General features: G+C 44.9%; 4 protein-coding genes across 6 annotated transcripts; 1 reads left to right on the forward strand and 3 right to left on the reverse strand.

Annotated features, from left to right (window-relative positions):
• Positions 1 to 2,073: 2,073 nt before the first annotated feature.
• On the reverse strand, positions 2,074 to 11,624 carry TOPORS (TOP1 binding arginine/serine rich protein, E3 ubiquitin ligase). Its single transcript, XM_074953500.1, has 2 exons — positions 11,421 to 11,624; positions 2,074 to 6,482 (listed from the first exon to the last, which is right to left on the reverse strand). Exons 1-2 carry the CDS (start codon positions 11,607 to 11,609, stop codon positions 3,444 to 3,446), a joined length of 3,228 nt encoding a protein of 1,075 aa, XP_074809601.1. The 5' UTR covers positions 11,610 to 11,624; the 3' UTR covers positions 2,074 to 3,443.
• A 164-nt stretch (positions 11,625 to 11,788) lies between these two features.
• Positions 11,789 to 13,711, forward strand: SMIM27 (small integral membrane protein 27). Of its 3 annotated transcripts, none has more exons than XM_074953502.1 (2): positions 11,789 to 12,052; positions 12,686 to 13,711. In XM_074953502.1, exons 1-2 carry the CDS (start codon positions 12,008 to 12,010, stop codon positions 12,794 to 12,796), a joined length of 156 nt encoding a protein of 51 aa, XP_074809603.1. In that variant the 5' UTR covers positions 11,789 to 12,007; the 3' UTR covers positions 12,797 to 13,711. The 3 variants fall into 3 exon arrangements, 1 of the variants encoding a protein (XP_074809603.1); XR_012639617.1 differs by lacking the exon at positions 11,789 to 12,052 and adding an exon at positions 12,061 to 12,472; XR_012639618.1 differs by lacking the exon at positions 11,789 to 12,052 and adding an exon at positions 12,061 to 12,468.
• A 544-nt stretch (positions 13,712 to 14,255) lies between these two features.
• Positions 14,256 to 17,295, reverse strand: NDUFB6 (NADH:ubiquinone oxidoreductase subunit B6). Its single transcript, XM_074953501.1, has 4 exons — positions 17,001 to 17,295; positions 16,599 to 16,691; positions 14,808 to 14,852; positions 14,256 to 14,414 (listed from the first exon to the last, which is right to left on the reverse strand). The coding sequence occupies exons 1-4, from the start codon at positions 17,178 to 17,180 to the stop codon at positions 14,346 to 14,348; spliced, it is 387 nt and encodes a 128-aa protein (XP_074809602.1). The 5' UTR covers positions 17,181 to 17,295; the 3' UTR covers positions 14,256 to 14,345.
• Positions 17,296 to 44,419: 27,124 nt separating this feature from the next.
• On the reverse strand, positions 44,420 to 64,526 carry LOC141987992 (SUN domain-containing protein 3-like). Its single transcript, XM_074953815.1, has 13 exons — positions 64,444 to 64,526; positions 63,550 to 63,656; positions 62,467 to 62,562; positions 61,348 to 61,432; positions 60,532 to 60,602; positions 59,440 to 59,501; positions 59,038 to 59,078; positions 58,414 to 58,573; positions 49,606 to 49,690; positions 48,898 to 49,013; positions 46,592 to 46,759; positions 45,465 to 45,554; positions 44,420 to 44,539 (listed from the first exon to the last, which is right to left on the reverse strand). The coding sequence occupies exons 1-13, from the start codon at positions 64,524 to 64,526 to the stop codon at positions 44,420 to 44,422; spliced, it is 1,284 nt and encodes a 427-aa protein (XP_074809916.1).
• Between the last annotated feature and the right edge of the window lie 6,118 nt (positions 64,527 to 70,644).

The raw sequence follows: 70,644 nt of genomic DNA on the forward strand, positions 1-70,644 counted from the left end.
AGTGAGTTTGTGTGTGTGTGGTTTTTTTGGGGAGGGGGGGGGTGAGAAAACCTGGATTTGTGCTGGAAATGGCCCACCTTGATTTTCATACACATTGTGAGGAGAGTGGTCACTTTGGATAAGCTATTACCAGCAGGAGAGTGAGTTTGTGTGTGTGGTTTTTGGAGGGGGGTGGGGGAGGTTGAGAAAACCTGGATTTGTGCTGGAAATGGCCCAACTTGATGATCACTTTAGATAAGCTATTACCAGCAGGAGAGTGGGGTGGGAGGAGGTATTGTTTCATGGTCTCTGTGTATATAATGTCTTCTGCAGTTTCCACAGTATGCATCCGATGAAGTGAGCTGTAGTTCACGAAAGCTCATGCTCAAATAAATTGGTTAGTCTCTAAGGTGCCACAAGTACTCCTTTTCTTTTTGCGAATACAGACTAACACAGCTGTTACTCTGAAACCTGTCTGAGGAATGCATCTTACTCCCTATTAAAGCTCTATGTAACTTACAGCAGTAAATAAATCTACCATTTAATTTCATCAGATTTATAAAACACATATAGGCACTCCCCTCCTAAGCTCTGGGCACTTTCTCCATAAGTTAAAATACACACCTGTCACTGAATGATTAATGAGATCACCAGAACCACTGTCAGTGCAAAATGCAGTAGTTCACCTGCTTAATACAGCTGGTGAAGGTCAGCAGCACTCAATTTCTTAGCATGTACAATGCACCTAGGAGCCATGATGAGGTCAAGTTATTAGCTAAAAACCTTCATTGCTACCATCACAAGCAGTTAAAACCATTTTTAATCAGAGGTATTGACAAAGCAGAGTGAATTATTCTATCACTTTAGATCTAAAAGTCATTAAGACTACTGTCACTTTTAAAAAAAATGCTGCCAAAGGGTAATCAGGATCTGAATTTACAGTGAGACTGCATTATAGTTTGACTTTTTTTTTTTTAAGTGTTAATCACATTTACATCTGAAATGTTTGTACCTCGTTACAGGCAGCACCTAAATTACTATAACTAAAAGAAAACGCTGTTTACTTTGTGTATTTGCTGGCACTTTGTGTATTGTCAGTCAATCCCTCACATTTATGTGCGTGTTTCACAAAGCAACAAAGGAGAAATACAATAACCAGGAAAAACAGCCTAAAAATTTTTTTAAAAAAACCCTCACGAACGGAGCAATTTCACTACAATGAAATTGGCTCATTTTTCACAAAACAAAAAAATAAAGTCTGACCTACGGGAATTTACAGAGAACTTTCATACACAGATTGTTTCAGACACTGAAAGGCAATTTCTGGATAACAGAATTTAGAAACTCATCAGCTGGGAGAGAGATAAATTTACAAGTCTACTTCCCTTACTGTTTTTTTCCAGGCTACAGCTTAGAGTAGCAGTTTTTTCTTCTTTTGTGAGGACAGAATAATGGACTTCTAAAAAACAAAACAATTGTTCTTCCACAGACACAGTGACAGCTACTGGGCTTTAGACTTTCAACATTTATCACTGAAAAAGGAAAAGATCCCTCCTATTTGAAATACATATATATTTCTAAGTCTGGGGTTCTCAAACAGGGTCATGAGATTATTACAAGGGGGTTGCAAGCTGTCAGCCCCCATGCATGGCGGGGCTCCAGGCTCTCAGTCCCAGCCAGTAGGGCTCTGGGTATGTGCCAGACACTGACAGCCAGTGCAAGCACTCCTGGTGAGGACGCACATCACTGACAGAAGGAACTAGTGTGGTCATACAAAACTGATTTAGTTACTGCAGTGGCTGCACGTCAACACAACTTAAGTCAACTTTGTTTTGTAGTATAGACGTGCCCTCAGTCTGCTGTGAAAAGTGATACTGACAAAGTTCTTTGTGCCCCCCCCCCCCCCCGAATTAAACAGTAACTATTTAAAAAAAAACAACTTTTCTGGTTATGACAATAATTTGATAAAATGTGTTTTAGTCTTAATTTAAAAGCAGTGAGAAAAGGTAAATTTATTTAAAACTAGAGTGTTATAAATTCAGCATTTAAAATAGTGTTAAATACAAAAATGTTTTTAACTGATAAGGGGGTCACACTCAGAGGCTTGCTGCGTGAAAAGGACTGTCACCACAAAACATTTGAGAACCACTGTTCTAAGTAATTAAACTGCCTACAGTGGGGCTTCTATTTCTTGTTATACCTCAGTTATGTCAGAAACCCATTTAAACAATGGCAGGGGTTAACAGAAAAAAAATCTGAGTAAGCGTGACATCAAGTAGCTGTCTTCAATTATTTACCCAGACTGTCTTTTGATCATCTTAGAAAGGTGATGATACAGTTAAATTATAGCCCTCTAGCATTCTGCAGTTTAGGTACAGAAGAAGCAGGAGAAAACAAAACAGAACAAAAAAAACTAGGAAGACATTACTGGATTTGATCTTACTATTAGGGTATGTGCCTACACTGCAATAAAAGATCTGCGGGCACCGGGTCTCAGAGGCCAGGTCAATTGACTTGGTCTCACAGTTCTCTGGCTGCAGGTCTAAAAACTGCAGCATAGGTATTCAGGCTTGGGCCCAGGTGCTGAAACCTGTTGAGGCGGGGGGGAAGATCTCCGAGCCCAGGTGCCAGCCTGAGCCCTAATGTCTACACTGCTATTTTTAGCCCCACAGCCTGAGCCCAAGTCAGCTGAGACTCTGTGCCAGGTGTTTTTCTTTGCAGTTCATACCCTAAACGACTGAAGATGGTATGGTGGGGAAAAATATGGTCATGCACAGGCATCTGGTCTGCTAAACTTGTCAGTTTACATGGACAGCTCAGATCCAGACTTCTTCCTAATGGTTTTCCATGTGCAGTTTTAAGTTATACCAGACTTAAAGACAAATGACATGCCTGGAAAGTAAATATTACATTGGGTTAAAAATCTGATTTAAAAATGTCTTATTGCTTTATTGGGACTCTTACAGAATTCATGTTTACTTCAATGGCAGTCTGGTTCAATGTTTGTACAGAGGCATTGACACCTTTTTGGAAGAGGTCACGCTAAACTATGCAGATTAAAATGATGGCAGAATTAAACATGAATTTGTTTTGTGAATTATACAGTTTTTCTTTTGTAAAATAAAAAGAGCAACCATCAGAAAACAGATTTTCTGACTTCAGGGTTTTTTGTTGTTTTTTTTTTTTAAAAAAACTGAAAGATTCCATGGATATATTTTATACAATGTGAATACAGTATGGGTCTATGAAATTATAACTTCCAAAGGTTTACACACTTCTGAAAGAAAATTTTTAAGTTAAACTATTAGCAATGTTCTGTTTTCTTGGACTTAAAAGTGCATAAATTCAAGGATTTTACACATTTCTCAGACTTTTTTTTTTTTAAACAGTCTTACATACACAAACCACACCAGGTGTTTTGTTTTCAGGATTTCATCATTTAAAACAGTTCAGTGTAAAACTTGTTACATCTTTTTTTCTGGGGAGTCAAGCCAATAGGATCTGTCAATAAGTCTCTTTGGCAGTCTTAATATCAAAGGTGGTCTCTCTGAATTCTCTACAAATGATGCTCTGGAAGACGGCAACTGACTGGATGATTGAGTTTGTATAGCTTCAACATTTCTCAGTAGAGTTCCCATGTCAGATGCACTACTATCATCTGCCACTGCAAGAGTCTGCTCATTTGATGTTTCCTGAAATTGGCGATCTACCTTTCCAGAGTCATCACCTAAGTCTCCCCTAGTGGTAGTAATACTGGAATCCTTGTCCAACAGTCCACTTTCACCATCTACTGTGTACTCATCCTTACAATCACTTGTTCCCAGGACAGGGGATGGAGTCTCATTTTCTCTCTCATTAAACTGGGTTGTGGTTGTCCAAGAGATACTACTGTCACACTCTGTATTTTCTTGTATTCCAGTCTCCTTATCACTATCACTGTCAATTGTAATCACAACTGGAGAAGAATGCGATGAGTTACTTGTATGATGTCTCCTGTGTTTCTTCTTGTGCTTTTTCTTTTTCTTTTTATGATGTCTGGTTGTGTCACTAGCTTTTCCTTCGTAAATAATCTCTACGCTTGGACTTCTTGTATTTTTTTTCCTCTTTTTATGTCTAGTCCCAACGCTTGCTTGGTTGTCTAAAAGGCTGTCCTGATTTTTGTAGCAACCACTGTATTTTGACAAAGACTTCTGGAGGTCACTTCCTTTCCCTTCACAAGGGCTTGTTGCATTCTCCTTGTGTGCATTCTCCAAGTGGCGAGTTTTGTATTTCCTTTTTCCACCAGGCTTTTCACATCGCATTCTATCAGAAGTAGTCCGAGATCTATTACTGGATCGACTCCTTGATCTGCGTCTTTCATAGTAGTAATATCGACTTTCATTGTGACCTCTCTGATTTCGAGTATTTGTCCTTTCAGAAAAAGACTGTATTCTGTACTCTGGACTAGCCGACTGCCTTGAATAATGAGCTCTGGCCTGAGTTCTCCTCCTGTATGAGGATTCATAGCCATCTCTGTCCATGTTTCTACTGTAAAAAGTGTATTCCCACTGGTATCTACTTTGGTAATTATCTCTTACATAATAATGATCACTGTCTCTGCTCCTTGATCTTCTTCTGCTATGATCATTACTCCGGGATCTTGACCGGCTTACATCTCTAGATATAGTGCTCTCACTACTTAGAGACACTGTCTGGCTTTTTCTAGATAAACTTATGTCTCGAGGTTTTGACCTCCTTTTGTCTCTTTTGGTCCTATGTCTGCTACTATCTCTGCTTCTTGATAGTCTACTTTTTAACCTTTCTTTGCTGTGATGTTTCCTCCTGGTTCTCTGGCCATGGCTATCTCTGTTGCGAGAGTGCTGTGAATATGATTCTGAACTCCTTGATCTCCTCCTCCTGGATAATCTGTGGCTGCATGGAGAGCACACCCTATCCCTTCTTGTAGAGGAACTTTGTAATGAGTCCTTTGTAGACAAATCTTTTATTTTAGTTGTATCTTTCTCATTCTTTTTTGACTTCATCTTTTGTGAGGGTGAGGTGCTGCTTTTATGGCTATATTTACCATCCTTAGATATAGGAGAGCATGGCGATGAGCACCCACTAGCATCACTGACGCTAAAAACGTGAAACTGGATAGGCTGTGGTTTCTTCACATCCTCGCTTTTCCCATCATCAACTGACTCCTCAGAGTCTGAGGACAGCTCAACAAGTTCTGGTGTTCTTTCAGCTAATGGCTTAACATACCCAACAATGACGCAGTTGTCTGAAGAAGTATCAGTGTCACCATCTGGGGCTGCATTATCTTGTAACTGCCCTTGCAGTTCAGTTCCATTTCTACTAGGTTCTTCATCAGAAGTTTCCGAAGTATCCAAAGGAGAAGCCATGGCAACATGAACCGGCTCTGAGCTGGAATACGATGGCCCTGGAGTTTCATCATCCCAAGGTGCCCGATCAACACTAGTTGTAGATGCATTATGATCTGGTTCTTGGGAATCTGTCTCATCTGGAGATATTGTAATAACTGATGATTCCGACTGGCTTCCTTCTTCATATGAAGGAGCAGGACAATCATAATTGGCATGCTGATCGTATGACTCTATGTTAAAAGGACATCGGGCAAAGCTGATGAATTCATGTAAAAAGTGGTTAGTACGATGGAGCAAAAAAGGCTTTAAGTCATCAGAAAAGGCCTGACTCTCCAAATCATATCTAGTCACATTACTCATGATGATATGCTGTACAATATTGACTAGAGACCCATGGGCACCAAACAGGACTGTTAGCTCACGCTTCAGCCACGGAACTAATCTGTGAAGACAAGCGGGGTTCATACGGAAAAACTCAGCTGAAATGTCTCTATAACGACCACCATCTTGAATATTTCTAACACGTACACCAGAACGATACAGAGCTCTTCGGAAATTAATTATATCTTGTTCTTGAATTTGCCGCAATGATCTACCCTCTGCACTAGCTTGTCTCCTTGATGCAAGCCGTCTAATCATCTGATGAATTCCTCCATCTCTTTGCCCCACTGGTTGACCGGATAATCCTTCAAATAATATCCCATTATCTGGAGGTGACAGCGTTCTTCGAGAAGAGGAACTCCTTCGAGGATAAGCTGATGTATGACGTTCCCTTGTTAACGTAGTACGGTAACGAAATCTCCGCCCATCAGGACTAGCAAAAGAGCCATTTTGCAAAGGCCTGAGTACATACTCCTTGAAATCATCTTCAGCTCTCACTGTATGGAAGATAGAATGGAAAGGCTGTTTGCAGAGTGGACATTCAGCTTTGTTTTTTGACCATTCCTGTACACAACGAAAGCAGAACCTATGCAAGCAACGATCTAAGTAGGCCACATTGTCAAATCTGTCCAAGCAGATTGGACATTTAGAGTCTGGAGATGTATCTGTTGGCATTGTCTGATGCAGCTTGCTTGTGCCAGCTTTAGGTGAAAAGCTGCTATCCACCGTAAACTCCTCAGTTGTTGATGTCATGTTCTACAAAAGAAAAATGAGGCAAATATCAATAAAAGCTTCGCTAAACTTTTCCTGATCAAAAAAAGCGATATGAAAGTGAACCAAACAAACAACTAAGCTTGTAACAGTTTTTTCGGAGAGTCGAAAATAAAGAATGAACAGCAGCAAGCGCTGCTAACCCATTAGGCCAGAAGAAATTGACATGTAACTGCTTAAGTTATTAAGCTCCCCCTGCAGTCTCTCCCCCCAGAAATTTAGGAAATATTGGTGGTTAAATAACATCCTAATGCAAACAGAGCAAAGGAATAACTGGAAAGATATATGGAACCAGATGCTCATGTTACGTAAACCAGAGATTCTTCATTGAAGTGGAACTACCCTGATTTACACCATCTGAGAATCTAGCCTATTAGGCAGAGAATTGCCCAAAAGTCTTTATTTTTAAGCATAGCTCACCATCTGTGTCCCAAAACATTTTAGATCAATACACAAGAGAAAGTTGGTTTACTATCCTTCAGTCTGTTAGGTGGATTACCAAAATATACATTTTGGTTATTCATCTCTAAGCTTTGATGAGCCACAATTTCCAATAACTGGAAAAAATGTCAATCACTGATGTTCGAGTTACTCCCATTCTTTCTGACTTTCAACTTCTCCTGTCCTCATTTTAGTGTTTGTTCTTCCCACCTTGTAAGCGTCTATTTTTTATTTTCCATATTTTTTCCAGGAGCCTCTGCAAGGCCAGCAGCCAGTTTCCCTCTCCAGTCCTTCCACCTATAAAGCAACTTCTGGGATTGATGCAGACAAAATCAATTTTCTTTTGCATAATGCTGCTATGGGAAATTGACTGGGATTGAATTCTCCCCTAACCAGTTTTACTCACAGCCAGTATTGCTTTGCTCAAGCACTACTTTGTTGGCCAATTGTTCACAGGCCAAGGTGCATCTGAATGAATGGGACAAGTGGTGGGAAAGTATGGAGACGCATTTAGGTTTGTGATTGGCCACCAATCATTCTAAGATGCCTCAAATTCTTCTACGGGTAGCCAGGGGAGATCACTGTTTCAGCAACACTTCTGCACTTGATTTTTACATCATGTGACACAATTCAGCAGATAACTACTTCTGTTGACATCAACATATATTCATTTTTGGCAATTACTTTGAAATAGGTACATTAAATAGGTTTCAGAGTAGCAGCTGTATTAGTCTGTATTCGCAAAAAGGAGTACTTGTGGCACCTTAGAGACTAACAAATTTATTTGAGCATAAGCTCACGAAAGCTGTGACTTACCAACTATTAAATGTACACATAGCAAATTTGTTTAAAGTAACAAAGAACTTAAGAGCTCTTGCCTTTAAAAAAGCCCTGTGTTGGTGTTTTTGAGGGTTTTTTTTTTTTTAAGACCCATTTAAGGGTTGCAGAACAACCTTTGCCAACACTCTGACATCACCAGCCAAGCAGACAATTTCATACATAAGCTCTAGAAATTCTGAGATGCTGCCACCCTCCCAAGCTTCCTGTTTTGGGTACAGGCTTTTATTTTTAAAATTATTATTATACCATTTTAGTGCAAAGGGTAAATAATTATAGTTGTTGATCTTTTCTATACTAGGGAGGTATAATCAGCTGGCTAGTTCCACAAATGATCAAGATGTTTTTCATAGTTGTTAGACTTCATATAATGGTGTATTTTTTGTATTTTTTAAAAAAGTAGTTAATTCTCTAGTGTCTGATCAAGCTGATTATCCTATTAATTCTACTATTATTTTTGGTCTCTATACTACCACCAGTAATTGTGATCTAACGAAAGTGTATTATTTATGTAGCTAATACTACACACACAAAAAATATGTTAAAATAATTTTAAGGTTGCAAAGTCAAGCACTCAAAAGTTAGGAAATGGCTGAATTAATTTAGCCCCTTTTTGCACATGCATTTTGATACAGTCTTTAATTACCAGTCCAAATTCCCCATCCCCTCCAACCAACTTCTGGATCCTCATTTGATCTCAGTCTAAATTGCCTTGTCTCACACCAACTCCTTGTTCCAATTTCCTTACCTAGTCTGTTTCAAACTACACCCTGGCTGCTTGCCCAGACAGTTCTCATCCACCTCACCGCCCTCAACCCCATACCCTACCTCAGTTGCCACCCTTCCCCAAACAGTCTGCTTGCCCAAACAGTGCCAAACAGTCCCACTCACTACACGCCGAGGCTCCTTAACTCAATCTACACCTTCTCCCTAGGGTTGCCAACTGTCTAATCACACAAACCCAAACAGCTTTACCACACCCCCTGACCTTTTCCCAAGGCCATGCCCCTGTCCCGCCTCTTCTCCAAGGCCTCACTCCAGTACCTCTCCCTCCCCCACCCTCATTCACTTTCACCAGGATGGGGCAGGAAGTTGGGGTGCAGGCTCTGGGCTGGGAGGTAGGGCCAAGGGGTTTGGAGTGTGGGAGGGGGCTCTGGACTAAGCCTGGGGCAGGGGTTTGGGTGCAGGAGAGGGTGAGGGCTCCGGGCGGGTGGCACTTACCTCGGTTGGCTCCTGGAAGCAGTGGCATGTCTGGCGGCAGCTCTGCACACTGCCCCTGCCTGAAGGCACCGCCCCCGCAGCTCCCATTTGCCATGGTTCCCCGTTCACAGCCAATGGGAAGTGCAGAGTCGGTGCTCGGGGTGGGAGCAGCACATGGAGACCCCTTGGCCACGCCTCCACCTAAGAGCCGCAACATGCTGCCCTCTTCCAGGACTGACGCGGAGTCAGGGCAGGTAGGGAGCCTGCCTTAGCCCCGCTGCACTGCCGGACTTTTAACTGTCTAAAATCTCCCGGATTGGCTTCAGTGGTCTCCAGGAGATTGAGCCCAATTCCAGGAGACTCCTGGCCAAACCGGGAGGGGCTTGGCAACCCTACTTCTTTCTGCCCACTCAGGTCTAGTTCTTCAAACCGATCACATTTGAGTCAAGCTGCTCTTCCTCCAAATTCCTAGACACAAGCAGGGAGAGCATTGACAGCACAGGAGATACAGTCTCCCAGCTCTCAGTGCCTGGTGCTGCAACAGCCAGCAGTAGCAATTGCAAGTGAAGTCCTACTCAGCCCCTGTGGCCCTGACTGCAGTATGCATATTCCAAACAATCTTCAGCTTCAGTATTTAGCTGCCAAATTCATAAGTCTCTACTGATCATGTGTGAACAGAGATTTTTCAAGGGCTTATAACTTGTCCATATTTGAGCCTTCCCATTCTCTCCCCAGAAACAGGTCCACACCTAAAACCAGGGCAATCCCCTTGCCAAATTGCAAAGAATGGAGGCACTAAAGCTTCTCAACAAAATAGAAAGATTTTTATTAATGTAGGCAAAATAAGTCTTCCCTAATCTTGTTCTCAGAAACAGCTGAACCATTATTTGCTGAAATTATTTCAGCCCAAATAATTGACATTTGGCAATGTGATAAGCGGGGAAAAAAAATAATAAAAAAAATGATGTATCAGGCACCCATAATTATAGATGGTTCTACCAGCTACACCTGTAATATAACTGGACAAGAACTCAGTTAACAACTCAATTGATACATGAGACGACATATAATCCAGATTATTTATCCACAGCTGTACAGACTCAGCAATGCTCGGAGGAGTAAACTGTAGTGTCTGTCTGTCACTAATTCAGCAAATATGATTACAGGACCAAGGCAGCAGAACTCAGGGCTTTGGAGCTGTGCTCCGGCTCCGCTCCAGCTCCAGGCTCCACTCCAAAGCCCTGGCAGAACTGTTAAGTATGAAGATACCACTGTAATAGTTGGTTTTCTGACCATAACTTTAATATGTTATGTGCAGCAATTTGTATACAATTCAGCTGTTGCAAACATGTGAACAGATGTACTATAAAAACATTACTTGATACTTTTTTTTTTAACAAGACAAGCTGAGAGTCAAAGTGTATACAAAGCTGTGTGCACCAACTTCATTTCTGAACACTGAAGTATCTCTCCCAGCCTGAGAATTTCAAATTCAAAGTATTTCTATTTTGACTATCATTGTTATATTAAGGACTAGAGCGCGGCCTGCTAAATTTTCAGGCTTTAAGCAAATGAGAAATATGAAATCCTGGGCAACTGACTTGATAAGTCTCACTGTGGTCATGTACAGTTGGGCTTGGTGTTTCTATTTAGAACCGTTATTTGACCCGTTTTGAAAACAGAAAGCGATGGGCACTCTTTTGCTCTCCATAGGAAGCCTACTTGAGGACAGCTGGTAACTAACCCTGTACATTACTGTCAAACTCTCCATATAGCCCTAATGGGAACAGTTCAACTCGCCTGGCATACTGGCTCAGCCTCCTAACATTAAGAAAGGCACTGAGTGGCAGGGGGCTGCAAAGTGCCTGTAAGTTCACTCTCTCTCTACACACTGATCTACCACAAATCAGGCAGAATCCAGCTAGGCCGGGAGTGAGGGGCAGCGTTGCCAAAGTACTCTTTACTCAGTCTCCCTAGCTCCTGCTGATCCAAACTCCTGCCCCAACTCTCGTCCCTGCAAGAGTTTAGGGAATGAGGGGGGGCGCTCACGAGCTGGGGGGAGGGGCTACTGACAACTCACCTGCGGAAGCACAAGGCACCCACCACTCAGTTACTGGCTCTTTACCTGCACCTCGCAGGAAGGTAAAAAAATCTGACCCATATGGGGCGGGGGCGGGTGGAGGAGGGAGCGGAGCATTTCCTGAACCAGGCTAAAGAACAGATTCCCGACAGGGCTGGGCACGACACCGCCTCTGCCCAGGCGCCCTCCGGCCTCACAGACCTGCCTGCCCGGCCCTGACTCTCCACGGACCTGCTGCTCTCAGTCCCAACCCCCCACTCCGCCATTTCCCGCCCGGCGCGAGCAGAAGGAAGGGGGACCTCCCCCGGCAAGGGCGCGGCCCGCTCCCGCGTCCAGCCTCCCTCCCGCCCGGCCCGCTCACTCACAGCGGCGCCGCCGTCCGGTGCCGGCGCTTCGCCCTCCCCGCGGGGCTGCCCCGCGTCCGCCGCTTTGAGTCTCTGGCGGCGGCGGCAGCGGGCGGGGCCCGGGCCGGGGCCCGCGCGCGGCTCTTCTCCCCCGTGACGAAGGCGGCGGCGGCGCCCCCGCTCTGTGAGGTAATTCAGTGGGTCACCCATGAAAGCCGCCTACCGGCGGCCGGGCCCGGAGAGTGACCAGCGACCAGCCGCCCGCTACACAACGAGACGGCCAGACCGCGGGCCAGACAGACACCCCGCAAGGGCTGCTGGGACTGGAAAAGACTCGGTCGGAACTCCACGGCTTACAGCAACGCCCCCTACGCAGCCTCCAAGTGGGCGGAACGCCGGCCACGTGACTGCTCCGGGCCGCCATCTTGGCTGCGGGCGGCTTCGTCCGGAGATGCTTCACAACCCGCTCATGCAGCTCGCTTTGCGCAGGGTTGGCGCTTCCAGGCCCAACCAAAGATGGCGGCTCGGAGCGCCCGCCCGTCTAGCTCTGTCTCCATGGTGATCTCCCCTTGCCGTGCCCCACGCACGCGCCGCTCCCAGCCCGCACCATGGCGGCGCTGGGCCGCAGCGCCCGGGACTGGCTTTACTCGCTGGTAGGTGCCCGCGCCGCCCCCCGGCCGAGCGCACGGAGCCGGCCGACCCCACCTTGCGGGGAGGGACGCGCCTGCACCGCCCCCTCCCCGGCGCGGAGCGAGCCCGGCCCGGTCTGTTAGGAGAGTGCCGCAAAGCCTCCGCTCTCGGCTCCATGCGGTCCCTGGCCGCTGGCTAGGGGAACGGGGCGCAGCCCTGCGTGGGCAGCAGGCACCGCACGGACGGTTCTGCCCTTCCAGCTGCCCTTGGGGGCCCGCCTCCTACGGGACAACCCTGGGGCGCCGTTACCCTCTGCACCGTGCACTGAACCTAATTCCTTCAAGCCGTCGGTTCCAGGGCCTAGGAAGCCAGAGATCCTGCCTTCCTTTGAAGCACTGAATGCCAGGGCTCAGAGCCAGAAAAGACCATGCTAACGCAGGCAGGTACTATACCAATCCTGTCCCCACCATTACCCTATATAATCAGTATTTCATTAGTGTCTGGCTGGATACCTCAAACTTTTAGGCCAGGGATGGTAAATGATGACCATTTTGCAAATAGTTTAAATATCAGACCAATATTCAATAGAGGTAAACATTTATATTGGTAATGCACAATACCTACCTTTCCAAACATTATATATTTTCTTCTAACAGATTCTTCTCACCATTGTATTACTTTCATGGGGATATGTTATTTATGCAACAAGAATAGCAGCTCGGTGGCAACTTGAGAAGGACTACCCCGATCAAATGTTGAATTTTTAAAGGAAACATTACAGATTGACTGCAGCTGGATTTTCAAACCTGAACACATGTAAAACCAAATTTGAGGACAGAAAAGATTTCCAGATTAACAGTTTAAGTTATGACCTGACCACAAAATTTAAGTTTAACAGTGGCAGAAGGCTTCAAGAAAAAAAAAAAAAAAATCAAGCTTCCTGCACAATTAAAAGGATCAACAGAAATACAGGCAATGCATGTTGTGTGACACTGAGTTTTCTTAACAAATATAGAAAATGAGCACCAGACTAAGAAGCAGCCAAGGAAGAACTGTACACCAAGTGTATGTTCAGTTCGTTTGCAGAATGTCTTCTCTTTTACAGACAATGTCTTTGCTAAAGATTTTGTAATGTTTAAAATATGGTACACATGTCTATGTCCAGCAGTATGGCAGTAAGTAACATTATTTAAGGGTGATTCAACATTTTCTTCAGTTCATATTAGTAGTATTTGGCCCTCAAAATAGTTTTATTCAGCCATTGTCAGTAACAACTTATCCATAGCAACTCTTTCCTATTAAAATTGATTGTCGTAAAGTTTTTCATTGATGGATTAAGCAGCCTCAACCAAGTTGTGTTTAGAGGTCCACAGATGTGTCTGGCATCTTGGCTATGCCTAGTAAAGTGCTAGTCACATATGTTACAGTGACATAACTCATACTATCTTCTAGTGATATGGTGTGCTGACCTTCAGGAATAGTCAGGTCCAGGGTGGCTGAGGAATTTTGGAATACAGCTAGTCAATGAAGTGCATTGAGTGTTTGAAATAGGGTTAGTTCCTGACAGGAACAAGTATTCATAGAAACGTGAGTACGAATCACTATTTGTCACAGTTCGTTCCTGTTTACTCATCTTATTTTGCTGTTGATTCATACAATTAAAGCTATCATGTTTTACCAAACCCTTCTCATACAATTCTTTTTTGCAACATGATCTGTAAGATTTTGTAGTTTATAAACATTACAATATTGCTTGAGTGTTCATAGTTCAGGTAGGACTTCCACAATGAATGAAACAAAGAGGCTATGTAAAATAATCTTAATAAAATTATTTCTCAATAATATCTGACTTAAAAGTGGGACAGTTACTTTCCAAAATCCTTTCTAAATTTTACTGCACTTGTGCATTACCTGCTGAGCTGATTTGTTTTTTTGCTGTGTCTTCCTGTTTGGTTAAATACAATTACATGAATAGAGACACAATTGGTTGCTACAATGGATAAAATACAGATAATCTGTTGCCTATTAAGACAAAAAGATTGTATTACTACTAGTACATTGGACTGAAAGCCTACTTCTAGAGTCCATTTCATACAGTCAATCATGAACAGTTTGTTACTATGAGAGTAACTTCCTTAACTAGCCATTTATTCTCTGCACTAAAGAAAGGTCTGGAGATGGTGTTTGCTATTCCTGCTATACCTAGAAGGAAATAAGATAACATGAGAGTCTCTTGAAAGTGACTTTATTGTTTTATATACATATCTGGAAATATTTAACACATTTTTATAGGAACAAAGCTAGAGTTTATAACCTTCAGTGATGACCAGTAGGCTCTTCTTCCATTGGTGGGATTATTTCTCCTGTCTCTAGAATTCTGTCACCCTAATGAAATCAGAAAGATTATGGTGAATATTTTGTCATGGGTCACATTACTGTCTAAAATATATAATATGCAAGTGTATAAAAGTACTATTATTTTTATGAGAGCGCCAATTGAGTGAGGCAATATCTTTTAATTGGATCATCTTCGGTTGATGAAACAAGTTTTCAAGGGAATATTATCCATTCTGAAGAAAATATTGATGCTTCTGAAGGTCTATATCACATTGTTTTTCTTAGTCAGCATTTAACATTTCTTTGTACCAAGTGCCCAAAGTACTGAATAGTTATTTTAATTTTATTCCCTGTACCACTGTTGCCCTCTCCCTTCCCATTTGTTTTCTTTATCTATGAGGCTGACATGTTAATTAAAATAAATATTTTCTTGTAACTCACTGGGAATACTTTGGGCTTCACTGTAATAACACCATATGGCATTTTCTGCAATAAAAAAACAGATTAGTCAGGATAAGCTTTTTTAAAGATGGCTGATTAGAAAAAGCTGTTTTCCATATTGCCAAAAAGGTGAAGCATTGATTACAATTAATATTAAGCAGACCCGCTTCTCCCCACTAGGTTACTCTTAGTTTAAAACCACAAGTATAGAGAATAAAAACACCTCAAACAGGACAAGTCTTCAAAATACTTTATAAATGAAAAGGCTCTCCCAGGGTAAAGAGCCACAGGCAATGGCCTAATAAGAGTGTTCACTGAATCGTGGCTCAGTGATAGTGTTATTACTTCTTCAGGAAAGCAGTGAGCTTTGTTCTGTCAGTGACTAGTAAAGGAAGCAAGAGTGAGCAAGACCAGGGTTACAAGTAAGCTACAAACAAAACATAAAACGAACTCTTAATCATCAAGAAAACTAATCTTGTCTTACCAAACATATAGAGGAAGCAACATAAAATTATCCAAACATAAGGGGGCTACTCAGCAAACATTCATTACAACATGTAGCTCTCAGTATGTGGGTTGTGAAAAACCTGGTTTCCCCCAGGATAAACTAAATGCAACTTAATGGATTTTTCCATTCTCTATGGTCACTTTGAAATATTTACATAAGAGTTTCCAAGTTTTCTGATACTAAAAATATTAGCTTTCCAAGGCTGAAAATCAAGCCTAACTATTCTAGAAAAGTTAAACGGGAAATGAATAACCTTGATATTCTCATTATACGTAAGAGGACATACGTTACAGAACTGTCTAAAAGCCAAAAGGGAAAGACAATGAATGGAGTCATTGGTGACTAAAGGGAGGCACAGGTACTCAGGGAAATCAGCTGTCACTGGATATTTGACAGAGTAGATCAAGTTATAAACTGATGGGAGCCAGAATGTTGCAGCTGAGTGGGGGATGTTGTGGGCTGTGGCTTGTGGGGCTACAGTGAACGGGATGTATGTCAGAGCTACTGGCATGTCTGTTGAGGCTAGGGGATGGTGGCTGGCATGTATGTGGGATGTGAGGAGCATTCAGGGAGTTGTGTGGGGTGGGATATGTATGGATGGGGGCGCTTTACTGACTAATTTACCGCAGGTGGAGGGGGGGCAATTTCCCCAAGTATACAGGGCCCCAAAATTCTTTAATCCAAGCCTATTTCATGAGGTGTTTTTTCTTATTTTAACTGTAGAATCAATACTGCAGGCAGGGGATTAGAATGTTCAATGCTTAATCCCAGTGCATATAATTGCTCAGTGGGCCTATAGATGAAAACTGTGTCAAGAAACAAGCAAATGAATGGACTGAAGTAGGTTGTTTTGTTTTTTTAAAGAAAAAATGTAAGCCTTATCAACAGTTACTAAGCAGCAAGAAACAGAAAACAGTTTTGTTCATCTCAAGTAGTAAAGAAATTTGTTTCTTTGCATACTTCAAGATCAAGTGTGCCAACAAAGGACACTTGTCTATTGAAGTGGAAAAGCAGAAGCACTGAATAGTTTTATAGTCCTGCAAGTGAAACCTTTTCAACACCACTAAAGTGTACCCAGACAAAAATAAGCAAAACAATTCTCAGATGCAGTCACCCTTAACTTTTGACTTCATGGTAGATCACAGATGGTGTGTTTTTTGAAGTATGGGGGGTTTTAAGGAGAAAAAGTGGAAGTGTTTACAGGGCAGGGAAGTAAATGGTATTTGTAGGGTCAAGCATATACCTTCTGCATCGAAATACAACATGCAGGTTTCTATACTTACCATTAGATGGTATTTGACATAGTAGTGAACAACCCAGGCAGGAATAAGTATCCAACTTACAGTAAATACACCAGCTTTGTACACCTTGAAAGTCTGGAAACAAAAGTAAATGAGATTTCATGTTATTTTCCCTTAATTTTTACTATATATAAGCCCCCACTTCAACCTTTAATACCAGCTTTGTTTTTAAATGTCTAGTAATTTTTAATTGAATTTAGCATTCAAAAGTGCTGGCTTGATAGGTTTTATCTCTGGGCTTATATATTCACAGGAGAACCCCGCAACAGGGTCGGAATGGGGGCTAGGGGACCCCTCTGGGTCAAGGCTGCCCCAGGGTGGGAACCCCTCAGCAGAGCAGGGTTGGAGGACGCCTCTGGGGAAGGGGAGCCGGGCCTCGCTGACCTGCAGCCGCCAGAAGGAGCCCGGCTGCAGGAAACGCTCCCAGAACCTGGCCACCGGCCCGAGTTTCGGCGGGGGCAGGACGGGCTCGCGCGGACTCAGCTCCTGGTCCTTGAGCCAGCGGCGCCGCAGGACGCGCAGCTGCTGCAGCCGCAGCTTCTCGTCGGGGGTGTAGCCAGACATCCCGAGCCCCGAGACGGCCCAGCGCCGGAAACGCGACCTTCTCAAGGACAGGACACCCCGCAAGCGGCGCGCTCGGGTGGCGTCACCACACACGCTCCCTACTGCTCAGGGAGACGAGCCGTCTATGCGCTTCACCGTCGCCGGAAGCCGCGACTCAGTGCTTCCGCTATCTTGTGTTGTCAATCACAGACGCTATCCGGAAGGGATAAACTGTATTCCGCCCCCTGCTGGTGGGAGGCCACATCTACTGCCCGCGGTCAGGCACAGGCGCGTGGCGGCCCCTGTTGCCTGGCTCGCCCCCTGCTCCTGGGAGGCCGAATGCGCAAAGGCCCTTTGGAGCCATTGCGTGCGCATGCCCATAGCAGAGCGCAGGCCGGGCCAGGCTTGGTCTAGTGGAGCTGAGGGTGTGGGGGGAAAAGGGGGCTAAAGACTGGTGCTGCAGGGTTGCCAACTTTCTATTTGCGGAAAACTGAACACCCTTGCCCCGCTTCTGCCCTGCCCCTTTTCTGAGGCCACGCCCCCTCCCTCCATCACTCCTCTCCCCCACCCTCACTCATTTGCACCTGACTGGCAGGGCCGGATTAGCGCAGGGGCTCTCGGGGCTGCAGCCCAGGGCCTCGGGCTAAGGGGGGCCCACAAAAATAAATCCATAATTAAATACAGTTCAGGGGTACCAACCCGTCGATCGCGATCGACGGGTTGATCCTGGAGCCTCTGCCAGTCGATCGCGATCTCTGGGCCGCTGAAAGTCCAGCAGGGCTCAGGCAGGCTGCCTGCATGTCGTGGTCCCACGCCGCTCCCGGACCAGCACGGGGAGCGGCCTGCCCCGCCCACTGCAGCTTCAGCCAGTCACCAGCCGTGCACACCCACCCCCATCGTCAGCCACTGGACCCCCCGACTCACCACTGGTGGGTGGGCAGCTGGTGAGCAGGGATCTGGCCGGCACAGGACCCACCAGTATTGACTGGGGAGGGAGGGGGGGAGACAGAAAATATGGGACAATTTGCCCGTTTTTAAGAAAGTCAGGACATCTGCAGGAGGGCTTAAATACGGGAGTGTCCCTTTAAAAACAGGAGGTCTGGTCACCCTAGACAGGGATGGAGGGGGCACTGGGGGCAGTTAAAGCCTGGCACGTGGGGTGGGGATGGAGGGGAAGCTGTGGGAGGGGGTGGTAACAGCTGGTGTGTGGAGAGGGAGTTGGAGGGGGGAGCTGGTGAGAACTGGGAATGCCAGACAGAACATTTCCCTTTGGAAGATGCAGAATCTAAACGTTTCGCAGGAATTTGTTCACTTCTCCCCAAATCTGGGGCAGACCAGAGCATCTGGTGCAGAAACAGGCCTGAGTTCATCTCCCTGAACTGTTAACAGAAACAGCCAAAGCAGCAGGACACAGTGTGCTCCATGTAACATCACACCCAGAAACCTACACAAAAAGGACGTTAAGGTTGCAAAATCAAGCACTCACCAGTGTAGCAATTCTATATTTAAACCTTTGTAACCTTCATTCAGCCACCTTGGGCATCATGGTACAGGTTTTAATTGCACCATCACATGCTATGTTTGACACAGGACCCTTGCCCCATCCAGTGTACACCATAGATGGTGCTCACTGACTGGGGAGTCATTCAGTATTTCTTTTTATCCTCATTATTCCTTGTGTTGCCCCAGGCATTATTTACTGCCCATCCAAACCCCACAACAAATGCAGAATTACTTTCCTCATAGATTTTTCTGTGGTGGTGTCACTGTAATATGTAGTTTGTTACAAGCATGAATGGGTTTATTTTCACAACACCCAACCGAGGTGAGGCGATATCAGCACTTTATACATGGGGAGCTGAGGCACAGCGTCTGTCTGCTATTTCCATCTCAACCTCATTCCGAGTGTACACCTCCTCCCTTTTTCCCCTGCCTGGCCTTCCTGAGCAAGCTGAGCCCTTCTATACCAATAATGCAGTCATGTGAGTATCCTACCAAGTTTCTGCTATGCCAACTATGTCATAGTTGTGTTTATTAACTAGCATTTCTAGTTCTTCCTGCTTATTCCCCAAACTTCGCACATTAGTATACAGACATCTAAGATATTGACTTGATTTTCACTCTATATTCTCTCTTGTCTCTCCCTTATCCCTGCTATAACAGCCCATGCTCCCCCCAGATTCTGACTCTTCTCCCACATCAAAGCCCTGATCACTAGGTTAGCCAGTCTATATCCAAAGATGCTCTTCCCATTCCTTGATAGGTGGACCCCATCTCTGCTGAGCAGTCCTTCTTTCTGAAACGGCATCCCATGGTCAAGGAAGCCAAAGCCCTCCTGGTAACACCATCCTTGCAGCCAGGCATTCACCTCCAGGATGCATCTGACTCTGCCTGGTCCCTTACCCTTGACTGGAAGGATCAAAGAGAATAGCACCTGTGCCCCCAGTTCCTTCACCTTTATTCCCAGAGCCTTTAGTCACTTCTGATCTGCTCAGGTTCACACCTCACAGTATCATTAGTGCCACATGGATGAGCAGCCTGGGGTAGTAGTTAGAGGCTTGAATGATCCTCAACAGTCCCTCTGCAACATCTCAGATATGGGCCCCTGGCAGGCAGCATACCTCTTGGGATGCCATGTCAGGCTGACAGATGTCAGAAGAGAGTCACCAACCACAACTAACCTATGTTTCCTTCTGGGAGTGGTGGCTGCGATCCCCCCAGCCTTGGAGGTACATGGCTTCTCCTCCTCCACCTTCAGGGACAATTCCTCATCGCTCATTGACAGAGCAGCATAACTGTTCTTTATCATGATGGTCGGTGGGTTGGGAGCAGGGGTGGAGCACTGCCTGCTGCCAGAAGTAAACAGCAGCCAGCATCCTCCCTGTGACAGAACCATATCCTCCTTTCCCGGTGGTGAGACAGCAATCCTCTCTAGCTGGATAGCTTTCTCGGCCTTAGAGGTCTTCATATGAATACTCTCAATGAATTTCTAATGTGCATGGATGCTCCTCAGCCTAGCCACCTCCTCCTGTAGTTCTTCTACCTGCTTCCTAAGAGATTCCACCAGCAGACACCTTTCACACTGGATGGTCCCCCCAGCCTGGCTTTCTGTGGAACAATTTAATGAGGAACAATTAGCAAGTTCATGCAGTAAGTGGTGGATGACTGGATTCTGACAGGAAGCCCACTCCTGTTGGGACCAGGCAGGCATCACTGGGAGTTGCGGGGGAGAGTATGCTCTCACACTGCAAAGTTTATCTGTGTCTGGCCTAGGGCTGTCCCACATGTATAGTCATACTGTCTCTCTGCCCTTACATGACATTATAATATGCTTAGACAATATTCCTCTTTTCCATTGAGGTCATGCAACAGGTTACTATTTCATAGAGTCATAGAAATGGAGGGCTGGAAGGGACCATGAGAGGTCATCAAGTCCAGCCCCCTGTACTGAGGCAGGACCAAGTAAACATAGACCATCCCTGACAGCTGTTTGTCTAACCTGTTCTTTAAAACCTCCAGTGAAGAGGCAAACTTCCCTTTGCAGCTTATTCCACAACCTCACCATCCTTACAGTTAGAAAGTTTTCCTAATAACTAACCAAATCTCTCTTGCTGCAGATTAAGCCCAGTATTTCCTATCCTACCTTCAGTGGAGAAGATGGAGAACAATTGACCAACTCCTCTTTATAACAGCCCTTAACACCCTGAAGAGTTATCAGGTCCCCCCTCAGTCTTTTTTTCTTTATAGCCTCCTGTGGGGGGAAAGGGATATGACTTCAGCCATGGATCTCTAGGTAGGAAATGCCCCAATTCCCCTTTTGTACTTCCATTTCTAGACACTAATGTGGAAAAAAATCTCTAATTTCAATCCTAATACAACCATTTTGTTTGTTACTCTTTATTTTCATTACTGTAACCATGCTTACCTACACACAAAAAGTCCCCAGGGACCAGCTAACAGAGCAGTTTTGCATCTCTTGTTGGCTTCAGGTCAAAGCGCATGTAGACAAGATCCTGGAGGTCTTTGTGAACTGCCTGTATGAGGCATAAGACTCCAGGATCCTCCTAATGGCACTGTCAGGGCTAGCCAAGCTTCTGCAGCAGCTGAAGATAATCAAGATATCTGCCTCCATGCAGGTAACCCTTCTAGACTGAACCTTCTTTGATGCAAGTACAGAATGGGGCAGGAGCCTGGGGATTTCACCAGCATGCTTAGGTCTCTCACTAGTATAAACTGCCCATTATAAGTACATGTTACTATGATATTAAGAAGACAGTCAACTTCTCCAGTAGAGGAGGTGAAATCCCTGCTATGGGGAGTGGAGAGACAGTACAGCCCTGAGGCTCTCTGGCTTTATATAAGAGGGTATGCACAGAATAAAACACTGTTTGGTTGCTATCACTGTTAATGATTGCGACTGTAAAATTCAAAGGCAAATAGTAGCCAGATAGCACTTTGATGTCAGCATCCCATAATGATTAACAGTAAACTGTATGGCTAATGCTATGAAAATGGTCACTCTCTCCCAAAGAAACCCTATCTGATTCCAGCCCTGTTCCAAACATCCAGGGAATAGGTTAGATGAATCTCTGAACATGAAAAATTCCAAATTCAGAATGTGTCAGATAAAAGCCTATTCACAAACTGTTACAGTTCCAGCAACAGGGAGGAATCAGTCTGTAAATGCAAAGGACTCACAGCCTTTCAGGTCTCATCCAGATTCCTTCCCCCCAGGAAGACAGCAGTATAAGAATGGCTTCTTTGGAGCACCCTGGGACGTGACTTGGATTTAAGAAGCAGAAGGTCTAGGGGACACTGATGCACCTCCAGCTGGCAAAGGTAAAAATACCTGAGTCCTCATGCTCACGCTTTCCATGGGATGCCACCAACAGGAAGGCTGGAAGTTAGGTGGCAATCAGCTGCATTTACATTGTAAACATTTGATAGGAGTCAGTGCTGGGGGAGACCATTTTAGCTCTGTCCATGCAGCACACACTCCCCCCTGCTCTTGAGGAAGTTCAATCTCCTGTTACTGAAGGTCCTAATGGTCTGGGATGGTTTTGCTATTAGCAATGTAATTAATTATTTGTATTACTGTAGCACCTAGGAGCTCTGCTCACAAACCAGGACTCCATTGTGCTGGGAGCTGTACAAACACCAGAAAGTTTCTTCCTGACTCAAAGAGCTTATAATTATTTTGTGAGATTTCTTGCAACCTGTCTCACTTTCACTGACATAGCCCCACCCACTTTTCTTGTCGTTCGTACCCTGCAGCGCAGAGTGCGTTGTACTTAGCCACAGAATGTAAAATCTGCTCTCTTTCACAAGCCCTAGAAGAGTTACCATGATCACTTGAGCCTCAGTTGTGTCCTTTTCCCTGGAAAGTCACGGTTTGTTACAGTGCTATCTTTAATGTCATTTCTGAACCAGATACAAGACACTGGGTGATGCAATTGTGAGAGCAATATGGAAGTCTCCAGAAATTAGAGCAAGCTGATATTGACAGAGGATATGAGCTATGTTCTCTTAGCAAAAGCCTTTTCTTGAGATAACCATCCTGCATCAGAATGAGTGGCAAATACGACATATGGTCCCATGTTCGCTAGTCTGTGATGGCAGACTTAGCACTGTGGGCCCCCATTCCAGTCCTTTCAGCAGTTCAGGAAGCCCACCTTTTCCTCCAATTAAACTTAAGAGTTTGGGCTTTTTCGCTCTTAAATGTTTCTGAAACTAAAAAAAGGGAAATGAGCTGGAAAGCATTTAAAAAGCCTGATTCTCCATCACCTTGCACCTTGTGTGTCCATTTACACCTGAGCACCAAGTGGGAGTGAAATGCTGCCACAATAGGATGGAGAAACAAGCCCATTATTGTAGGGAGAAGGTACTGGGAAATACAGAAGTCATTTTAGCATTTGCAGAACTAATAAAACTGGGATTTAACACTGGCTAAAGGAAAAATACTGAAACACTGTGAAATAATGCTGTGAATAATGTTCCACTGTACATGTAAAGCTCTAGTACAACTATTTCTATTGTATGATGCAGTGGCTTCGGAAGCAAAGTGGATATGATTATTTACTAAATGAGCAGTTTATGAAAGACTAATTTATTTGATAACAAAACATAAAAGATGCATCCTGTGTCTTATGGGAAGCAGCATGGTCTAGCACAGGTCTGAGAGTCACGACAAAAAGAGTTTTAGTCCTGATTCTGCTCCAGACTCACTGTATCCCTAGATAAAATATTTAATCTCTCTGCCTCGGTGTCCGCATGTGTAGAATGGCTTCTTCACAGGAGTTTTGTTAGGCTTAGTTCTATAATGTTTGCAGAATGCTTTGAGATCTTCAGAGAGAGGTCATGTCCAGATGATCTTCAGATGGAGATACAAGAGCAACGTACCATAATGCGCCCAAAATTCGGACAGACGATGATACTACAGCTCAATTAACAAATCCAAAACCAATTCCATTGTAAGATGGCCAATATTTGATTTAGTCCTAGATGGAACACAGGATCTGGTCCAAGAAGTGAATATACCTGGACTGCTTGGTAATAGTGACCACCACTAATAGGGGGGGAGGGATAGCTCAGTGGTTTGAGCGTTGGCCTGCTAAACCCAGGGTTGTGAGTTCAATCCTTGAGGGGGCCATTTAGGGATCTGGGGCAAAAATTGGGGATTGTCCTGCTTTCAACAGGGGTTTAGACTAGATGACCTCCTGAGGTCCCTTCCAACCCTGATATTCTATGATCATATAATTCAATTTAACATCCATGTGGTGGGGAAAACAGCCCAACACTGTAGCATTTAATTTCAGAAAGGGGAACTTCATAAAAATGAGGAAGTTAGTTAAACAGAAATTAAAAGGTACAGTGCCAAAAGTGAAATCCCTGCAAGCTGCATGGAAACTTTTTAAAGAAACCATAATAGAGGCTCAACTTAAATGTATACCTCAAATTTAAAAACATAGTAAGAGAACCAAAAAGTGCCACCTTGGCTAAACAACAATGTAAAAGAAGCAGTGAGAGACAAAAAAAGCTTCCTTTAAAAAGTGGAAGTTAAATCCTAGTGAGGAAAACAGAAAGGAGCATAAACTCTGACAAAAGAAGTGTAAAACTATAATTAGGAAGACCAAAAAACAATTTGAAGAACAGCTAGCCAAAGAGTAAAAAAGTAATAGCAATTTTTTTAAAATACATCAGAAATTGGAAGCCTGCTAAAAAAGCAGTGGGGACAGTGGACGATGCTAAAAGGAGCACTCAAGGACGATAATTAAGTTTCTCCACAATGGCCTTAATTCTTTGTGTCAGTCTTCACGGCTGAGGATGTGAGGGAACTTCCCAAACCTGAGCCATTCCTTTTAGGTGGCATATCTGAGGAACTGTCCCAGACTGAGGTGTCATTTGAGGAGGTTTTGGAACAAACTGATAAACTAAACAGTAATAAGTTACCAGGACCAGATGGTATTCACCCAAGAGTTCTGAAGGAACTCAAATGTGAAATTGCAGAACTACTAACTGTAGTCTGTAACCTAGCATTTAAATCAGTTTCTTTACCAAATGACTGGAGGATAGCTAATGTGACACCAATTTTTATAAAGGGCTCCAGAGGTAATCCTGGCAGTTACAGGCTGGTAAACCTGACTTCAGTACCGGGCAAACTGGTTGAAACTATAGTAAAGAACAAAATCGTAAGAGACATAGATGAATATAATTTGTTGGAGAAGAATCAACATGGTTTTTGTAAAGGTCCTCTCTTGGGTTGATAACTGGTTAAAAGACAGGAAACAAAGGGTAGGAATAAATGGTCAGTTTTCAGAATGGAGAGAAGTAAGTAGTGGTGTCCTCCAGGGGTCTGTACTGGGACCAGTCCTATCAACATACTCATAAATTATCTGGAAAAAGAGGTAAACAGTGAGGTGGCAAAATCTGCAGATGATACAAAACTATTCAAGATAGTTAAGTCCCAGGTAGACTGCGAAGAGCTACAAAAGGATCTCATAAAAGTGAGTGACTGGGCAATAAAATGGCAAATGAAATTCAGTGTTGATAAATGCAAAGTAATGCACATTGGAAAACATAATTCCAGCTATACATATAAAATGATGGGGTCTAAATTAGCTGTTACCACTCAAAAAGAGATCTTGGAGTCATTGTGGATAGTTCTCTGAAATCATACACTCAATTTGCAGCAGCAGTCAAAAAAGCTAACAGAATGTGGGGAATCATTAAGAAAGGGATAGATAATAAGACAGAAAATATCATATTGCCTCTATATAAATCCAAGGTATGCCCACATCTTGAATACTATGTGCAGATGTGGTCACCCTATCTCAAAAAAGATATATTGGAATTGGAAAAGGTTCAGAAAAGGGCAACCAAAATAATTAGGGGTATGGAACAGCTTTTATATGAGGATAGATTAATAAGACTGGGACTTTTCAGTTTGCAAAAGAGATGAATAAGGGGGGTTATGATAGAGGTCTATACAATCATGACTGGTGTGGAGAAAGTAAATAAGGAAGTGTTATTTACTCTTTCTGATAACACAAGAATTAGGAGTCACCAAATGAAATTAATAGGCAGTAGGTTTAAAACAAACAAAAGGAAGTATTTTTTTCATGCAATGCACAGTCAACCTGTGTAACTCATTGCCAGAGGATGTTGAGAAGGCCAGGACTATAACAGGGTTCAAAAAAGAACTAGATAAGTTCATGGAGGATAGGTCCATCAATGGCTATTAGCCAAGATGGGCAGGGATGGTGTCCCTAGCCTCTGTTTGCTAGAAAAAGGGAATGGGTGACAGGGGATGGATCACTTGATGATTACCTGTTCTGTTCATTCCCTCTGGGGCACCTTGTATTGGCCACTGTCAGAAGACAGGATACTGGGCTAGATGGACCTTTGGTCTGACCCAATATGGCCATTCTTATGTTTTTATATAATGTTGCATTTTTGGCAATGCAAACCATATTTACTTTGAAGGACTTTGGGTACCAGTAAAAAGTTGATGTCTTTGAAGCAGAATAACATGATGGCTGATGAAACCATGGCAACACCTGCAATACTCTGGAGCATTAGGATAGTTGGTAAAATGGGGAGACTGCAGAGAGCTGCTGTCTCTTAAGCTGGATTCTAGGTTTTTCAGCTGGAGCAGCTGGACTTCAGTTTCTACTCGCTGGCATCAGTTTTTGTTTCAACCAATGAGGCTGGATTTGGGGCTCAGTTCAGAGATGCTGGTGCTGAAGCCCAAAAGTGAAACCAAACTCAAGATGTGTAAATATCAGTGAACTGAAACTAGAGCGAGCTGCAAATCCCCAGTGAGTCTCATTGAGGAGTCACTATCTTCTCATCTTCCTTGGTGCACAGATCAAACAGATGACAGCACCACATTGCTTACCTCCGAAATATTGCCAGCACTGCAATGGGGATCTTATAAAATAGGAGAAGGATTGAATGGGCATTGAAAGGAACGTACAATGCTACAAACTTGCTAGGTCTGAAGCCATGGGACTTGAGTGACTCATTTCAAAGCTTAAAATAGTAGAGTCAAACAATTCCTGACTTAATACACAGACTAGATTAGTTCAGTCATAATATTGGTCAGATATATTTGTATACCAAATACGTTAGAGAGGAAGACTCGTTTATAAGAAGCCAAAATAGCTCAGCAGTCACTGAGGTTTGCCTTCAACAAATACTGTTTGACCAGCTCTAAGATTTGAGTATCTAAAGTGCACCCAGAATGATTTTGTCTATCAACTGCCATAAGATGGCAAGTTGTTTCCAACCACAACACCTATGTCTCCCTGTCGGCGTTTGGGGCCAGTAATGGTATTGCTGTAGTCCAGCACTGCTGATGAGTCAGTGGGTTTACTTCCACCTTAGATTGGGCTACTCTTGCAGTTTTAGCCCCAGGTTTAGGGGTACCTGTCTTGGCAGCCCCAAAATATTGAAAGGATAGATCCACAAAATCAATGACATTTGATGAAATACCAAACAAACCCACACCTGACAGAGGCTGGCCTTCAAAGGGCAAGTGTCAGATGTGTAATCATTCTGTCTTTCCAACACGCTTTTCTGATCTGATTTGATGGCTGTTGCTCTGGTGACATCATAACAGACTAACCGGGATGACAGTTGCTGGCAATTGCCAGTTGCTGGCTGCTGGCTCAGAGTTAGGGGAGCAGTGTGACAGCAAGAAACCCTCTTGGTTTCACAAAGGGGCAGCAGCTGAACAGACCCACATATTAGATGTTATCTGGGAAAGAGACTTTACTGGCAAGGCCCCCTGATACACGTAAAGCTGTGAAACCACTTTCAAAGAGGGATCAGCCAAAGGCTGGCCAGCCCACCTAAAGAGACAGACCCTTGACTTAGGTTTGGGTCAGCTAAAAATGACTTCCATCATATTAGCAACATAAGAAGCAACATTTGACCAACGGTCAGCTAGTGTAGGCCTGCAGAGGGGCGGAGCTGAGGGGCTGCAGAAATGAGGTGACTGAACCTTATGTGAGGTCTGGTAGGAAGCACCCTCCAGACCACCATTACAAGTGACAGGGAGATAAGCAGCTTTAGGGAAAACATGGGGGTCAGTGAGCTGACTGTGTCCAGAAGAGGGGGCCAGAAGCCAGATGGATGATGAAAACATCATCTGGGAGGAGCTGTCCCAGAGTAAAAAGGGTCAAAAGTACAGCCTGCAGGAGCAACCCCAGAGGCTGCACTAACAGGGAGCTGGAATGAAAGAAGCAACCCCTTAGCTGCTATTGTGGAAATAAAAGGGAACAGGAGGCCTAAGGAGCACTAGAGTAGTGGATCTTAGCCACTCCTAAAGGGGCTGCATCCAGCAGGGCTGGCTAGCCCTTAAAGAGAGAGGGCCTTAGAATTAGATTCAGGTCAGGTGAGAAGCAACCTTCAGCACAAATGGGAAGTTACAGGCAAGTAGCCAACCAGTGGGTTGGTCAACACTGGGAAGTATCATACCAGTAGCTGCCACACCTGGGTGACAGTGCCTTGGTGTGGGATATCAAAGGGGGTCACACCTGCATACTGTCACACACGGCAAGACACCAACCAGCAGAGGGTCCAGCGTGGCTAGACATGGGGAAAGGTCTCCTAAAAGGCCTTACCAGGCTGAACAGCTTCTGCCTACCAATTAAATAATCCAGTCTAGTACACAGGTACCCACAAGAGGGCAGCAGCTGCTTATTCCTTGAACACTTCCTTAGGTGGATTGGAAAATCATTGCAACTGTATTGTGCAACCTGTCTTTGAGACACTGCTTTTAAAAATGCCTCTGTGAGATCTAATGTTTCGGTACTGCTCATGCTCAATTATTGATCAAATGCAATATTTCTTCTCCTTTTTTTCCCTTTGGTGTATATGGTACTTGCCACAAAGTGGGCTGTCTGGGTGGCAGGTGCTGGGAAGTGTTGCCTGGCTGCTGGGTGAGGAGGGATGGGGAGTGGTATGCGTGTTAGGAGTTACCCAGCTGCTGGGTGAAAAGGAAGATGGGCTGGGGATTTGGATGCCTGGGGGATGTTGGGTGGGTAGGTTGCATGGGTGGGGTGGGTGCGTGGGGGACGGTGGTAGAGTGCTGTGGAGGTGCTTTACTGGAGAATGGAGGACCTTGAGAAGGAAAGGGTCCTGGATGGGATGGATTGTTTGGGGCTGATGAATGGGGAGTGTGCTGGGGATTTTGCCTGGGAGCGTTTTGAAAACGTCACCCATAACTGCTTTACAGGTATTATTTCCACCTCACAGGTAGGGAAGATACTTCTCTTCTATATAGGGGTATTTTTAGGTTTACTTTCATTAATAGTTTTAAGTGCTATGAGATCCTCAGCTGCAATGGACCACAGAAATTACTTAATGACAGAATTGATTAGCATATGCTACAAAGCAGCTTGTGTGATTATGAAGAGAATTTATAGATCTTATTAGTGGACTTTCCCTTTGGATGAAGGGGTATCTCTGTATAATAATTGTTAGAAATGAATAAGTTTATCCTGGTAAATTGACTGCCTAGTGCTCAGGGGCAAGTTCAGGCACAATCCTTAGATGCTGTGAGTTATAAAACTTTTTTTTTTCTTTAAAGATGAATGTTTTGAATTAATTCTCATTTCTCTGAACCATGATTGATCCCTGATGTCCTAAGAAAAGTTCATTAATTTTTTCAAATGGATACAGTGGGTAAAATGAATTTTGTTTTAAAGTCAAACCTGTAAACTTTATTAAGGGCTATAGTAATTAGTTAGACTGCTGATAATAAAACTACAGAAGTAAACCATTTTATTAATTCATTCACAAATGCTGCTGTGGCTCCTGTTTTCTGCTTTGGAAATTCGTCTTTGTTTCCTTGCTGCTTTTCTCTTTTATTCTTTGTTCTCCATACAGCTGCTCTGAAAGGTGCGCTGGCACATGTGGTATATTTATGTATCAGTAATGAGATGAGTGATAGGAGTTTTTTGAAAAGCCCATGTGTTCTCTTTTCTGTGATTATGAATTTCATTTGCATTAGAATGCACAGGATCTAATGATAAAGCCCTGTAACTGACACTCAAGCTTTTCTCTCCCTGTCCTACCTACATCCCTGTCCCCAAACTAAACACCATCATTACTGCTATCACTATTGGTGGCTGCATCATGTACACTAAAATTTCCTCTTTCATTTCAAACATAATGTAAGCCTCTAGCTCTTGGGTACAAAAACAACTTTCAGAATGAAAGCTCAGTGTAAGATGGCAGATGAAATTCAATGTTGATAAATGCGAAGTAATGCACAATGGAAAACGTAATCCCACTATACATATAAAATGATGGGGTCTAAATTAACTGTTACCACTTAAGAAATAGATCTTGGAGTCATTGTGGATAGTTCTCTGAAAACATGCACTCAATGTGCAGTGGCAGTCAAAAAAGCCAACAAAATCTTGGGAATCATTAGGAAAGGGACAGAAAATATCATATTGCCTCTATATAAAGTTCCATGGTATGCCCACATCTTGAATACGTGGTGCAGATCCGGTCACCCCGCCTCAAAAAAAGATATATTGGAATTGGAAAAGATACAGAAAAGGGCAACAAAATGATTAGGAGTATGGAACAGCTTCCATATGAGGAGAGATTAATAAGACTGGGACTTTTCAGCTTGGAAAAGAGACGACTAAGGGGGGATGTGCTTGAGGTCTATAAAATCATGACTGGTGTGGAGAAAGTAAATAAGGAAGTGTTATTTACTCCTTCTCATAACACAAGAACTAGGGGTCTCCAAATGAAATTAATAGGCAGCAGGTTTAAAACAAACAAAAGGAAATATTTTTTCACACAGTGAATAAGCAACCTGTGGAACTCATTGCCAGGGGATGTTGTGGAGGCCAAGACTGTAACAGGGTTCAAAAAAGAACTAGATAAGTTCATAGAGGATAGATCCATCAATAGCTATTAGGTAGGATGGGCAGGGATGGTGTCCCTAGCCTTTGTTTGCCAGAAGCTGGAAATGGGCGACAGGGGATGGATCACTTGAGGATTGCCTGCTCTGTTCATTCCCACTGGGGCACCTGACACTGGCCACTGTCAGAAGACAGAATAGTGGGCTAGATGGACCTTTGGTCTGATCCAGTATGGCCATTCTTATGTTAACCCCAGCAACGTTGGCTGCCTGGAAGAATAACTGACAGGAATGCCCTGACCCATTCATCCATGAAACATAATGATGGCAGTTTAAATGTCAACACTATGTAACTTTAGTGCTCGCCTGGCCAAGATGGAGTCTGTTCTGTGAGCAGCTCTGTCAAAGAGAAGGTGCACGCAGGAATGCAGCAGGGAAAGTCCCTTCCAGCCCCGGGGCACCTGTTCCAAACCCCCCAGAGTGGAACACACACACATCAGAAGAGTACAATGAATATAGGAAAGGGAAATATTTATTTACTCAGGCATGAAAGGAGAAAAACAGCAGGGGGAAAGCTAGGGTGAGCAGTAAAATAGGGTTGCATTCAACACAAGGCTCCACGGGCCCAGTTGTACCACAGTCTGAAAGGGCAGACACCGAGCAATGTGTCTGCACACAGAGTTCAGGACTCCGGGGCAAAGTTCCATCCGGCAGTGAGTCTTGGGTGCTCCTAGTCATCTTCGCCGCCAGCAAACTTTCAACAACAAACCCTTCCGGTTCCCTCTTCTGCCGCTCTCTGCGAATCCATCCAGAGCGACAATCTCCCCATGTAACTAGCTACAGCCTCTCTCCTTACTCCCAATGCAAAGTCACCAGCTCAAGTACTCACAGTCCCATACAGCTGTGGGCGACAGTGATACTGGGTCCAGCTCTGGTTTGTCCTTCTCGGGTGATTCTTCCCTGGCATGGTGCTTCTCCTGGATCCTGTCCTGGGGTGTCCCCGATCGGCCATTCTGTCCCTCCGAGGCAGGTTCTCGGCTGCTTCGCTCTCTGAGGGCCTGCGTTCCGTCCCTTCTGTCTGGAGCTCCAGATACACATCCTGTCACTCTCCCCTCTCTCTCTGCTCCCCACTCTCCCACAGCACTTCCCCCTGCTGGAACAATCAGCACTTTTCGACTCAAAAAAACGATTTAAAGGGGCCATGCTCTCTAAACCCCAAAGGGGTTACAACTGTTATCTATTTCATTGCTAATCAAAGCATGCCAAACAAAGAAAGATGGTCATTCTAACAAGAATCTGGGGTTCTCACTACCAATTTTTTGGTGGCATCGGAGTGGGGCCACTCTGATCATTTTGCCTAAAATACTTAATAAACTTTAGGAAAAACAAATAAATATGCACAGGTACATGTACAAATCATTGTAATCTATCTATGTAGGGTTTTTTTTGCAGACTCATAATAAAAATAGTGTACAGTTGTCTCTATTCTTTATTGGACCTAGATAAAATAGAAACACAAATAAGGTGCTTTGAACATTCTTGGTTTTTTTCTTCTTGTTTCTTTTGCTTTTGTTGGTTGCTTTTTTTTTTTTAAACTTGCTAGTTACTAAGTGTGCTGTGAAAAGTGATATTAACAAACATCACTTTTCACAGCACACTTAAGCCCCGGCAAGCCTGGGGACAAAATAAGCCCTGGATGGGGAGGTTTGTACAGAGGCAGCAGGGGCCAGGGGCAATGGGCACTAGGGGGAGGCAGGAGGGATGCCGGAGGGCGGGGGGGTGAGCTTGGGGCCAGAGCCCATCACCACACAGCCAGGGAATGGAGCCTGAAGCCCCATGCCCAGGGGACAAGGCCTGGGGACAGAGCTCAAAGCCCTGTGACTAGTGCCTGCCACCCGAGGGCTGAAGCTCGACCCCACTGATCCCAGGAAGGTGAGGAACTCACTGGCTGCCTGCTCCTCCAGCTTGTCTCTCTCCAGAGGGGGGCATGCCCCCGCCCCCATCACCACCCAGGAGGTTGTGGCTACAAAAATAGCCCCTGGTGGTCACATGCGGCCACGGTGGCCACATTTGAGAAACACTATACAGTAGCATCTCATGAGTAGCATTTGACACCAGGAGAGTGTGAAGCTCAGGTAGTGAGCAGAGTTTGGGAGAATACCACTGTTTTCCTTATTCTGGCTCATTTATAAGGTGCCTGTCACCTTGGTATCTCTATGCTTTTGTGCTGGAAAGCACCTAAAGAGTTAATACAGTAGGTCACAGCATCCTTGGAAGTAGTGCTGACTATCTGCCATTTCCACAGTATCCTGAAATAAAGCACTTCACTCTTTATGACAACATGGGATTCTTGGTGCTTCTTGCCCCACTACGTGACATGGTGTCAGATCCTTGCTCCATCCCCTTTGTACCAGCCCCAGGGTGTAAAAGAGAGGGAAATCTGCCCAAGCTCAGGAGCTTATGGGGGGTATAAAGGAATGTACAATTGCTCTAAATTATTCTATCCTCCATCTCACTGCATAGCAGGCTCACAAAGGATAAGAGGGAGCATGGCTGGAGTACAGTGATCCTTGGCCAGCAGAATTGACTCTAGGGAGCAATTGAAGCTGGTGTAAGTCAGAGCACCCTGGATGTATCCTGTGACTTATGGGAAGCAGCACAGTCTAGCACAGGCCTGAGAGTCATAATAAGAGTTTTAGTCCTGATTCTGCCCCATATTCATTGTGCCCCTAGATAAAATATTTAATCTCTCTGCCTCGGTGTCCTCATCTGTAAAATGGTTTTTAGACCTAGATTCTTCACAGGAGTGTTGTGAGGCTTAGTTCTTTAAAGTTTGCAGAGTGCTTTGAGATCTTCAGAGAGGGGCCATGTCCAGATGAGCTTCAGATGGAGATACAAGGGCAACGTAGCATAATGTGCCCAAAATTCAGACACATGATGATAATCCATCTTAATTAACACATCCAAAACCAATTTCATTGTAAAATGGCAGATATAACATTGCATTGTTAGTACCATAAACAGTATTATTTACTTTGAAGGACTTTGGGTACCAATAAAAAGCTGAGGTCTTTTGAAGCAGCATAACAGTCCAGCAAATGTAACCAAGGCAATCCCAGGCATACTCTGGAGCATTTGGATAGTTGGTAGAATGGGGAGACTGCAGAGAGCTGCTGGATCTTAGCTGGATTCTATGTTTTTCAGCTGGAGCAATTGGATTTCAGTTTCTCTTTCAACCACTGAGGCTGGATTTGGGGCTCAGCTCAGAGATGCTGGTGCTGAAGCCCAAAAGTGAAACCAGACTCAAGATGTGCAAATATCAGTAAACCGAAACTAGTGTGTTCTGCAAATCCCCAGTGAGTCTCATTGAGGAGTCACTATCTGCTCATCTTCCTTGGTGTACAGATCAAACAGATAACACCGTCACAGTGCTTACCTCAGAAAAATTGCCAGCACTGCAATGGGGATCTTATAAAATAGGAGAAGGATTGAATGGGCATTGAGAGAAAAGTAAAATGCTACAAACTTCCTAGGTCTGAAGCCATGGGACTTGAGTGACCCATTTCAAAACTTAAAACAGTAAAGTCAATCAATTCCTTGCCATTTATTCCATCATAATATTGGTCAAATATCTTCATATACCAAATATGTTTGACAGGAAGACTGGTTTATAAGTGATTTGTGAAGGCAAAATAGCTCAGCAGTCACATAATTTTGCCTTAGACAAATACTATTTGACAAGCTCTAATATTTGAGTATTTCAAATGCACCCAGAAAGATTTTATCTATAAACTGCCACAAAATGGCAAGTTGTTTCAAACCACAGCACCTGGGTCTGACTATCAGCATTTGGGGCCAGCAATGGTAATGCTGTAGTCCAGTAGTGCTGATGAGTTGCCTCCACCTTAGATTGTTTGCAGTCCCAAAAGATTGACAATTACTCAATAAATTATATTCCCCAGAGTGCTGAGGCAGGGTCCATGCCTGCTAGCATTGGAAAAAAGTGAAAAGCCTAAGGGTTTCCCTTCAGCTGAATTCACCCCTCATCCCCACTACTGTTTTTTCTATACTATTTGAAAAAAAAATATTTTATGCATACATATACACAGACTAGCACACACACAGGAAATATTGTGTCACCTATTTAGGTGAATCCCATCGTTTTTTGGGGTGGCATCTTTTTGGCCAGCTGTTTCCCCCATTTTCTGTGTAAGGCCGTGTTATATTATCAGTGGCCATGATACTCACAGGCTTGGCCCCAGCATGAAGTCCTGATTTTATGAGGCAATGTTGAGGGTCTGTGAAATACCCTCAGGTTGTGCAGCTGCAACTATGGCAGGATGGTGACAATAGCAGATGTGGCTTTATCTGAAAGCTAATAAAAGAGTGTTGAAAGTGGGTTCAAAGCCCCAACAGATGAGGACTCATTGACTATCAGGTTTAATTGATAAGATGGAGCAGAGGGCAGCGGTCTTACCAGCTACCACTTTTGACCCTCTATTTCCTGCTTAGTGGGGTTCTGGCAGAGCAGAAAGAAGCCAAAGTGTTGGTTATCACCAAAGCATTGAAAACTGCCAAATAAAAGCCCCTGGTCCTGCATTTTGTTCCTAAAATGAGAACAAAAAAGACATGCCAATTAGCCAATGAGAACTTTCAAAGGTTCAGCGTTCAGATTCACTCTGGATAATCAATACACCAGTTCTGGATAAAATAAGAAGTCCTGTTTGAACCTCTGCCCAGAGCTCACCTTTGATGAATTCCATGGAAGGTGAGGCTACTCAGCAAATCCCAGGATTAAGCTCCCAAAGCCTGAAAATTATTTAAGATGTAGGTTAAAAGTATTTATGAAATGAACAAATCTATAGAAATAAGAGCCTGAGAGCCACTGTACATGCTCAGAGTATCATCATTTGTATGCAATTTTGCTGTCAGTGGTCTCCTTTCTGGAGGAGCTGAGCTGTCTCTCTCTGAACTGATGGAACAGCACATTTGTCTTTTGAAGCGAGACTAATCTTTATGTTACTGCTAGAGATTAGTTTCATCGGCTGACTGCAACAAGGCTTGAGATTTTCCATTAACACTCAAGAGGCTACATTTTAAACGAACGTTAAAGGAGTGTGCTGCACACAGGGATTTAGCCATATGCCTTCCATTAATGGAAATGGGGATTGGGCAGCTAAATCCCTGTGCACTGCACTGAAAGTTTACCCTGGAGATTGTGGCACAAAAATAAGTAAAACTCAGTGGATGTATTTAATCAAGCTCCTTTGCTCCACATTACAGAAATTAAATAAATGTTTTCCATGGGAAGCAATGTATTAACCATTGCTTCATTATCCCAGTTGGTAGGGATTGTACCAAGGTACACCTGGCTGTATTCTGATTTGCAATTTGAGGTCTAGATCCCCAGGGCCCTATATCCTGAAAATGTCTTGAATATTCATTAATTCCTAAAATGAAATAGGGAAGCTGTACTCTGAGGTTGACTGAATGCTGCAGTGAAAGGAGCTTGAGTGAAATTTTCAGGACTGGTATCTTGCTAGCTAGGAGTCCAATAAATGAAGCAGATCCAGCACATAATTCTGTGGATCTGTCTCCAACCGCCCTTGGTCATGATGACATTTTGGAATGGCTTAAACATCACTTGATCTTTGATAGGCTCTTAGTCTTCGTACCTTCTAAAATAATAAACAGTTTTCACACGGGCATGCTTTAAAGAACATTTCCTAGGCACTGTGGCAATAATTCACAGGAACACCTTTAGTATCTGAACCACTCAGCAAGTAGGGTTGACATTATTGCATTCCTATTCAAGTTTCTATAGTGCAAATGCCCACATCACAAAAACATCCCCACAGCTAGCACTGAGTGGCACCCTTTTGGGGAAGAGTCCGAGGACTGATTGACTTGGAGATAGAACTCACTTTCCCCAGGGTCAGGGCTAAAGCACATTAGCTAAGTAGATTGGGGGAAGCTGACAAAAGCCACACAAAACTGATTTAATGAATAAATATAGGACCTCAGTCACTGGGCTGTGAATCTGGAGTCTTTCACTAAATTCAATTTAAAAATGTCAAAGAAGTTACATAACTAGGCAAAAACAAAAACAAAAAACCCTCTTACATGGAGTGAAAACCGAAAGAATCTATCACATGAGCCAAAAAAACTCAAAGTGAATGTCTCCATTTTCTCAAAAAACACAAACATTGAGAAGCCTGGAAATTAAACAATTGACACCACGAAAATGCAGGTAATGGGATCCAAACAACCGTAACTCTTCCCTGCGTTGTCACCCTAAGAAAAAAAAAGAGTGGCACCCTTAGCCCTCTGTCACATAGGCTCCTCTAATCAGTGACCACAGAAGTGTTAATACCTTGCTCCTAAATATCCAGGGGTCATGCACATCTAGCCTTCTTCATGACTAAGCACAGTTCACAGGAAAAGTGCCATCTTCTAACAATTTCAGACTGAACAGCCTGCTACTAAGGGTGAAGATTTTCCCCATTCACAAAACCCCCATGTACTGACAATTATACAGGTGTCTTTAGAGCACTTTTTGTATTTAGGTAGACATTAGACATTATGAAATTATAGCATATGGAGAAAGCAAAGGCCATGTGCCATGCATCATGTCAGAGGCTGTGTATTCAAAGCAGGGAGTCAACCACTTATCACATATGAAGACTCCAGCATATTCTCTCCAATATTACAATATTTACACTTTGAATACAGAATTAATTTTCTGAGACATTGCAAATAAATCAGTTGATTAGTTTGCGACTTAAAATTAATTAAAAATGAGTCCTTTCATTTTAGAATAATTCAGACTCCTCAAGTTTACCATATAGTTATAACTCACTGTAATCTCATGCACTGGCTACATTTGAAGTCTTTTTTAGGATTAAGGTTTGCTTTTTTACCATGATTCTTCATAAATGAAAGCCTCTTCAGCAGGGGCTGACAAATAATATTCTTCTGCAGAGAATTCCAGAAAGAAATGCCCTTTTTCAAAATTTTTCAAATTGGCTGACATATCTGATTATTCTCACTGGAATTGAAGCCACAGGTTCCCTAGTTAAGAGGCCCTCTTTCAAAATGTCCGTTGTCTTCCACTGCTCCCAATGGGAATGATGCCGTACTGCCCTTGTGGAAGATCATGGCCTCTGACAGCACAGGTTGCAGCATTAGGCCACTGAGTCCTTTGGAAAATTCCAGCCTAAGTCAATAGGAACAGCTGGCTGATCAGCACTATTGAAAAATCAGGACACTTATTTAGATGCCTATGTCACACAGAAATGTCTGGAGTGGCTCACATCTGAGAGTGCCAATCTCAGGACAGACTGTCAAAGCAGAGCAGGTGCCCCAAAGTGGTGGTATGTTCTAGAATTAAATTTCTCCAACTCAGTAACAAGTGTGAATTCCTACAGCACTGTAACAGTCTTACCATGGAGTCACAGACAGTCCCTTTGGGCTCTCCAATCTATCTTGCCACCCAGGCAAGCTGGACTTAGTGACAAATGGTCACTTACACCGAAGATCACAAAATATTCAGGTTGTTTCCAGTCCCAAGAGACCAGGCACTTACCCCAGGTCAATTTGTACCTCAGATCTCACACCAAATACAATGCCTATAGCCAATCCTATAATAAAATAACTAAAGGTTTATTAACTAGGAAAAATAAATACAAGAGTTATTTACAGGTTAAAACAAGCAATTATATATTCACAAATGAGTTTCAGTCTGTGATTCAAAAGGTGACAGATGTAGGAATCTGTCAGTATTGAATGTCTTTTCAGGGCTTAACCCAGGTCGACTCTGGGAATCTCTGCTTTTTTGTTTCTTAGTTCCAGCCCTTGTAAGAAATAAAAATAGCTAAAATGAAGATTGTATTCATTTCCCTCTTCCATCATTCAAACCAATTGGATGAGGCCTTCTGCATGTACTTCTCCATGCTGGATGGGGCAACCAACAAAGCTTTTGTCCTACAACTGCCCACTTAATTTTTGATAGTCCTCTTAGATGGATGGGAGGGCCACTCTTCCCATCTGAGTTCACAAGTTCAGAGGAGGCATTTTTACTATTATAAAACAAACTTATATTTCATCTTCTACACTGGAATACAGACATTACAAGTGAGATTAATGCATGGAGCAATTTACAAGCATTTTATAGATTTGAAACACTAAATACATTCTTATAAGACTAATGCCTATTCTGAACAAAACTAACACACAGGTGAGCTAGTTTGGTTTCCAACTATGAATTTATCAGCTCTTAGCTAACCCCTACTGCCTTGGCTAGAGCTGGCACTTGGTTTACCAGCATCACAACCTAAATATGGAATTCAAAGCCTAACTTCAAGCACCCATTTTCACCAATCCTGGCCATAGTCTTCTCACTTTAGTGCATACCCTCTGCTCCCCCATACATATTCCTTTGCTAGGATTATTCATGCTCCTTGCCCAAGTTGCCTATGTGCATGTGTTTAAGTGGAATTCCCAAAATACAACAGCATTATTCTCCATCCATTTTCAGAGGGGAAAAGCAAAGTGGGCCTAGATTTGGTGCTATGTATGCAGCCTTTGGATTTCTTCTCCAATCACTGTAACAGGGCTAATGAATTACCTAGGTAAGTCTCACATACATCACGGGAAGAACAGATAGCTATAGCTAAACTGTTTGCTCTCTCTCACATTAAAATCTGGATTGCAAATTAAAACTGTGTTCAGCCAGCACGAGCGTTCAGACAAAATCACCAGAAATGTCTGTTTTGCCATCAACCGCCTCCTTAAAGGAACATCCATTATGCTGATGAACTCCAGTTTCATTTTTGAAATAATACAGGGAATCCTATTTCATATAGTATGGTTTATATGTTCTGAAGTGTATTTAAAAAAATGATGCTCAATTTGCTTCTGATTAGCACAGCTGATATACGGCTTTAATTAAATGATTAATTGATTCAGCAGGGTACGCAGACACACAAACAGCTGCTTCAACAGATACAAAAGAATCTCCCTCAAATAAGATCAGTAACAGGAGGCAGTCCCCATGGATACGGGTTAATTATAAGGTTGATTAGAATATGAAAGGATGGCTGATTCTACAGTTCAGTAGTTGACAAAAGATTTTGTTTTAAAATACAAAATTGTTAGCCAAACATAAACTATGAGCGTGGTATCAATCAGCAAAGATTCATTGAAGTCAATGGATTTATCTTGATTTACACCACCTGGGGATCTGGTCCCTAGTTTTCTAATTATACAGAACAGCCAAAAAGTTGGAACAGAATTAAAAGTAGTGGAATGACACTGATTCTAAATGACTGTTACTACTCACTGATGCCCTTGTGTCTGTTCACTTGAAAAAGCATGAAACATATGGCTTAATATCATACCTATTGTCTGTGCAATGCCATGTGCAAGTGACTTGTTTGGAAGAGCTGCAGAATTACAGCTCTTAGAAATTACTGGCTGGATCACACTATGGGGAAGAACTAGAAAAATAATCTTTAAAGGTGATTGGGTGTGTAATGGGCATAATTGTGGAGGAGACAGTCTGGATTATAATTAGATCCCATATCACCATAGATATGGAAGCAGAAGCTACAAGGTAGGTAGGGAAAGGTGGAAAGAAGTATATTTGGTACTACATGAAGAAACAGGAGAATAAGGAAGTGAGAGGAACATAGCAAAACGAAAGATGCCATGAAGACCCAGAATTGGATAAAGGGACCAAGGGCTCTGCATCTAAGAAAAAGAGATGCACTATGATTACATTAAAATGGTCTTGTGGTTGAGGGCATAGATGGGATTCAGGAGATCTGGCTTTGATGCCTGTTTCTGTCCGAGCCTCCAGGTGTGATTTAGGGCAAGCCACTTAATTTCTCTGTGCCTAATTTGTCATCTGTAAAATGGGGATGATAATGTTTCCTTCATCCAACCCTCAGTCTATTTGATCTGTTTTGCTTGTAAGCTTTTTGAAACAAAGACTCTCTTTAACTTCTTGTACATACAGCATCTAGTACAATGGGGCCTTGATCTCCGGGCTCCCAGATCTAACAGACATGCTACTGTTAAGAGTAATGTATATGAATGGATAAAAGCTGTGATGCCTTGATCACGGTCCTCCAGATCATCTACATGTCTGTCTTTAACACCATAACATGAGCCCCTAGCTCTGAGACTTGCTGCTGCAGGATTTTACCCCTCCAGTGTAGACATACCCACAGTGCTTAGAAAGGAGGGAAACATAATTATTTACAGATGGGGAAGCTGAATCACAGAAAGAGGGAGTGACTTTCCCAAGTCATGCGACAAGCCAAGAATAAAACCCAGGGGTCTTGTGAACCCCAATCTCTGTCCGTGGAGCCCCACTGCCCTATCTATGAGGCCATAAAAATGTTAATAATTCAATGTGTTTCTTCTTATAAAGAAAGCTTTCTATGGTGGCCTTCAGTAAAGAGAATTTGCAAAGAGGTAAAGGCCAGACAGGAAAACTTCTTCATCCACAACAGGCGGGTAATAGGTCAGTAAAATAATTTGAAAAGTCTAGGGTCCCTTTGGCAGAAGATGGAGGAAGATCATTATTGTAAATAACACTTTATGAGCCAGTGGTCTCAGATCCCAGGAGTAGTGTATCATGATCAGTGGAACTGGCATCAGAGGGCCCATGTTCTCTGGGTGGACTGTTATTGAGGGGAAACCAGGCAAAGAGGGAATACAGGGAGTTAGGCAGATGGGCTTACCTTTCTAGCACTGGTCATGTACATGACACTAAACTGGGAGGAGAGGTAGATACGCTGGAGGGTAGGGATAAAATACAGAGGGACCTAGACAAATTGGAGGATTGGGCCAAAAGAAATCTGATGAGGTTTAACAAGGACAAGTGCAGAGTCCTGCACTTAGGATGGAATAATCCAATGCACCGCTACAGACTAGGGACCGAATGGCTCGGCAGCAGTTCTGCAGAAAAGGACCTAGGGGTTACAGTGGACGAGAAGCTGGATATGAGTCGACAGTGTGCCCTTGTTGCCAAGAAGGCCAATGGCATTTTGGGATGTATAAGTAGGGGCATTGCCAGCAGATCGAGGGACGTGATCGTTCCCCTCTATTCGACACTGGTGAGGCCTCATCTGGAGTACTGTGTCCAGTTTTGGGCCCCACACTACAAGAAGGATGTGGAAAAATTGGAAAGAGTCCAGCGGAGGGCAACAAAAATGATTAGCGGACTGGAACACATGAGTTATGGGGAGAGGCTGAGGGAACTGGGGATGTTTAGACTACGGAAGAGAAGAAAGGGGGATTTGATGGGGGATTTGATAGCTGCTTTCAACTACCTGAAAGGGGGTTCCAAAGAGGATGGCTCTAGACTGTTCTCAGTGGTAGCAGATGACAGAACAAGGAGTAATGGTCTCAAGTTGCAGTGGGGGAGATTTAGGTTGGATATTAGGAAAAACTTTTTTACTAGAAGGGTGGTGAAACACTGGAATGCGTTACCTAGGGAGGTGGTGGAATCTCCTTCCTTAGAAGTTTTTAAGGTCAGGCTTGACAAAGCCCTGGCTGGGATGATTTAATTCGGGATCGGTCCTGCTTTGAGCAGGGGGTTGGACTAGATGACCTCCTGAGGTCCCTTCCAACCCTGATATTCTATAATTCTATGTATCTGTGCCTCAGTTTCTCCACCCTGATGATGTTCCACACACTGCTGAGCCACTGCGGTCAAAAGCCAGAAGTTCACCCCTTCCAGGCTAAACACAAATGTCCAATGGAAACCAAAACACATAGTCTTTCAGCCCTCGTGGAACTAACTTCTTTGTCCCTGTTGATAGAGGGTGCTTCCTCCCTGGGCTAAACGATATCTTCCCTTCTATGGCCTCTAGCTCCTTTTTAGCCTCTCTTCAGGCTCAGCAATTGACCCCATTGATGTAGAGCTTGAGAAGGGGGACTTTCACCCTTACCACCACATGTTGCAGCTGGGCCGCTAATTAAGTGCAATCGGCACTACCAGGCCTCTTCCTTCTCTCATCACCCCTGCTCTGGGTGATTCTCTGTTCTGCCCCATGCCCTTTCCAGGATAACCACAGTCATCTTCCTGGGAGCTCTCAGCCTTCTGCCTGCATCTCCGGCCAGACCTAAGCTAGGCCTGACCTGCATAAAGCAGCCTCCTCTAGCCTGAGGCACCAGCTTGACTTATATAGCCACAGTCCTTCCCCCTAGGACCATACCTTTCAAATCCTTCCACATGACCATATTTACCACATTCCCTCTACCTTAAAGGCCCAATCCACCCAATGATGTCCAGGCTTGTGGTATCTGCTCTTCATTACTGATGGTAAAAGCTGCAAACCCTCCAGGCAGGCCTGCTTCCCTTGCTGCCAGTGTGTGTAGTGTGACTAACAAACTGCTTCCCACATTCACAGGGAAGCAGCTGCCATCAGACAGCCTCAGGCATGGTAGGTGGAAAGGAGGAGCTCAATGTGTGTGGGGGTGAAGGACAGAAGGGGAACCCTAGCAGGAGGGGGCACCCAAGAGTGACAGGCAGTGTTGCCACCTTTGTAGGAGACTGTTTACTTGGTGCTGTCCTGCAAATATCCCAATGAATGCTGCTCTTGCAGGGAGCTAGGACCCCCTCTCTCCTCCACACAGCGAGAACCCTCACCCTGTCCAATCACTAGTGCCATGAGCCTCTCAGCACTGGCACCCAACACCTCCTGCCCACCTGCCTGTCCACTGCCAGCCTTGGACTGGCATGTAGCCCTATGTGGCAGCTAAGGAGCTGCTGCTGCTACTGCCTGATAGTTGTGAAGCCTGGAAGGAAGGCAGTGGTGGGGAGGGGTTGAGTCTGGGCTAGTGAAGACACCAACCCCTTCCCCCAGCTCATCACCACCTGTGTCCCCATTCCTCAGAGGAAGGGGCAGGGCTTCCCCTGGGAGGGATCTTACTGCTTCTCTGCTCCTCGCTGCAGCAAGAGTCAGTGATGCAGTCCTGGTTCGGGAGAGCGGGGAGTTGCAGTCTCGGTGCAATCCCAGTCTCTGTCTCTCATGCTGCAATTGGTATGGGGGAAGGGCCTCCACCGCAAAGCAGTCCCTGCTGGGTGGGGAGCTGGAGGGAACAGTTCAGAACCACAGTGTTGTGGCAAAAGCAAGCTTCTACCTATCCTGCCGCAGCCCCCATCAACTATGATACTCCCTTGTGCACCCTGCATCTCTATTGATGGGGAGCAGATCTGCTGAGTAAGAAGGGGACAGTTATACATAGTTGCTTTGAGAATCTTAAGTCACAAAGGAAGGGAGAAACTGGGAGTCTAGTAGGAAAAACATTTCCAAGAATAAAAAGAGTGAAGATCCACAGACTCAGCCACCATTTATCACTTGCTCAGAGATGCACCAATAAGTTATGCAGAGGGCGACTTTCGACTGAGATGAGCTTAGCAAGGCTGTTATTGACTTGGAGGGGGTTTTTCCTGCCTCTGCACTCTGGTCATTTACCTTTCTGGAGCGGTCAGTAATGCTCTAGTGCATAGGTGCTGGAAATAGGGCTGCTGCCACATGCCCCGGCTTGAAGTGGTTTCCATCATACACAGGGTTTACAATTTGGTTCAATGGCTGTCAGCACCCCCACTATACAAATTGTTCCAGCATCTCTGCTCTAGGGTTTTTCTAGAGGATCCTGCAAGACGTAGAGCATTTCAGTGCATAAAAGTAATTGAGACTCCTTTTGCCAATATTCATGACTCTGCACATATCCAAGTTAAATTTTGTTTATTTCTTTAACAGAACAGAGGAGAGTCACTAGTTGACAAAATCTGTCATTTTTAGGTGCATTTACTTTTCTGATGGGGTTCTCACTGCATGTCTTCTTACTACAGGCCTCAGCTCTTGTCTGTCATCTTCCCATGTACCCTGACTCGATAAACACAAGTGTACTCTGGGTTGCCCCAGTTACTCAGCACATTGAATTTTATGTAAACAAAAAATTTGGAAAGTTCACTCTGAAATTAAAAAAAGAAGTTAAGAGAAATCAAAACCTGTGTTACTTTAAACAGTTTTCTTTAGCCACAGTCCCGTCTCTATATTAACCCTACTACTGGACCAAATTCAGGCCTGAGGTAGGAGGACAAAATTCCCATTGAAATTAATGGGAACTGTGCCAACTTATACCAGGGCTAAGCTTGTCTCAATTTATGTCAAATCAAACTCCAGAGCTTGAAAGTGTTTAGCACCAACTATGGAAAGCTGAAATTCTCTGCTGAAATCAGCTGTGGTGCAGGCCTGGAAAAACAGGAAATTTCAACTACCGTGAGGTAAATCATTGCCTCTCCAGCTTTGTGTTCTTTCTTTCTTCCCTGACCCCCTTTACTCCGTTGCTTTGTTCAAGCTGGTACTAATGAAACCTAAGTGTTTCAAAAACCCAGCTGCCTAGCTTCTTAAGCACTTTCCCTCCATTGCTCCTGGTACAAAAGGTTGGGGGAGACAAAGATGGCTGATTAAGGGAGAAAAGTAGAAGTAAGGAAGAACAGAGTCTAAGTTCAACTCTGATGTACACTGATATGTTGCCTTTGAAGTTGGTGAAGATGCACCTGCTTGCTGAGTTTGGCCCTACAAATATTTTGCTCCCTGCAAAGCCACTGTCTTCTGCAACTTAGAATGACTGTTGCAGGAGCGGGACTTTGCCAAAAGGGGAGAATTCAGCCAGGAGCCTCCCTTGAAACCAAGTTCACACAGGAACTGAGGGTATCATCTCTCCCTTCCCACATCCTCCCACAATACAGTTCTGTTCTCCCAAAACACCAATTTAACCACTTTGTAATCTCCTCTCAGAGAGAGATTTCTACATCCTCTCCTTTCCAAGACCTGGTAGGCAAACCTGTATGCATACAGTGTCATCTGCCCCAATCTCACCACCCGTTAAAGTACCTTCAGTTGGAAAGTTTGAATGGTCTCTTTTCCTGAGTCATACATAAAAGTTCCCAGCAGAGTTTCTTTCCCTGTTTCCTCATCCAGTCCCTAAAATCAGAGTAGGAAGACAGCTGGAAGGAATGATGATGTATTGGAATGTAAACATTCCGAGACCCCACCATGGCCAGATGAGCCCTGGCCGAGCTGCCCCGAGCCCCAGACCGCCCGTCTGAGCCGCCCTGAGTCCTGGGCCACCGGCTTCGAGTACCCAGCCTGCCGGCCACGAGCCACCAGCCCGCCGCCCTCGCCAAGTCCCCAGCCCACTGGCCACCCTGAGCTCTGGCCCACCGGCTCGCTACAGCCTGCCATCTGGTTCCAGCCGTCCTGAGCCCCAGCCAGCCAGAGTCCCAGGCCCGCCCACCTGAGTCCCCATCGGCTTCGGGGGAGAAGAGGAGTGAGGGCGGGAAGAGGAGCAGCGTGGGCAGGGCCACGGGGAAAAGTGGGATGCAGGAGTGGGGTCTTGGGGCAGAGCATGGGTGGGGCCACAGCCTGGGCGCCATTCCTGCAGTGGTGCTCCAAAGGCAGCAGACCAGCGGTGTGACTCCAGAGGGAGGTGCACCACAACCTGTTTGGGGAGGCTTGGCCTCCCCTGGCTTATTATACCCGCCACCCATGCTCGTAGCATGAGCCCCATGAGCGCAAGTCAGTTGACCCCAGGCCCTGAGATTCACTGTGGTCTTTTTTTTTCAGTGTAGATGAATCTCTGCTGCAGTTTCAAGTGAGCTGCCCTAAACCTATTGGATAGGGTTGCCGTGTGATGATGTTAAACAGCTGCTGCTTCCACTTAAGAGGTGGATGTTGTTATCCTTCTGAATCCTTTACCAATAGCACAAGGTTGTTGTGAGTCTTAATTCGTTATTATTTGTAAAGCCACTTTGAGATACTCAGACAAAAAGTACTATAGAAATGAGCATTGTTAGTAGTAATAAAATTACCACCTCATCTGAAAAAATTCCTTAAACTTGTGCACAGTTGTGAAGAGAACAGACCTGATATCCTGTAAACAGAACATACAAAGCAAGTCTCTTTTCTTGTATTTTCCCACCATAAAATTCCAGTTTAAAAAGTTAAAGGCAGATACTTACACATACAGCAAAATCCTTTGGGGCGCTAGTTACATCTCCAGAGGGAGAGATTGCCTTAGAGATGTGTTGAAGTGTAACAGCGGTTGGGTAAACTTTTTCAGGCAACTTAATTACTACCTGACCCTGAGATCCTTGAAAAGCCCAGCAGTTTCCAGGGTGAACATCTGGCTGGAAGCAGAAATCAACTCCAATTAACACTAATGGAGTAACACATCCCACATACATGTGTATTCAGTGACAAGCACAAAAATTGATGCCTTCTGTTATTTGACTTTATGCTGGTAAATTAATACAGTTCTATCAAATCTACAAAAATGTAGATTTCCTTGCCTATCACCTGAACAGAGAGCTTTAATATTGAGCTCATAGATCAAACCAGAGACTTTCTTATTATTTATTATAGGGAAAATTGCCTTTCCAATAACACTTGAACTTATGCCATAGCACCATCAAAGTCAATAAAGTTAAATCAGGCCAGAGGTGTTTGCGGTCATTCAAAGCATGAGTCTAAAGATTAAAGATCACAGACAACAGAAGAGAACATGGTTTTCAGTGGTGTTAAGTACAAATGCCAGCAGGAAGTTGGGGCAAAGAAATAACATCTACATAAAAGGGATTTTTGTTGTGATACAATAATTCTTCCACTACTGGGAGCAAATGGTTTCTATGAACTAAAGTGCTGTAACTATCCCGAGTGTACCCAGGAACCTGGTGAAGAAGGCTATAACATATTCAGAGTGGTACACATTGGAGGTTGCTCCCAGTGGGCCTGATTCACCATCATAAAAAAACCTCATGCAATAATGTTGGGCTTACAGGAAATTACTTGATTTCTTCACCCTTCTTGGAGGAAGAAAGGGAATCGTTACTATTATGCATTATTGATTATTTCTATTGCATTATGCCTAGAGACCCCCAAGGACACCCGGGGCTCGTGGTAATAAGACACTAAGAAACGTTGAGGGAGACATGGCCCTTGCCCTAAAGATCTTACAGTTTAAGGTCCCAATCCAGTACCCACTGACGTTAATGGGAATCTTTCCAGTTACTTCAGAGGACACTGGATCAGTTGTTAAGGAGGCAAGCAACATATGAAGGGTGGAGGAGAGAAAGACAATTAAAATGTATAGATTTTTATATGCATTAACTACATATTTACGCACTTCAGATCAGGCTCACGGGCCCTCATCCACAAAGGTACTTAGGTGCCTAAACCCCAGACTTAGGCACCTATGTCTTGGGTTTAAGTGCTTATGTTCCAGTTTTAGGCTTCACTGCGATCCAAAAAATTTCTGCCGAACCTTGTAGGTGCCTAACCTGACTTGGTGCCAAAGCCTTCTGGGTTAAAGTTCCATTCGCAACTATGTTTCTGCCTCTAAATATGTGCACTGCTGCCTCCCTCTAGGCCACCAGACACCTATCTCACATCAAAGCCTGAGCAAGAAAGAGAGAGAGAGAGAGTACAGTGCAGTGGTTAGGGCACCAGCTGGGAGGTGGGAGACCTGGGTCCAGTCCCCCACTTCAAGGACTCATTTATCCACAGCAGAACAGCTTCAACAGGAGAGATTGAGGGAGCCCCAATCAGAATATCCCACAGCTCAGTGGTTAGAGCACTCTCGGGAGAAGACCCCTGTTCAAATTTCTTCTCCCCCACCCGCAGAGGGGAGAATTTAACCTGGGTCTCCAACATCCCAGGTTAGTGTTCTAACCACTGGATTAGAAGTTATAAGGTGGGAACCTCCTCCTCTGGCCCTTTTATGTGGAGCAAGGTAGGCACCGAACTCATTCTCACGAGAAATGCCTTGGGCATCTAAGCCCTCTAACTCCAGGAGAGGAGTTCCCCTTGTGAATCACTAATTAGAATCAGGCACCTATCTCCAAGAGAGGGGAGGGGCTTAAGACACCCTCCTCTCATCAGCATCTCCCATTGACTAGCTTAGGAGACTCCTTGCCTAGCATGATGACTTTTGTGGATCCCGTTGTAAGTTGCCTATCTCTTCCTATTCATTGTATAGGAGACCTAGGTGCCTAACTCAGGCTTTGTGGTTCACAGTGTTGTTCCTGTGATTTTTCAGGCACTTAAAAGTTAGGTGCCATGGTACTGAGTGTTGCAACACTTAATTCCCTTTGTGGGTGTGGGTTTAAATGCAAGTTATCTATACCTGACTGCCTCTCAACCTTTCCTTAATTAGTTGGCTAACTAATTGTAGGTCCATCACTGAAGAACTGGTTCTTGAGAAGGTTTTGGAATGAGGACATTTGAAAGTAGTATAAGAGAACAGACAAAGTGGACAGATGTGCTCTACCTGTAAAATAGTGTCTGGAGGATTTGCAGAAGAAAAGAACCATGAACTAAAACAACACCCCTCTGTTTTCCCAAGTTCATAACTCTTAGATGTTCTGCCTGTATCAATGGTGGCACCTGCAATTAAAATATGAATAGATTAACAAAGGCCAGACCCTATGACAAGCAGTGGATTACAAGGCATTTCTATTGTTACATATAGACCATCAGTCTATCCATCCTGTGTTCCTCACGGTGGTATCTGAGTTCATAGGTGTCAAAGAAAAAGAGTGGCTACAATATCTTATGGCTGGATTTATGTCACAATATGATGTAGAGAACATCCCATAATGATCTGATATGGAGTTTAGCATGGTATAAATGATAAATCAATATCTAGAATGGGTTTACGTCACACTATTGTAAGGAAAATCAAGATCTCCCATTCACCTTTGGTGAAATCAGTGCAGAAGAGAACAATGTCTCAGATACTTTTTAAAAGTTCATAACAACATTACCAGAGACATCATGGTCTAGCGTTGAGGGGAGAGGACAGGGATTCTGCTGACTTGGGTTGTATCCCTGACTCTGCCACTGACTTCCTGTATGAACATAGGCAAGTCAACTTAGCACCTCTGTGCCTCAGTTTCCCCAGTTTGTTAAGGAGGAATAACTATACTTATCATTGTAAAGGTGCTATATAAGAGCAGAATGCTATTAGTATCCTTACCTATGGATTTCTGAGCCCAGTCAGGCATCTGGATATGGTCCTCATAAACCTTCTTAAATGCTACATTTATCATCTCTAGTACTTGCTGAAAAAAAAAGAGAAGACATAAGGTAATGAAGGGAAAGATATTTGCAAACAACATAAACACTCACAGGCACTTAAGGTGAAATACTCAGTGTCAATGAGAAAAATCACAATAAAACACACAACGGTAACTTCCATCTCAAATAAGTTTTCCCAGTAACTGTTGGAAGGATATAAACTCATTCAGCTACTGAGGTGGAGTCCTCACAGTAAAGGTCTCCACTGCTGTGTCAGAGACCTGGGTTTGGTTTCCACATCATTCTATTGTTCTGGAGGCCAGCTGAATATGAGAGCAGCATGAGTACCATCCAGTCCCCAGAATGTGAGAAAGAGTATCTCACCACTCAGTGATGATCCAGATAGCTAGATAAGAAGAGGCACTGATGGGGAGTCTTATATTCTCCTCCGCTAAAGTTGGTGGCTCAGTTAAAGGTGACTTTGAGAATAGCTGTCAAGGCTAAGGAATTGAAATGATCAAGTCTCCATGATAGGAAGAGAGGGTTAAGTTAAAAAACAAAAACTAGCCCTTAGTATTATAAGATGTGCTTATACAGTGTTTCCATCCAAGGAGTTCAAAGCACTTGATAAAGACAGGGAAGTATTATCTCAGTTGTACAAATGGAACAATAAATGCATAAAAAGCTTAAGAGACATGCCCATGGTCACAAAGCAAGACAATGGCGGAGTGAAGGTGTGACAAGGTGGTGGGCAAAGGGTTGCTGATTCAGCCTTCTGTCACACCAGCTCCCATTTAGGGGAATAAATTAACACTGTCTGGAGGTAACCTGGACCTAATTGAGGAAGCAGAGCCAGCTGTCACCTAATTAGCCTGGGGCTGTATAAAATCCTCAGAGGGAAGAAGCCAGGGGCAGGGGAATAGTCCCTCCTGCCTGCAGAAAGTGAAGGGTCAGTTGTATATGGTGGTGGGAACAAGTCTGTGAATAAATTGCACGAGTGGTTACTAACCCCAGGGTCTCAGTGTAATTTTGTGAATCTAGCAGAGGTGGTACTCAAGGGAGCCCTGCTGTGCTCTGCTACCCATGGGGGGCTTGTCTGGGATCCCATGCTAGAGCAAGTGTTTGTTTGGCAGTCTGGAGATGGAGGAGAACCTGCAAGGGGTGGTCAAGCAGCAGGAGGTAGTGCAGAAGGCCATGCAGAGTTTTCAGCAAGCCCACCACCTAGAGAGACAGGCCTTGTTCACCTGGCAGGCAGAACAGCAGAAAAGCCTGCCGAACTTCATTTGGGAGCAGGCTGGCCTCCAATAGCCGCTCCTGCAGAAAGTGGTGAGCCCCATGGGAAGGGACGGCGTTCAGGCGCCGGGCTTAGGACTGTGTAAAATGGGCCTGACAGATGACCCCAATGCCTTCCTAGGCGCATTTGAGTGGGTAGCTGTGGGAGCTGGATGGGAGAGGGCAACCTTGGCCCTGCGGCTAGCTCCCTACCTAGCCAGTGAAGCCCAAGCAGCCTACGTGGCCCTAAGTGAAAAGCAGGCCAGGAATTATGAAGCAGTAAAGGCAGCCGTCCTCGATTGGGTGGGGCTGTCCACGGAGAAGTATGGCCAGAAGTTCTGGTCAGCGAGGTGGATGTGGCGGGGGTTTGCGGCGTGGGCATTCTCCCAAAAGTTAATGGACTGGGCCACCCACTGCCTGAGAGGCCAGACGCCCAGACAGTGGGGGAGATCATGGACATGCTTGTCCTAGAGCAGTTTTTACAGGGCCTCCCTGAGAACATAAAGGTGTGGGTGAGGAGGCACCAACTGAATATGATAGAGGCGGCCATAAAGGTTACGGAGGAGTACACGGAGGCAGACTTCCCCAGGAAGGAGAGATGGCCGTGCAAGGAAGTGGAGACTGGGAGAAGGCCCAGATAACACCCTCACCTGGGAAGGGCCCAGAGAACAAACGGAAGGACACCCAAGGGGCTTCCACAGGGTCCAGGCCGGTTGTCTGCTGGCAGTGCTGACGACCAAGACACAAGAAGGGGGATTCCCTGCACATGGATTGTGGGTGGCAGAGTTTTGTGGCTGGGCAAATGCTGGAGGGCAGGGGAAGGGGTGGGAGCCATCCACCATTCCAGTAATGGTGGGGAGGAAACCCCAAAAGGAGGTCTGGTGAATACAGCCTCAGCCTGCTCGCTGATACAAAGGAAGCTGGTGGGACTGCACTGGTGGATTCCCAGTGCGAAGATTGAATTAGGCTATGTCTGCTACGAAATTAGGTCGAATTTATAGAAGTCAGTTTTGTAGAAAGCATTTTTATACAGTCGATTGTGTGTCCCCCCACACAAATGCTCTCAGTGCATTTAGTTGGCGGAGTGCGTCCACAGTACCAAGGCAACCGTCGACTTCCGGAGCGTTGCACTGTGGGTAGCTATCCCACAGTTCCTGCAGTCTCTGCCGCCCATTTGAATTCTGGGTAGAAATCCCAATGCCTGATGGGGCAAAAACATTGTCGCGGGTGGTTTTGGGTACATGTTGTCAGTCGCCCCTCCCTCCCTCCCTCCCATGGTGAAAGCAGCGGCAGAGAATTGTTTCGTGCCTTTTTTCCTGGGTTACCTGTGCAGACGCCATACCATGGCAAGCATGGAGCCCGCTCAGCTCACCGTCACCGTATGTCTCCTGGGTGCTGGCAGACGCAGTACTGCATTGCTACACAGCAGCAGCTCATTACCTTTTGGTAGCAGACAGTGCAGTATGACTGGTAGCCATTGTCGCCGTACTCCAGGGTGCTCTTTTAGCCGACCTCAGTGAGGTCAGTCAGGGGCGCCTGGGCAAACATGAGAGTGACTCAGCCAGGTCATTTCCCTTTTAAGTTTCCTCTCATGGCGATTCAGTCCTGCACCATCTTCTAATGAGCAGCCAGGAGACGACGACGGCCAGCAGTCATACTGCACCATCTTCTGCCGAGCACCCAGGAGATGACGATGGCTAGCAGTCATACTGCACTGTCTGCTGCCAGCAAGATGTATAAAGGTAGATGAAGTGGATCAAAACAAGAAATAGGCCAGATTTGTTTTGTATTCATTTTCTCCCCCCTTCCTCTGAAATCAACATCCTGCTAAACCCAGGTTTTGAGTTCTATCTTTGAGGGGTCCATTCTGTTTCTCCTTGATGCAAAGCCACCTGCTCTGTTGATTTTAATTCCCTGCAAGCCAACCTTGTAAGCCATGTTGTCAGTTGCCCCTCCCTCCGTCAGAGCAATGGCAGACAATCGTTTTACACCTTTTTTCAACGCAGACGCCATAGCACGGGGAACATGGAGCCCGCTCAGATCACCACGGCAATAATGAGCACTATAAACACCGCGCGCATTATCCAGCAGGATATGCAGCACCATAACCTGCAACAAAAGTGAAACCAGGTGAGGAGGAGGCAACTGCAGCACGGTGACGAGAGTGATGAGGGCATGGACATAGACTTCTCACAAAGTACAGGCCCCTGCAATGTGCACATCATGGTGTCAGTTGGGCAGGTTCATGGCATGGAACGCTGATTCTGGGCCTGGGAAACAAGCACAGAGTGGTGGGACCGCATAGTGTTGCAGGTCTGGGATGATTCCCAGTGGTTGCGAAACTTTTGCATGCGTAAGGGCACTTTCATGGAACTTTGTGACTTGCTTTCCCCTGCCCTGAAGCGCAAGAATACCAAGATGAGAGCAGCCCTCACAGTTAAGAAGTGAGTGGCGATAGCCCTGTGGAAGCTTGCAATGCCAGACAGGTACCGGTCAGTCAGGAATCAATTTGGAGTGGACAAATCTACTGTGGGGGCTGCTGTGATCCACGTAGCCAATGCAATCATTGAGCTGCTGCTATCAAGGGTAGTGACTCTGGGAAATGTGCCGGTCATAGTGGATGGCTTTGCTGCAATGGGATTCCCTAACTGTAGTGGGGCCATAGACAGAACCCATATCCCTATCTTGGGACCGGAGTACCAAGGCAGCGAGTACATAAACCAAAAGGGGTACTTTTCAATGGTGCTGCAAGCACTGGTAGATCACAAGGGACGTTTCACCAACATCAGTGTGGGATGGCTGGGAAAGGTACATGACACTCGCATCTTCAGGAACACTGGTCTGTTTCAACAGCTGCAGCAAGGGACTTACTTTCCAGACCAGAAAATAACAGTTGGGGATGTTGAAATGCCTATAGTTATCCTTGGGGACCCAGCCTACTTCTTAATGCCATGACTCATGAAGCCATACACAGGCACCCTGGACAGTAGTCAGGAGCTGTTCAACTATAGGCTGAGCAAGTGCAGAATGGTGATAGAATGTGCATTTGGGCATCTAAAAGCACGCTGGTGCAGTTTACTGACTCAGTTAGACCTCAGCAAAACCAATATTCCCATTGTTATTACTGCTTGCCGTGTGCTCCGCAATATCTGTGTGAGTAAGGGGGAGACGTTTATGGCGGGGTGGGAGGTTGAGGCAAATTGCCTGGTCGCTGATTACACGCAGTCAGACACCAGGGCGGTTAGAAGAGCACAGTAGGGCGCGGTGCGCATCAGAGAACCTTTGAAAACTAGTTTCATGGCTGACCAGGCTACGGTGTGAAAGTTCTGTTTGCGCCTCCTTGATGGAAACCCGCCCCGGGTTCACTCTACTTTCCTGTAAGCTAACCACCCTCCCCTCCCCACTTTGATCACAGCTTGCAGAGGCAATAAAGTCATTGTTGCTTCACATTCATGCATTCTTTATTTATTCATCGTACAAATAGGGGGATAACTGCCAAGGTAGCCCGGGAGGGGTGGTGGAGGAGGGAAGGACAAGGCCACACAGCACTTTAAAACTTTAAAACTTATTGAATGCCAGCCTTCTGTTGCTTGGACAATCCTCTGGGGTGGAGTGGCTGGGTGGCCGGAGGGCCCCCCACCGCATTCTTGGGCATCTGGGTGAGGAGGCTATGGAACTTGGAGAGGAGGGCAGTTGGTTACACAGGGGCTATAGCGGCAGTCTGTGCTCCTGCTGCCTTTCCTGCAGCTCAACCATATGCTGGAGCATATGCGTTTGATCCTCCAGTAGCCTGAGCATTGACTCCTGCCTTCTTTCAGCAAGCTGATGCCACCTATCATCTTTGGCCCGCCACCTCTCCTTGCAGTCATATTGTGTTTTCCTGCACTCTGAGACTGTCTGCCTCCACATATTTTGCTGTGCTCTGTCAGTGTGGGAGGACAGCATGAGGTCAGAGAACATTTCAGCACGAGTGCGTTTTTTTCGCCTTCTAATCTTCACTAGCCTCTGGGAAGGAGAAACACATGCAGCTGGTGGAGGAGAAAAAAAGGGAGAGTGGTAGTTAAAAAGACAAATTTTATAGAACAATGGGTACACTCTTTCACAGTAAACCTTGCTGTTAACATTACATAGCACATGTGCTTTCATTACAAGGTCGCATTTTGCCTCTTTTTGAGGGTATGCCGGTTTGGTGTGCGAGATCACTCATGCAGAGCCGGGCAACAGAATTCGGCTTGCAGGCAGCCATGGTAAGCTACAGTCTTTTGGCTTCTTCAACCTTCATAATGTGTGGGAATGGTTTTAAACAGCAGCGCCCTCATTTCCCATACAAAGTAGCCGTTGGGTTGGCCATTAAAAATGGGTTGGCAGTTTAAAAGGCGGGGCTGCGGTTTCCGAGTTCACGTGCAGCAGAAACCCAACTAACCCCCCCCCCCAATTCCAACCCCCCATTCTCTGGGATGATGGCTTCACCCCTCCCCCTACCATGTGGCTAACAGCAGGGAAGATTTCTGTTCAGCCACAGGCAAACAGCCCAGCAGGAACAGGCACCTCTGAATGTCTGCTTACTAAAACCAACTATTTCAACCAGGTGACCATGAATGATATCACTCTTCTGAGGATAACACAGAGAGATAAAGAACGGATGTTGTTTGAATGCCAGCAAACACCGGGACCATACGCTGCAATGCTTTGTTCTGCGATGATTCCCTACTATGTGCTACTGGCCTGGCATGGTAAAGTGTCCTAGCATGGAGGACAGAATAAGGCTGCCCTCCCTAGAAACCTTTTGCAAAGGCTTTGGGAGTACATCCAGGAGAGTTTTATGGAGATGTCCCTGGAGGATTTCTGCTCCACCCCAGACACGTTAACAGACTTTTCCAGTAGCTGTACTGGCCGTGAATGCCAGGGCAAATTAATCATTAAACACACTTGCTTTTAAACCATGTATAACATTTACAAAGGTACACTCACCAGGTCCCTTCTCTGCCTTCAGGGTCCGGGAGCCCACCTTGGGTGGGTTCGGGGGGTACTGGCTCCAGGTCCGGGGTGATAAGCAGATCCTGGCTGTTGGGGAAACCGGTTTCTCCGCTTCCTTGCTGTGAGCTGTCTACAACCTCCTTCTCATCATCATCTTCCTGGCCCCCAAAACCCGCTTCCGTGTTGCCTCCCACTCCTTGGACAGAGTCAAAGCACAGGGTTGGGGTAGTGGTGGCTGCAGCTCATCATAGAAGCGGAATGTCTGGGGGCTCTGAACCACAGCGGCTGTTTGCCTCTCCGGTTTTTTGGTCGGCTTGCCTGAGCTCCTTAATTTTCATGCAGCACTGCTGCGGGTGCCTGTTATAGCCTCTGTCCTTCATGCCATTGGAGATTTTTTCAAATATTTTGGCATTTCGTCTTTTCGACCGGAGTTCTGCCAGCACGGATTCGTCTCTCCATACAGCGATCAGATCCCGTACCTCCCGTTCGGTCCATGCTGGAGCTCTTCGGCGATTCTGGGACTGCATGGTCTCCTGTGCTGATGGGCTCTTTGTGGTGACCTGTGCAGGTGAGCTCGCCACACTGGCCAAACAGGAAATGAGATTCAAAAGTTCACGGGCCTTTTCCTGTATACCTGGCCAGTGCATCTGAGTTGAGAGCGCTGTCAGAGTGGTCACAACTGAGCACTCTGGGATAGCTCCCGTAGGCCAATACCATCAAATTGCGTCCACAGTACCCCAAATTTGACCCAGCAAGGCCGATTTCAATCCCCTCATCGGGGATGGAGTAAAGAAATTGATTTTAAGAGCAATTTAAGTTGAAAAAAAGGGCTTCGTCGTGTGGACGGGTGCAGGGTTAAATCGAGATAACGCTGCTAAACTTGACCTAAACTCATAGTGTAGACCAGGCCTTAGAATGAGTCCATGGGGATAGGAGGCAATACCCTATGGCCCAGGTGCCCCTCGAGGTTCGGGGCAGGTTTAAGTGGCAGTGGGTTGGGGTAGTAAAGGGCCTGCCTTACACGGTGGTGGTGGGTATGGACTGGGACCTCTTCCCAGGAGGAAAGGTGGGCAGAGGGAGAAAGCCCACGACAGGAAAAATGGGAGATCCAAGCAGAAAACCCCTAGACAACAGAGCCCAAGAAGGGAGAGGGAAGCTATGAGTGAGACGTCCACCCAGGGTTCTTGACCGGAGAGCAAGGCCCAGCGGAGGGCCTTAATGGCGGACCCCCAAAGGAAGAGACCCAGGCCCTGCTGGACGAGCTTGGGGGACAGGAAGTCCTGAGTGTCCGGAAGAGGGCCATGACCAACCCCAAACTCCTGACTGAAGGGAAGGGGGCGGAAAACCATGGGAACACCTAGGGAGCTATGAATGGTGCAAGGACCTGTGGGGGAGCTGTGGGGCCGTCGACCTGCCACACAATGTAGTTTCTGTGGGTAGGGGATGGAGGAACCCCACACGGCAAACCCTGGGACTGACCCAAAAGAGGGACTCCTCCGTAGAGTCTCTCCCACCCCATTAGAGGGACGAGAGGACGCAGAAAGGCAAACCTGGCGGTTGGAGAAAGGAGAGGAGGTGTGTGACAGGGTGCTGGGCAAAGGGTTGCTGATTCAGCCCTCTGTCATGCCAGCTCCCACTTAGGGGAATAAATTAGAGCTGGCTGGAGGTAACCTGGCGCAAATTGGGGAAGCAGAGACAACTGCCACCTAATTAGCCTGGGGCTGTATAACAGTCTCAGTGGCAGGAAGCCACGGGGGAGCAGAAAGAAAGGGAAAAGACAGGGAGGTAGCTCTTCCCTCCTGCCTGCAGACGATGAAGGGCCAACTGTATATGGTGAAACAGTGGTGGGAACAAGTCTGTGAATAAACTGCATGAGTAGTTACTGACCCCAGGGTGACTTTGTGAATCTAGCAGAGGCAGGAGCCAAAGGGGGCCCTGCCACGCTCAGCTACACAGGGATACAACCCAGCTTTGCTGACTCTCAGTTCAATGCCTTAATAACTACACTCACTGCCTCTGAAATTAAGTTTGCTATCCTGTAGCGTACGAGATACCTCTAGCTGCAGTTTGGGATCAACTGTTGAAGGACTTTGGGATTCCAGATTATACATTTCCAGGAACAAGTAGGAACCTAAACAATTTTACTGGTATAGTGCCACTCAAATGGTAATGTTAAACATTACACTTATGAGATATTTTGGTGAGAAATGCCATAATTACCAAAGTTCTAGCAGATACTGTCAGGGCACAGTAGTGAGAAAGCTCCATGAGGGAGATTTTCAAAAGTAGTCCGCACTGGCGCAACTGTTCCCAGCAAAGTCAATGGTAAATCTCCCACTGACTTCAGTGGAAGCAGTGTCAGGCCAGCGCTGAGTGTTTTGAAAATCCCATCCCTAATGTTCAGGTCCATAGCAAGGACTAACAGGCCCTAATTGGCTCGGAAGGGTGTGACAGGAAGTAGTGTGAGGGAATGGGGAGAGCTACAGAAAGGTCTAATTATACAATTCCAGCCTCTTACATCTTTGTTCTCTCCTGGGATGTCACTCTCCTCCAGGGTTTCTTGAATGGAATGCAGGATGCCCTCCATCACACCATTGATCTCTGCATGCAGATGCTGCATCTGCTCTTTAATGTGTTCGATTTCATGGATTTTTTCTTCCAATAAAGTGTGTGACTGCCTTGAAAACATGGAACAACAGATATTAGACACTATTCTGCATTCAGTGAGAACAGGAGACTGCAAATATACCCATGCCTCTCTTTTCGCTGGTCGTATGGACAAACTTGCCCCATTCCCTCCATTTTGAGGAGAATGAGTTTTCATTGATACCAGATGTAATGCTGTTGTAATGTGGGCAGGACCTCTGCTGCCTTCGTGCACTTGGAGTGCTGTGGTTAACCTGAGACTGCATTCTTGAGGACATCACTGTATTCACTAGGGATAGAACCCAGGACCTTCAGCTGCAAAAGCAAGAGCCCCTGTACTGCTTCAGTAAAAGGAGTCACTCTATTAGCTAAGCCAGCTCTAATCCTCAAAGTGAACCAGCTACTAAGGAGACATAATCATGCACATTTAGCCAGAGAGTTAGTGACACCTCCAGTGAAGTAGGGAATACATTCATAGTCAAGAAATCCCTCTTACCACAGTGACTTCAGCTCTGTTTCATGTAGCTCTGTCATTTCCTGTAAAAGAAAGGCAAACAAATATACTAACCACTAGCACAGCCTCAGTGAAGACTTCTCAACGTAGGCAGGGCAGATGTTCCTTCCCCTCTTTGGAGTCAGAAACAATATGCCCAATGAATTGACACCAGTAATCCCAGTGCATATAGGGAGTCGCATCCTGCAGCCCCGACTTTTCCCTTATACTGGCAAAAGTCTTATTAATGTTAACGGCCATTCTGCCTGTTTGATTAAAGTGCAAAGACTGCAGGAGCCTGCCACAGATGCTGTGGGTCGCAACTTTGTCTAGGAAGGCAATTACTGAAGCTGCTTCTCATTTTGGCTCAGAAGAGTTTCCTTTCCTATCCCAAGAGACACTTACCTGTGATGCTAGCCCCTCTGCTAATCTCCTGGACGATAGTGAGCCAACACAGTAAATACCTGCTGCAAATCACACACACAACAGAGAATTATTTCACCAACATTTGTAATCACCACCAAGGCCAGGTTATCTACTTCCAAACCCACATGATAAGATGTTAGCTATGGAGAGCTGAAGTTGGGATGCATACAGCTCTGAAAAGACTGTGTTCCAGCCTATCAGACTTATGCCAAGCCCCAGTGATCCACATACCCATGACATGATTATTGCAACTCAATATATCTAGAAATGATGCCACATCCTCTGAGAGCTCCAGGTGGTACAGAATGCAGCAGCCAGTCTGCAAGACAACACTGGTCACAATGAGCACATCTCCCCGATACACCTCTCTCTGAATTGCCTCTTCTGGACAGAGTTCAGGTCTAGGTCTCTGTTCTGACATTCAGAGCCATCCCTGGGATGTCTATCTGACATTGTCTCCCCTTTCACATTTGTGACCTCCCAGAATGTTCTTCCAGAACAATGCAATGTAATGTTGAACAATAATGGGAGGCGCCCAAGGAGGAAAGACAGAACTTCCAAAGGAGCTGGATCTAGACTGAGGAACTCGCTCCCACAAGAGATATGAATGGCCAGAGTTCTCACCACATTCAGGACTAAATGTGGAACTCAGCCCTTCAACTTCACTTCCCTCACAAGAAAGGAGTTCCTCACACAGAAAAAAAACCTCAGCATACTTCCCACCTACTCTGTCTTCCACAATCAAATCCACCCCCATTCCTCCCCCAAACCTATCAACTAACCAACCTGTTTACTCCAGCAGGATGGCAAGGAAAAGAAAGGGTGATTGCAATTGTTATTTGGAAATACTGGGAGGTGCTTGGAGGTGTTGTTGGCCATGGAATTATCTAGGTAGATAGTGAAGAAAAATACACACACACACACACACACATACAATAGTAGAGTGAGCTCTAGTCATAAGAATCCCTAAATCAAAGCAATTAGATTAATTCAGTAAGTAGGCATTTTTGTTTCTAAACTGGAAGTTGAGATGAGACTGTTACAGGTTCCCAGAATTCCATGAATACTCACCATAAATTATTGGAACCAGCAATAACAGGACCTTGAAGAATCTCTTGCTGTTCTGCAAGGTGATTAGGTCTCTGAAGGAGACCAAGCACAGAGTTATCACAGCATCTGCACATATCCATACAATCTTGTTCTGATATTGCATTTATTCAGGCTGGGGCAAATCCTGTAACCCCCATTGCAGGCTTATAGCACCCATTTGGGAGTGGAACTGATGTGGTTCTGCTCTGAAGTGAGGGCTTAGTTGCAGAGAGCCTACATAGAGGTCCCTTCCTCCTGTGTTCCATAGAAGATTCTGTGTGCCCTAATCCAAAATGCAGCAGAATCGGGGATAGGTTAGGGATGAGGCAGAGAAGAAGCAAGATATGGTTGATGGATCTGTGACAAGCAAAACCACTGGTCAAACCATATCCATGGACTGTGAGGGAAGAAGCATCAGCCAGAGACTACTGCAGCCCTTAGGATTCAATAGTAGCCATGGACTCTGTACCCCAGGCCTCATAGCACTCTCTTCTGATTATCTCGTTTTCTCAGGCTGTTTTCAGGGACTGAGATTTTGGCCAATGGCAGGTCTAGATAGCTAGAGCTAGCAGAGGGACTATTTGGTTTCATGAGCAGCTGCCACAGAACTGCACAGAACCTGTCCCAGTGACAATCTGAACAGTAGCCAACGTGAATCATGGACTCCTTGTTTCTAACTGGGCCCACAGGCCCATTAACTTGTATCCCAGTCTCTCTGGGCCAGTTTCCTACTGTGACTCCCAAATATCCATTTCCTCCCCAATACACCCTTCAGAAGAATTTTACTTTCATGCTTACTTTATGGAGATACAAGCCTTTATGAAGGCTCTTGGGAGGGAGGCAAAGGCCATTATCAGAAGGCACGGGATGTTAAATACTGTTCCTGTGAAAACAAACCACAAAGCAGTTAGGGCTTGATCTGATGGCCATCAAAAACTATGGGATTTTTTCCACTGATTTCAATAGGCTTTGGATCAGCCCCTTACTTTAAATTGCTTCCACATTCACGTCTTCATTAACCCACCGATGGGACATCAGACAAAATATACATTAGCACATATATACACCAGGATTTTCCTACATCATTACATTTGTTTACATCAGTGGTTCCAGTCTCAGGGTCGCATAGGTGTTTTCTGGGGACAGTGAGGGAAGCACAACTTTTTATGTGAAATAGGGAAAGTGACTTTAGCCTTTATTACTATTAATTATTATTATGTAGCCCCAAGTGTGTGCCATGCCCTTTACAGACAAATGTAAAGACAAGGTATCTGCCCAAAAGAGGCTGAAAATTTATCCTTCCAAATGTAAATTGCTGACTGAATTAGGTGAATTTAATTTACAGTACAGCATATTCTTTCATGGACCTATAGGAAGACCATATTTTAGAATATGTAAAAGAAACTATAGGCATGCAATACAGGCCAACAATTTAAAAAGTGATTAGGCTGCAGGGGACTGGCATAATCCTAACCCTAAAGTTGTTGCCTCATCTCTGCCTCCAGAGTGGAAATCAGGCTTTTCCAGTTTTCTGAGTCTCGCCAAAGTCAATACGGTTCTGCCCACTGATGCCGAGAACATTCCCTGACATTCTGGAATTGATTGGATTGAGTTTTGCAGGGTTGCTGTGTTACAGACAGGCAAACACACAGAGATGCCATGGAGTTGTGTGTAGGGCATTGCATCTTTGGACCAGTAAGAAAACAAACAAAATAAAAAATGCTCATCAACATTTCTTGCCAGTGAAATTACACGTCTGTCAGTTGCATCAATGCAATCCTTTGCAGTGCTTGAAATCCACTCTCCATGTCAGACTATCTGCCCTTGATGCAGTTTTTGCTTGTGAAAGCTTTCCTTATTCTTGCTACTGAGCATCAGGAATATATATTATAAGAAAAAAAGTTCCATCATACATACTTAACACACTCTTTTGGGGTGGCAGAGATCCGCTGGATGATGAAGCATTGGTGTTGGTCTCAATTGCCAAGTAGGACATTCTGGTAAATACCTCACCTGTCAAAGAAACATCACGTCATTAGGCAGGCAACCTGTCCCAGCTTCCTTTCTATTTACCTCCATCCATTCAGGTAAAGTCTAAGTCCTGCTGGGATCTATAATTTGTTTTCTCTGTGTCTCCCCTTCCATATGCTTGCCTCCTGTTCTCTTTCTGATGTAATTGGTGTGTAGATGTGACCAACAAAATGCCTTGAGACTGGACTGGCTGTTCTCACACTGGGCTGCACAGACTGCTCATAGCCTATAGAATAGCACTTGCTATCTGGAGAGAATTTGCTGGCCCTTAGTGCTGGTGCCTCTTTCATTGAAGAGCCTGGGCTATTGAAGAAGCTGTAAAGGAGGAGATTAAAGTATAGCAGGCTTCTCTAGCAGCTGCTGCAGCCATAAGAGGAGATATGAAAGGAACCCATAATCCAGTGTAAATTTAAGCATTAGAGAAAGTTTATTTCTACACCAGGGCTTCAGTGGGAGCTGAGTCAAGACCCCATGCATTCTGTTTGGCTCAGAGAAATATCATGGGCGCTTATTCTGTGTAGCTATCTGTTACAGTTGGCCTATGTGATTGGGCAGTGTTTTCTGGTTATGATTAGACAATATTTTATGTGCATTTTCACTCAATTAGCCTGAACAAAAGCTAAAATGCACACAGGGAGTCCAGTCCTGTCAACTTTCTTGCTGTGAACATCCTGACTTCCCACTTGCATGAGCAAGGGTTGCAGGATCAGGACCACCTATATTGTAGGGAGGGATGAAGCCTGCCAGGAGTGCCAGTGTTGTGAAATGTACGCCCGCTGAACTCTTGCCTTTCTGCCTGTATTGAGAGGTTTTTAAAAAATATCTGGTTTGCTAACCTTTTTCCATGGAAAGCAGGGAAAATAAAAATCTCCCTTTAGCACCAATTATAGTATTTTACAGTTTCATTCCCAAAGGAACCCAGAGTGCTTTACAAACAAAAACAAAGAATTGTTCTTTAGTTGGACTTACTCTCATCTGCCCGGCGCTTCTCAGTTGTTTTTGAAGACCCTTGGCTAGAAGCGGTGAGAGTTGATTTATCAGAGTTACTCCCAGGCATTGTCTGTAACAGTAAATGCCTATTGAGAGAAAAAAGGGGGTAAATTACCCACCATTTCCATTATTTAACGAGGCAAGGAGGAACAGCCAGATTTTTAGGCCACAGAGGAAACATCTGCAACAAAAAAAAGGTTCAGAAAAGGTACACCCACCCACTCTCACATGTCCCAGAATCACACTGCTGGTCTCCCAGATGGGAGTCTCAATGAACAGCACACCCCAGTTGTCTAGTTTAGAACTAGACATCCAATTTTAACTCTCCCTTGGAAGAAAACTCCTTTAAACCTGCTTCTACAATACAAATATTATTATAGTTTCCCTAAATAATCACCAGTACAGAAAACTGGGGCCGTGTTCTCCCGTGGTCCAAAAAGAAAAAGGTATAAACAGAACTCTTATGAATGATTATTGGTAAGAGAAGGCTGGAGAGAAAGTGGGTGCTAATTTTACGATGAGCCATATCAATCTGTCTTAAGAATGTTGGGTTACCGTAGAAGCAAAGTATATATTTGTAAAGATTTTATCACCTGAAGTTGTGTCTGGTTGCCCAGCCAATTTTTAGTCATTAGACAGAAGACAGTCATCCAACTTTAGCAGCAACATCACAGTCCCTTTGATTAATGGCTGCAGAATCAGGCTCTAAACTGGGATTGTCCCAAAAAATGTGGGTTTTGTGGGTCCCAAAAGCTGGTGATCATTGTATTAGTTTCTACTTTATGGTGCGACCTCCCCAACTGAATGGTATTCATATGCATGGTGTTACTTAACTCACACTACACCAGAAAACCCCTCTAAACACCTCTATACCTATGTTTCTGGAACCCTGACATTGTCGACTCCCTTGAATTATCACTTGTGTCGCTATCAGTTTCGTTCTCTCGGGAGGCCATTGGCAACAGTCTTGGACTTCTCTACAGATTATTTTTTTCCATTCATTACAGTGAAAGTGGAGCAAGAACTGGATGAGTAAGTAAATCTACAGCACTCTCAGACTGGTATCTCAGACCCACAAAATCAATATGAGATTTAAAAAAACAACAACAAACCACACCTGATAGAGGCCAACAGCCAGTCAGTGACATCCCAGTAAATGGCCTGCAGTGAGTAAATAGGATGGCAGTTGTACTGGTGACATCATAAGAGACTAAACAGGATGACAGTTGCTGGCAGTTGACAGTTGCTGGCTGCTGGCTCAGAGTTAGGGCAGCAGTGTCACTGCGAGAAACCCTCTTGATTTCACAAAAGGGCTGCAGCTGAACAGACCCACATGTTAAATGTTATGTGGGCAAGAGACTTTACTGACAAGGCCATCTGATATATTTAGAGCTGTGTAACTACTTTTAAGGGGACACCAGCCAAGTGGGCTGGGCAGCCCTTAAAGAGACAGGCCCTTGATTTAGGCAGGAATCAGCTAAAATGACTTTCATCATATAGGGAGTTAGGATTAAGAAGCATTGTTTGACCAACTGGCAGTTGTGCAGGCCTGTGGAGGGCTGGAACTGAGGGGCCAGGGAAGGGAAGTGGCTGAACCTTACGTGAGGTCCAGTAAGAAGCACCCTAACAAGTGACAGGGAGATAAGCACCTGGCTCACAACAGCTCAGTGAGCCACACACTTTTCCCTGGTGGCTGCATCATGTGCTCTAAAAAATCCTCTTTAATTTCAAAGATAATGTAAGTCTCTAGCTCTTAGGCACAAAAACAACTTTCAGAATGAAAGCTGAGTGTAAACCGCTGCAATGATGGCTGCCTGTCTCTTCAGGCAGCCTGGAAGAGTAACAGACAGGAGTGACCTGACCCATTCATTTATGAAACATAACGATGGCCATTTAAATGTCAACCCCTATCTATTTCACTGCTAATCAAAGCATGCCAAAAGAAGAGAGGTGGTCATGCTAACAAGATCTATACAGTCCACTAAGAGTAGCATCTCATGAGTAGAACTTGGCATCAGAAGTGTGTGAAGCTCAGGTAGTGAGGAGTGCTTGGGAGAATACCACTATTTCCCCCTATTCTGGCACATTTATAAAGTGCCTGTCACCCTGGTATCTCCATGCTTTTGTACAGGAAAGCACCTAAAGGGTTAATACAGTAGGTCTCACCATCCTTGGAAGTAGTGCTGACTATATGTCATTTCCACATTATACTTAAATAAATCACTTCTCTCTGTTATGACAACATGGGATTCTCTGTGCTGTCTGCACCAGCCAGACCCTTGTTCCATCCCCTTTGTACCAGCCAAAGGGTACAAAAGGGAGAAAGGGCTACCCAAGCTCAGGAGCTTGTAGGAGGAACCCCTGGTTGGTATAAAGCAATGTACGATGGCTCCAAATTATCCTGTCCTCCATCTCCCAGGCTAGCAAGCTCACAAAGTATAAGAGGGAGCATGGCTGGAGTGCAGTGATCGTCGGCCAGCAGAATTGACTCTAGGGAGCCACTGCACCTCATGTAAGTCAGAACAGTCCTGAAGCTGCTTTAACTTACGCTAGGGCAAAATCTGTCCCTGGCTGCTCCTACAAATGAGGGAGCACAAAGGTGGCTGTGAAGCACCTCTATCTGTGGTCCCTTGGCTCCTGCTCAGATCAGCCAGACCCAAGAATCCGGTCCAGAGCTTCAGAAAACACTAGATTCCCCCTACAGAGAGAGAGGGAAGAAATCAAAGGAAAGGAATAAAGGAAGAGAGAGTGAGTGACAGTCCTCCATAGAGAGATGAGGGCTTGCTTTTCACTCTCCAAGCACTGGAGCAGCTGCCAGAACAGGCTCAGTATCCAGGACTGAACTGAGAGAGAAAGAGAAGAGGCTGCATCTGAGTGCCCTGAGAAGGGCTGAGAAAGGCAGAAAAGTCCCATCCTAAAGAGCAGGCAAAAATAAAGAAGAAACATAAACTTCCTTTCCCTAGGCCCAGAGTTCACTCGGTACATGAGAAAGGCTGTACTGAGAGCGTTATAAATGCCATTGACAGATCCATTGATGCTGGAGAGATGGTCTGTCTGTCCAACAAAGTCTTAACAGCGAATCATTCCATCAGGGAGCCCTTTGTCAGAGGATGTGGAGAGCATCCATAAAGAAAGGCAAACAAAGACATTCAAAGAGAGAAACAAGGAAGAGCTAAAGGGAAGAGAGAGGGCAATATTAAAGGTAAAGGAGAAAAGTGGAAAGACCAAGCATAAAGCCAAAAGAGGAGGAAAAGGAAGGGAGCCAAGGAAGAATCAGGAAGAATCAAAGAAAAGGACAAACCTAAATCTAAGAAATAGGCCAAGTCCAAAGTCACAGGAGACAATGAAGCACAGTAGGTGATTAGACAGGCAGCGAAATGTGAGGCAGAAAAATCCTTTCAGCAGGCTCAGTGGTTCAGGTAGCCCACCCTGTCCTCCAATTAAACTTGAGAGTTGGGCTTTTTTCACTCTTAAGTATTCCTGAAACTAAAAAAGGGGAGATGAGTTGGAAAGCATTTAAAAAGCCTGGTTCTCCATCGCCTTTCCCCTTGTGTGTTCGTTTACACCTAAGCACCAAGTGTGTGTGAAATGCTGCCACAACAGGATGGAGAATCAGGCCCATTATTGTAGGGAAAATTACGGGAGCCATTTTAGCATTTGCAGAACTAATAAGTCTTGGGTTTTATACTGGCTAAAGGAAAAATACTGAAACACTGTGAAATTATGCTGTGAATAATGTTCCACTGTACATGTAAAGCTGTAGTACAACTATTTCTATCGTATGATGCAGTGGCTTCAGAAGTAAATTGGATATAATTACATATTAAATAAGCAGTTTATGAAAGATTAATTTATTTGATAACAAAATATAAAAGATGCATCCTGTGACTTATGGGAAGCAGCATGGTCTAGCACAGGCCTGGGAGTCATGATGATAAAGTTTTAGTCCTGATTCTGCCCCAGACTCACTGTATTCCTAGATAAAATATTTAATCTCTCTGCCTCAGTGTTGTTATCTGTAAAATGGTTTTTAGACCTAGCTTCTTCATAGGAGTGTTGTGAGGCTTAATTCTTTAATGTTTACAGAGTATTTTGAGATCTTCAGAGAGGTGTCATGTCCAGATAATCTTCAAATGGGGTATCAGGGCAATTATGTTCTATGATATATCAAAAATTCTGACACAGGATGATAATACAGCTTTATTAACAAATCCAAAACCAATTCCGTTTTATGGTGGCAAATATAATGTTGCATTGTTGGCAATAAACTGTATTTACTTTGAAGGACTCTGGGTACCAAAGCTGATGTCTTTTGAAGCAGCATAATATTCCGACAAATGTAACCATGGCAACCCCAGGATAGTCTGCGGAGCTGGGATAGTTGGTTGAATAGTGAGACCGCAGAGAGCTGCTGGATCTTAGCAGGAGTCCAGGTTTCAGCTGAACTTCAGTTTCTACTCGCTGTCATCAGTTTCTGTTTCAATCAATGAGGCTGGATTTGGGGCTCAGTTCAGAGATGCTGGTGCTGAAGCCCAAAAGTGAAACCAAACTCAAGATGTGTAAATATCAGTGAACTGAGACTAGTGCATTCTGCAAATCCCCAGTGAGTCTCATTGAGGAGTCACTATCTGCTCATCTTCCTTGGTGTACAGATCAAACAGAGAACACCACCACAGTGCTTACCTTCGAAAAACTTCAATGGGGACCTTATAAAATAGGAGAAGGATTGAATAGTCATTGAGAGGAAAGTACAATGCTACAAACTTGCTAGGTCTGAAGCCATGGGACTTGAGTTACCCATTTCAAAGCTTAAAGTAGTAGAGTCAAACAATTCCTGACTTAACACACAGACTAGATTGCCACTTGTTCCGTCATAATGTTGGTCAAATATATTCGTATATTCAAATATGTTTGAGAGGAAGCCTCGTTTATAAGTGATTTGTGAGGCCAAAATAGCTCAGCAGTCACTGAGGTTTGCCTTCAACAAATACTGTTTGACCAGCTCTAAGATTTAAGTATCTCAAGTGCACCCAGAATGATTTTATCTGTAAACTGCCATAAGATGGCAAGTTGTTTCTAACCACAACGCATATGTCTCCCTGTCAGCATTTGGGGTCAACAATAGTAGCAGTGCTGATGAGTCAATGGGTTTGCCTCCACCTTAGATTGGGTAACTCTTACAAATTTAGCCCGGGGCTTAGGGGTATTTTTCCTGGCAGCCCTAAAAGATTGATCCACAAAATCAATGACATTTGATGAAATACCAAACAAACCCACACCTGACAGAGGCTGGCCTTCAAAGGGCAAGTGAAAGATGTGTAATCATTCTGTCTTTCCAACATGCTTTTCTGATCTGATTTGATGGCTGTTGCTCTGGTGACATCATAACAGACTAACCGGGATGACAGTTGCTGGCAGTTGCCACCTGCTGGCTGCTGGCTCACAGTTAGGGGAGCAGTGTGACAGCAAGAAACCCTCTTGGTTTCACAAAGGGGCAGCAGCTGAACAGACCCACATATTAGATGTTATCTGGGAAAGAGACTTTACTGGCAAGGCCACCTGATACACGTAAAGCTGTGAAACCACTTTCAAAGAGGGATCAGCCAAAGGCTGACCAGCCCACCTAAAGAGACAGACCCTTGACTTAGGTTTGGGTCAGCTAAAAATGACTTCCATCATATTAGCAACATAAGAAGCAACATTTGACCAACGGTCAGCTAGTGTAGGCCTGCAGAGGGGTGGAGCTGAGGGGCTGCAGAAATGAGGTGACTGAACCTTATGTGAGGTCTGGTAGGAAGCACCCTCCAGACCACCATTACAAGTGACAGGGAGATAAGCAGCTTTAGGGAAAACATGGGGGCCAGTGAGCTGACTGTGTCCAGAAGAGGGGGCCAGAAGCCTGATGGATGATGAGAGCATGTGGGAGGAACTGCCCCAGAGTAAAAAGGGCCAAAAGTACAGCCTGCAGGAGCAACCCCAGAGGCTGCACTAACAGGGAGCTGGAATGAAAGAAGCAATCCCCTAGCTGCTATTGTGGAAATAAAAGGGAACAGGAGGCCTAAGGAGCACTAGAGTAGTGGATCTTAGCCACTCCTAAAGGGGCTGCATCCAGCAGGGCTGGCTAGCCCTTAAAGAGAGAGGGCCTTAGAATTAGATTCAGGTCAGGTGAGAAGCAACCTTCAGCACAAATGGGAAGTTACAGGCAAGTAGCCAACCAGTGGGTTGGTCAACACTGGGAAGTATCATACCAGTAGCTGCCACACCTGGGTGACAGTGCCTGGGTGTGGGATATCAAAGGGGGTCACACCTGCATACTGTCACACACAGCAAGACACCAACCAGCAGAGGGTCCAGCGTGGCTAGACATGGGGAAAGGTCTCCTAAAAGGCCTTACCAGGCTGAACAGCTTCTGCCTACCAATTAAATAATCCAGTCTAGTACACAGGTACCCACAAGAGGGCAGCAGCTGCTTATTCCTTGAACACTTCTTTAGGTGGATTGGAAAATCATTGCAACTGTATTGTGCAACCTGTCTTTGAGACACTGCTTTTAAAAATGCCTCTGTGAGATCTAATGTTTCGGTACTGCTCATGCTCAATTATTGATCAAATGCAATATTTTTTCTCCTTTCTTTCCTTTTGGTGTATATGGTACTTGCCACAAAGTGGGCTGTCTGGGTGGCAGGTGCTGGGAAGTGTTGCCTGGCTGCTGGGTGAGGAGGGATGGGGAGTGGTATGCGTGTTAGGAGTTACCCAGCTGCTGGGTGAAAAGGAAGATGGGCTGGGGATTTGGATGCCTGGGGGATGTTGGGTGGGTAGGTTGCATGGGTGGGGTGGGTGCATGGGGGATGGTGGTAGAGTGGGTTGCCTGAATGCTGGGGACTTGAGTCATCAAGGTGATTGGTGGAGTACATGCTGTGGAGGTGCTCGACTGGAGAATGGAGGACCTTGAGAAGGAAAGGCTCCTGGATGGGATGGATTGGTTGGGGCTGACAAATGGGGAGTGTGCTGGGGATGTTGCCTGGGAGCGTTTTGAAAATGTCACCCATAACTGCTTTACAGGTAGTATTCCCAC

Source organism: Natator depressus, chromosome 5 (assembly GCF_965152275.1).
Source record: "Natator depressus isolate rNatDep1 chromosome 5, rNatDep2.hap1, whole genome shotgun sequence".
Classification (NCBI taxonomy): Eukaryota; Metazoa; Chordata; order Testudines; family Cheloniidae; genus Natator; species Natator depressus.

Bases quoted from the DNA above. Each gene is read 5' to 3' on its own strand.
- TOPORS (XM_074953500.1), bottom strand. From the start codon at position 11,609: ATGGGTGACCCACTGAATTACCTCACAGAGCGGGGGCGCCGCCGCCGC. The intron at 6,483-11,420 runs GTGAGTGAGCGG...TTTCTTTTGTAG, and splicing joins CACCGGACGGCGGCGCCGCT to AACATGACATCAACAACTGA.
- SMIM27 (XM_074953502.1), top strand. From the start codon at position 12,008: ATGGCGGCGCTGGGCCGCAGCGCCCGGGACTGGCTTTACTCGCTG. The intron at 12,053-12,685 runs GTAGGTGCCCGC...TTCTTCTAACAG, and splicing joins GGGACTGGCTTTACTCGCTG to ATTCTTCTCACCATTGTATT.
- NDUFB6 (XM_074953501.1), bottom strand. From the start codon at position 17,180: ATGTCTGGCTACACCCCCGACGAGAAGCTGCGGCTGCAGCAGCTGCGC. The intron at 16,692-17,000 runs GTCAGCGAGGCC...TTTTGTTTCCAG, and splicing joins GCTCCTTCTGGCGGCTGCAG to ACTTTCAAGGTGTACAAAGC. The intron at 14,415-14,807 runs GTGAGTTACAAG...TGATTTCATTAG, and splicing joins TGAAGCCCAAAGTATTCCCA to GGTGACAGAATTCTAGAGAC.
- LOC141987992 (XM_074953815.1), bottom strand. From the start codon at position 64,526: ATGGCCTCCCGAGAGAACGAAACTGATAGCGACACAAGTGATAATTCA. The intron at 62,563-63,549 runs GTAAGTCCAACT...TTTCTTTGACAG, and splicing joins GAAGCGCCGGGCAGATGAGA to GTGAGGTATTTACCAGAATG. The intron at 49,691-58,413 runs GTAAGAGGCTGG...TTTTTTTTTCAG, and splicing joins TCCCAGGAGAGAACAAAGAT to CAAGTACTAGAGATGATAAA.